This window comes from Peromyscus leucopus, chromosome 8a (genome assembly GCF_004664715.2).
Source record: "Peromyscus leucopus breed LL Stock chromosome 8a, UCI_PerLeu_2.1, whole genome shotgun sequence".
In the NCBI taxonomy this organism is placed as follows: Eukaryota; Metazoa; Chordata; class Mammalia; order Rodentia; family Cricetidae; genus Peromyscus; species Peromyscus leucopus.
Genome location: NC_051085.1, coordinates 10,311,712 through 10,383,800, shown reverse-complemented (window position 1 = coordinate 10,383,800; position 72,089 = coordinate 10,311,712). Strand labels below are relative to the sequence as shown.

The 72,089-nt window shown below is 41.1% G+C and overlaps 1 protein-coding gene, 1 non-coding gene and 1 pseudogene across 2 annotated transcripts; 1 reads left to right on the top strand and 2 right to left on the bottom strand.

The window, feature by feature from the left end:
• Positions 1-29,476: 29,476 nt before the first annotated feature.
• Positions 29,477-38,567, bottom strand: Rfpl4b (ret finger protein like 4B). The gene is made up of 2 exons (XM_037200523.1): positions 37,672-38,567; positions 29,477-29,520 (listed from the first exon to the last, which is right to left on the bottom strand). The coding sequence occupies exons 1-2, from the start codon at positions 38,501-38,503 to the stop codon at positions 29,477-29,479; spliced, it is 876 nt and encodes a 291-aa protein (XP_037056418.1). The 5' UTR covers positions 38,504-38,567.
• Positions 38,568-44,491: 5,924 nt separating this feature from the next.
• LOC114696889 lies at positions 44,492-44,610 on the bottom strand (annotated as a pseudogene).
• A 26,561-nt stretch (positions 44,611-71,171) lies between these two features.
• Trnaa-ggc lies at positions 71,172-71,244 on the top strand. The gene has a single exon. It is a non-coding gene; the product is annotated as a tRNA-Ala (tRNA).
• The last annotated feature ends 845 nt before the right edge of the window (positions 71,245-72,089 follow it).

Sequence of the window (72,089 nt, the reverse complement as noted above, 5' to 3'; positions counted from 1 at the left end):
TAATTTCCAAGGTCTTGAAACAAGCCCAGTGGGAAGAGACCTGTGAATAGGACAGCCACGCTCCCAGTTGACTGGAGACAATCCTATTCTGTACATATTGTCCTCAACTACTAATAGCACCAGATTTCACAGTCATAACTGTCTCTTCAGACCAGTTAGTTGGGAGGTCTTAATAAGAAGAAGCAGAGCCCACACCAGGCATATGTAAAATAAAGTTGGGATACAATTGACAATGGGAAAAGACCTAGTATTTCTTAAATTTCTCTGACAAAATAATGACCTTCACATTTAATATCCAGTTAAATTTAATTTAGTCTTTAAAAAGTTCCATGGAAACATTTGCCCTGGCTTTATAAATGAAGATACAGAAGGTTAGCGCAATACTTTGTCCAAATCATAAACCTAGTAATCAAGAGATTTGTAATTTCAACTCAGGCCTGACAGATTACAGTGAAAAACAGCAAATTAGTAAGTATTATATAGTTTAGACCTAAGAAAGAAAGTTTGTGCATACCACACAAATTTATTTATTCTTTTTCATTTTAAAAATATGTTCCTATTTTGTTTCACCCATATTAAGTTTAGTTGTTGAGACATATTTTAAATGAAGTCCTTTCAACTTGCCTTGGAAACTAAAATAGCCCACAGCCCTCCACAGATCCATTATTTGATCATTATAAGCGAAAAGCTGTGGAAGCCTTGAACTAGAAAATTCATAGAAACTGCTTAGCTCCATTCTGCAAATTCATGCTGGTAATAAGAAGCTTCAAGGTTGAAGAAAAAGCTCAACTGTCTGTTCCAGAGCCAACTAGCTTGAAAGCTCTGTAGAATATACATGAAGTCAAGTCCCAATAAAAGTCCAAAGAAAGGAAAAGGGATGGACAAGAGGGGAAGGCAGGACATGGCAGGGAGTCTGCTATGAACCAAATTAACTTTCAATCAGACAAGAATTTGATCAACATACCTTTTGATCTAAAACTATTTGAATGGGATTTTTTGTTGTGAGAAAATTTGACTTCTGACTTCTAGGCAGCATCTGATTTTGTGAATGCAGACAGATCAGGTACAGCACCTTCAATGCTAACACTGCCCTTACAGAGGAACCACCAAGCATCAGCTGAGGCAGCAGGCACTGGAAGCCCTTCCCTGTGCCTGGGCCTGAACCAGATGCCCACCTCAGTGATTCTGCGTGGTTTTTTTTTTAGCTCTTTGGACCAGAATAGGAACCTCATGCTACATTGATCTATTTTTGTAAGTTCCACCTACCTGAATCATGGTGACTATCTAGACCCATCAAAATACCTTCCTCTAGAACATCAGCGTGAAATGCAGAAAAAACCCAATTCATAGCATGGTATTGATTTTTATAAAAGAACAAAAATAAAGTATACATGAAAGACAGGAAGCCAAATTGTGAGTAGACAGAAACTTCCCAGTAAGCAAAATGTTCAGTGTTGTGCAAAATGATGGCAGTTTAGTAGAAGTAGTAAAAATCAGAGAGAACCCAGCTGAGAAGGAGAGGGTAAAGGTTTATGAATACCTCTTTGCCCAGAACGGCCTCAAATTCTGAATGACTCTTCCTTTCCAGGATGTCCCATTAGTAGTGGCTCCAGCATGGTTCCTGTTGCTCTTGTGTGCCTTGGCTATTCTTGCCTTGAGCCCCATCCCCTTCCCTGCTACGTGGGTAATCTCATAATACACCTCCGTTATTTGAGCTAGCCCGATGTCTCACAACCAAATACCCTAAATGCATCCACTGTGTTTCTGGATAGCTCCTGCTTTTCCAGCAACAATTAGCAATCACAAACATATCAGAGTTTTATGCTCTGTGGGGATGGAGAATGCAGAGATGGTGAGAAGTAGGGGGGAAAGGAAAGGTATGTATGATGGGAAGAAACACAAACGATGAGTTTGGGGGTTTTGATTTGCACACTAGTGGATGTTGCAGATTTGTGGGATTCTGTTATGTCATCTCATTAGCTAACTAATTTCCCAGCCGGTAAGCCCTTAAACATAGGTACAAGTTGCCTTAACTTGAGAGAGTTGCTGAGATTTTAAGTGGGGTTTTATTTAGAAGGGGGGTTTCTAGATTATAGTTCCAATAATTAATGATGCATAAAGGATCTTCTTCATTTCCTTCAGCCCTGGAGGTTTTCTTAGCTTTCCAGCTTATATAAATCATGGATGGCTTTATCAGTACATTTCCGCAGTCATCAGGTATGCTATTCTTCACAGATTTATTTTTCACAGGCCAGCAGTAAACTGACTAACAGTTCTACTTTCCTATGCAATAAAATAAATATTTGTGGGCTGGAGAGAAGGTTCAGCAGTTAATAGAACTTGCTCTTGCAGAAGACCAGGGTTTGGTTCTCGCCACCCACGTGGCCATTGACAACAGCCTGTAACTTTAACTCCAGGGGAATCAACATCCTTTTCTGGTTTGCATGAGCACCTGCACTCAGGTACACACACACACACACACACACACACACACACACACACACACACACACACACACGGTGGGGGGGGGGAGAAACACAGTTAAGACTAAAATAAATCTTTAAAGAATCAAAAAGAAATAAGATAACCTATGAAGCATAATAATGACCGTACTGATAACATTTCCACAATAGTGCAATGGTGGCACTTGTGTCTTATGGGTAACCAAAAGCTGTCTAATTGGACTTAAGGCAACTCAGTTACCTGCACCTAAGGCTCCGGGGAAATCATGGGAAAGGAGACAAAAAGATTGTAAGAGCCAGAAGGCCAGGGCATCAGTGGTGAGATATTGTCTTCTACATATGACAGAGGAGCTATATCCATGAACTCTCAATAACATGGTTGTATAAACAAAACGCCCATAATGACACCACTAACTGACATGCCAGTGTGGACAGAAACACTGCCACATGGTCCCATCCTCAGACAAGGAGCTGTAGGCAATCCACGCCTGCTGAGAAAGGGACAATCAGTCTTCTTCAGGGATGAGCTCCCACCTAGGCTGTCCAATCCTAGGTGGTCAGCCATGGACACACATACATATGAGCAAAGCTTATATATGTATTCATGTGACAATTTTTAAATCTCATTAATTTGGAGGGGGACATGGGAAGATTTGAAGGGATAGCAGGAGTGATATTGATGCAATGTTTATGTATGCTCTCAAGAAGAGTAGAATTATTAAATGAAGTAATAAAACAAAATAGAAATGGCTGCACTACATTATATATATGTACAAAATCATCAAAGAACAAAAAAATAAAAGTTTTAAAACTATTTTTCCTTTGGACTCATATGTAAACTCTGCAAATCTTTCTCTGCCTTCTTTGGTTTAGTTGTTGTCTTTCCTTTCTCCTTCCCTTCCTCTTATTGAGTAGGATATGTTGGATAGGTGGGGAGCAAGAGAGTGATCAACTGAATCCTTTTTACTGGTCAATCTTAATAATTCCCTCCACCATGGTGGGGGTCAACCCATCAGATGATTGACAGCACCTGAGATACATTCAGCACCAGCAAAAGGAACTGGGGGGAATCTGGAAAAAAGCAAGGTCCTAAGACACTGCCCAGGGGTCCCAAGTCCATGGTGGGGCAGTGATGGAACAAGAGTCCCAGGTTGCTGCAGGTTCTGGGTCAGCCAGCTGCAAATAAAACTTGTTGCTGCTTCCCTTCTAGTTGGAAGTATGTAACATCCAGGACAATACCATCTACCATCTAGAATTCCTTCTGAATTGCCTAGAGAAATGGAGAAGTCACCAACTGTGAAGGGTATTCTTGGTTGTCAACTTGATTGCATCTGGAATTAACTAAAAAACCCAAGCAGCTGGGCAGATCACTTGCCCTAATTCTCACTGGCAAATTCATATACCCTGCTGCTGAGGCATTCCTTCAGTGACATCAGAGCCTGATCCTTTGGGATTCTGATTTATACTGATGACCACTTGAGACATCCAGCCTCATGGATTAAACAACTATTGGATTCTTGGGCTTTCCACCAGGGGATAGACATTTTTGGACTAGCCTGACCACTGCCTATACATTACTCTAATGGATCTTTTTTATGTATCTAGACTCATTCTATCCATCCTGTTCCTCTAGAGAACCCTGGCAAATATACCACCACACATTGTCATTGTGGATCTCAGGTCTGTGCGGTGGGAAACTTCACCTCTCCCAGCAAGAAAAGAGGAAGCTGAACTCAGCCTATTATTAAAAATCCACTTCAGTGAAAAAATGCCATTAATCCATTAAAGAACCCTAGGGTCCTAATCACCTCCTAAAAATCCTACCTGCCAATACAGTTGCACTGGTATTCAGTTTCTAACACATGAACTCTCAGTAGTGCATTCAAACCATAGCACACTCTAAACAACTGCTTCATAAAGACTGTACAATTATTTCTCTTTACCAGCTAATTCCTCTGAAATGCTCCCTCTGTGTATTGTATTGTAACTTTAAATCTCTCGACTTTAATTCAGCTCACATCCCACTTGTGAAGACAAAGAACATTACTCCAAACTCAGCCTCTTTTAAATTCTTTCTTTCCATTCTCTGGGCTCTGGGAAGCTAGTACAGTCAGAGCTCCCTTAGACATGGAGCAAGGTGCATCCCCACATCTCCATTCTTACTTCCACCTCCATCTCATCTAAATATTTTAAATTTCCAACATTTTAATACCAATTGAAATGAATGAGACTCAAATGATTCTATCATCAACATTTATGTTAACAAGTATGCAATCCAATTTACATAAATAAGCATGCATTCTTCGGATGGGAATACTAATAATTTGACTAAAAGGGATACCTCAAATGAGACCTTTTAGAATAGTAGACCTTAACTCTGAAACTCGGTGTCACATTCACACCTGTATGGAATTATCCAAGCTTATTAGGCACTTGTCAAGTCACAGGGTTTCTGAAATTTTGGAGCCTAAAAAATTATAATCGTCAGAGATACTTCTGATTATACACCATTAATATTTTTTTAAACTTACATTTCTCAAGCCAGAGAATGCTTTCTTGCTTTTCAAAAATCAAACATTAGTCTCAAAAGACTTTCAACAATGAATAAGATCTGTTTTAAAATGTGAATACTTAGACTGCTAATCTATGCATGGAATGTCATTACCAACAATAAATCAGGACTATGGGATCTGTGCAATACACAAAATAAATAATTCAGTACCCTCATATTCAGATTGCAGGGAAGTATAATACAGTCTTGGGGTTTAATTAAAACAAGCTCCCAAATGTGAATTATAATTCCTACATTTTTGAACAAGTCAGTGAGCATCAGCCAACAAACTAAGGGATTCAAGTTCAAGTTTGTGTCAACCCCTTTGAAAGGTGTCAAAAACTAACTCCAATAACATATTCCTCCTGAGCTAGAATGCCAATCTTCCCTTTCAATCTATGTAATTATATTATATTTCTCCTGATCTACACCAATCATACTGTCAAAAAAATCCACCTTGGGGCCTTTTCTGGTGGCTGTCTATCTGTTGAGGTGATTCTAGTTTGGGCATTTTGTTATTTTCCATATTCAAAATATTCAGCGAGGTTTATTATGTTGAAAGCATTTTTTCCTTCCAGCGTTCTTGTTTTGCTTGTTTTCAATTGTGGTTGTAGATACTGCCAGGGAATTTCACTGTCAAAGGCTCAGTCAGTGCTCTCATATTCTATTCCTAATGTGAGCTCTCGCCTTGGTGCTGTAGCTCACTCTTCTGTAGTGAAAATGAGAAAAAGGTTTGCAAAGACAAGAGAGAATGTGTTTAAGTTTGTGTGTAAGGGAATATAATTCTACACACATTTGAATTTTGAACTAGTAGAACTAATCACTCCAAAATGTGTTAAAGGGCTTGTCACTCTTGGCATGACTAACACCTCCAAATGGTTCCTGGGACATAAAAGTCTCCTGTTGATCCCACACCATTGCCCATTTGATTGGCTCAGGAGTAGGCACCTCATTCCAGCTGGGCTAAGTGAAGGCTTCCTGGGATATCTCTGGACTGAAAATGAAAAATTAGGTCAGTCCTTTGTGCTAATGGAAGATAAGATGTGGGGGGAAAAGTACTAACATTGGTGGCTTTATTCAGCTCTGTCAGAAAACTAGAAAAGACAATGCTGACACACAGAAAACCCAGAGATAAGACGGGTTCTATCCAGAGGCATCAAAGGCCCTGGTCACAGCCACTGAGAACCAGCTGCTTCTAGAAGTCTGAACATTCGATTTTCCATGGATTTTAAGAGACTAAATTGGAGCTTTATTACGGTCGGTAACAACTCAGTGAATCTTCACAGATATTTAAGATTATTGTCCTAAAGAAGAAGGGGCTGAGGAAATGGCTCAGGTGGTGAGAACGTTTGTTCTGCATGCATGAGGACATGAGTTCAAATCCTCCAGACCCACAGAAAAGCCAGCATGCCTGCACATATTTGTAATCCTGATCTTGAGGGAAAGATATAGAGGGACCCTGAGAATCCATTGGCTAGCTGGCCTCAGGTCCAGTGAGAGACCCTGTACAAAGATAATAAGGTGGAAGCCATGAAGAGCAATGGAGGAAGGTACCCTGTTCTTGGCCTCTGCAAGTACAATCTCAGATAAGCACACCTGCACTCTCATGTGCCACACATACACACACATACATTCATACACACACACACATACACACATACATACACACACACACACACACACACACACACACACACACACTTGCAATAATATACTTGGCAACCCAGTTCCTTCACTGTGCATACATGCCCCTCTCCAAACAATGCACTGAGCAACCTTAGTACCACTATATCCCCTACCTGCAATGGGATACACACATTCCCATTCTTGAACAAAAGAGTGAGTTTCTCTGCCTGTGGCCATCATCAAATTTAGATGCTGTCTATTCATATTCCTAATATAAGTGGCTATGAAGAATAAGACCTGAACTGGTTTGGGGTCTATGTGCAGTAAGGCAAAACTGTGTCTACTAGTAACCTTTAAGGAAAATTCTCTATTTAGCATCTTATGTCTATGCATAATAAGACACACATGTAACTAAAATCAAAGCATTGTGGGGAGAGACACTCACAGCAATTTCTATTCAGCCATCTTAAATAGGAATCCTAGAGTTGGCTTTAAGTGTCCTGACTTTACACACACACACACAAGTAAGAGAAAGGGATCATAGTGGTGTTGAATATGATTTTGTACAATGTACATGTAGCATCATCATGACAGAAATCATTCCATGGTCCACCTTAAACATACCCAAATTTTATCTGCCAGTCATCCCACAGTGAAGCTGGGAGCAAACCAAGAACCAGGCCTTCTAAAAACCAAAACACTGTTCTTGTCAAGTAATGACCTAAGAGGACTATGACTTAAAACCGGGTCAGGATATTTACAACAGAGAAGGTCCAGGATCTATGTGGTAAAGTGCAGGGGTATCCGAACCATCCTGAACTCTCTGCAATGAGAGCAATTTCCACCCACTTGTTCTGGCTCAAAATCTAATATGGTTTTATACCAGGAAGGCTTCTCTGATCTTAGTGAAAAATAATACACTGCACCATAAATTGGACCCTAGACCTTCAGGCAGTATAATTCTACATAAATGCTAGTGTATTGGTCACTTCACTTGACAAAATGCCTGATGAGGGTGACTGTAGGAAGGGTGTATTTGACTCACAGTTTGAGGCTCCAGTAGGGAAACCATGACAACAGGAGCTTGAGGCAGCTGGTGGCAGTCCAACTCCAGTCTGGAAGCAGAAAGAGAAACTCCACTTTCTTCTTTCCACAGAGCCTGGGAGCCCTACCCATGGAACAGAGAGAGCTACCCGAACATTTTCATAGGCCTTCCCATCTTAACTACCTCAGTCTATACAAACCCTCATAGGCATGACCATAGATTTGTTTCCTGGGTAATTCTCAATCTGGCCAAGCTAACAATCAAAATTAATCATCACAGCTCTACCTCTTGTCACTTTGACATACAAACATAACACTTTCAAGCTATAACTTTTCACTTTTTTTTTTTTTTTTTTTTTTTTTTTTTTGGTTTTTTGAGATGGGGTTTCTCTGTGTAACAGTCCTGGCTACTCTGGAACTCACTTTTGTAGACCAGGCTGGCTCGGATTCACAGAGATCCGCCTGCCTCTGCCTCCCAAGGGCTGGGATTAAAGGCATGTGATACCACTGCCTGGTTTATAACCTTCTACCTAATGTCTCCACAGGCTCAGGACCATCTCATCCTCCAAAATGAATTCAACTCAACTTCAAAAGCAGTCAACTGTTCAAACATCGTTCAACAGTGAAAGAATAGAATCTTCTGAGACACCAGCAATTTTTTTTTAACTTTGGAGTCCAATAGAATCAAAAAGCAGCATAGCACAATGTCAACACACAATAACACATAGTTGGGATTTTCTTTGGGTTGACAACTAACTCCCAAATAAAGACACAGAGATTTATTATTAACTATGAATGCTAGGGCTTAGCTTAGGCTTGTCCCTCTTTTAACCTGATTCTATTTATCTACATTTTGCCTCTGGGCTTTTTACCTTTCTTTATTCTATATATTTTTCTTTACCTCTTACTCTGTGGCTGACTGTGTGGCTAGGTGGCTGTCTCCTGGTGTTCTCCTTTCCTTCTCCTTTTCTTGCTCCTCCTCCTTCTCTCCAGCCTAGATTTCTCCTCCTATTTATTCTCTCTGAATGTCAGCCCCACCTACCCTTTCTCCTGCCTAGCTATTGGCTCTTCAGCTGTTTATTAGACCAATCAGGTGTTTAAGGTAGGCAAAGTAACACAGCTTTACAGAGTTAAACAAATGCAACATACAGGAATGCAACACATCTTTGCATCATTAAACAAATGTTCCATAGCACAAATGAATGTAACACATCTTAAGTTAATATTCCACAACACAACCAGCTCCCAGATACACAGAGTCTTATCATGAATTATGAATGCTCAACCTTAGCTTAGGCTTGTCCCACTAACTCTTTTAACTTTAACCTGTTTCTACTCACCTACATTTTGCCTTGGGGCTTTTTAACATTATTTCATTCTGTATGTCCTACTTTCCTGCTTCCTCCATGTCTGGCTGGCTATCCCCTGGCATCTCCCTGACATCTCTTTTTCTTTCTCTCCCAAGCCTAAATTACTCCTCCTCCTAATTATTCTCCCTGCCTGGAAGTACAGTCTATACTTCCTCTCACACTATTGGCCATTCAGCTTTTTATCAGACCAATCAGGTGCCTTAGGCAGGCAAGGTAAAACAGCTACACATTTTTATATAATTAAACAAATCCAACACATCTTTACATAGTTAAACAAATATTCTGCAACAGGTAAGCATTCCCATTCCAAACGAAAAGAATGGGGACATAGCAAAGAATGCTTAAATAAAAGATAAAATGAAACCCAGCAGAGCAAACACCAACGCCTGCAGCTCCATGTCAGGCATCTAGGGTTCCTGACAAAATCAAATGGATTTCAAAGGGCTTGGAGCCATTACCCTCAAGTTCTGTTGCCTGCAGCACACATAACCTCTCTCTTGGGATGGCTCTACTAAACACATACTACTTCCCTTGATGGATGTCTTATGGTCCTGGCATCTTAAATAATCTGGGATCTCCACTGAAACCTAAGGTCCAACTTCACAGCTCTATATAATAACTTCTCAAAGAGTCCTTGCAGAGAATCTGTCCCTTGCACACAGTGCTTACATTTAATGGCATTCTGGAACCCTGTCACAATTGACCATGACCTCTTTATCTTGTATCTATCATGACTCTAAAACTTGTATTATATGAACCATGCTGCCAAGTTCTACAGTCAACTCAAGATGTAGCTTAGACCCCCATTAAGCCATGACTGTATCAGCCTTTGCATGCCTTCTAGGCTTAGCTGAAACAATCCTTAGGTAGCCATTTTCAAGGAAGAAACTCCTCAGTGGTATATCATTTCAGGCCCTGTTCTTTGAAATAAATTTAGAATTTGGCAAGACCTCAATATGTGAAATTTGTCTACTTGGTATCTTTCTTATGGTCCCAGTACAGAACAGAAGATGTCATTTTAAATGTACAAATCTCTCTAATAATTACAGTGGTTTTTCTCAGCATCCTATTGATCTGCAACTTTAAACTGGTGTGCGTTCCTTTCCTCATCAAACTTCACAATTTTCATGCACTTCTACTCTCTCTTACCACAGATTTACTCAAAGACTGAGAAGCAGTCATGCCATACCCTGGAGGCCATCCTTTCTGGAGATTGCCTCTGCCAAGCAAACTAGTCCATTACTTCTAAATTCTGCCTCACTCAAGTTCTCAGGACATAAGAATAACACAACCAAGTTTCTAACATAAGTGACACCTAGCCCTATTCCTGATAGAGTTCTAGTTCTTGCAGTTGGGCTTTTCTTTGGGTGGCTAGCTCACAAAAAAAAATGATGTGGAGACTTATTATTAATTATGAAAGCTTTGCCTATAGCTTAGCCTTGTCCTACTAGCTCCTATAACTTAAGTTAACCCATATCTTTTCATCTACATTCTTTTACATGGTTTGGTTACCTTTAGTCTGCACTGCCCATGCTGCTTCCTCTGTGTCTCCTGGCATCTCATCATGATTCTGCCTTTCTTTCCGGCACTCTCTCTGCCCCAGTAATTCAGCCTAGCTATTGTTTGCCCAGTATTTTATTAAACCAGTCTGGGTGACACATATTCACAGTTTACAAAAAGTTTACTCCACAACATTTCCCCCTTTTGTCTAAATAAAAAAGAAAAGTTTAACATAATAAAACTATAAATAATAAGAACAATTATCAGGTAAGAATTACATTTACAATGTCTAGTCCATTTGTATTTGGCATATTTGAAAAAAATATTCCATTATTTATTCTATATTGATGAGTCCAAAGCTCTGTACCTAATTTACCTTCTAGCATAACTAAGGAAAAGACTATAACTACCTGGTCTTCACATTCATCAAAGACCCCAGAAGGATGTAATATTACCTTAGTAAACAGAAAGTGCAGTGAAGCAACTTCCAAAACTAAAATGGCAGAAATACCTGGCTGCCTGGAAAGTCACACCAAGGTTTCTCTGCAAGGTTGGTGCATCCATCTTTGGCCTACAGGTCTAGAATATCTCACAGACTTTTCCGTGAAGCAGGAGTTTTGAAGGACTGTCCTACCCTGTCTTGGACAAGTTAAGCAGTCGTTTTTTCTTTGTGTCTTGCTTGTCTAGTTTGGATAGCATACTGTCAGTAGTGGAGGCAAGGGCAGTTTCTTGTTCAAATGGCTAGCTTTGCCACATAGAAATAAAACTCCATATGGAGGTTTTTTGATGCCCTTCATCCATTTTTGAAGTAAATTGGTACTGCTAGGAGCAGACATGTCTTACTGTCATAAAAAGCTTTATGTTATTAAAACATTTCAAATACCATATTTCTATAGATCTTTAAAGTATTTAAGGAGCCTCTATCTATTAAAATATATTTGTTTAACCTTGAAAACATACCTAATATGACTACAAGTTTGATTATTATAAGTGACTATTAATTCGCACTTGTTAATTATACATTATGCTTTTAAATGAGCTGCATAGAGTAGAAACATATATTCAGTATAACAAAAATAACTTTAATTTTTGTATCAATATACCAAAATCTATACCAATGTAAAAAATATTTGAGACTAGTGGTTGGTTAAAAGTAGACTCAACAATCTACCCTTTTATCTCATCATTTCTATATTATATCCACCTTTTTGCCTTCAGAAGGAAATCCTTGAATCTAACTCCTTTATTTATCTTTTTTCCTTACCATGACCAATAACAACTTGTAACCAACCACCCCCCAGATGATAACAGACATCTGTAATCCATTGATTGACCAATAGCCACCACCCCATCTCTTGGAAATGCAGGCATTGTTTTCTCTAGACTGCTTCCTGTTGTCTAGGGGTGCTTGAATCTTTGGGGGGCCCTGAGAAAATAAATCCTAGCTAGAATAGTCTAAGGCTGGACCATCCCAGACAGCAGCCTAGAAGCTATTCTGTAACAGAGGCACTCAAATAGGCTGGGTCACCTGAGCCACATATTTTCATTAGTGTCTGGTCCCCTTGCTCTGAAAACACAGGAACTTTTAAAGGTAACACATATATCTGCATTAACACAAGTATGGAACGTGTGCTATGCACAAGTGAATTATAGATGATTCTCTGTTCTATATTTGAGCAGGTAAAAGGCATCTGTCAACTTTATAAGTCCATTTGGACTGCATAACCAAATTGTAATATAAATCTCTCTCCATGTCATATGAAAGAATGGCATGTAATAGCAAGTCATGACAACTCTTAGCCCACAAGATTTATCATGTCTCATCTCATTTCCAAGCTGTTTCCATGCAGAGGGATCAGCTTACACATCACCTATCCCATAGTCTTTCTGGTTTCCTTTCCCATGTCTGTAGCCAAGATACTCAGGAAGTCTTTCCTGGTCAAACCTTATCTCTATTAACCTGAAAAGAATTTACAGCCTTTTGTTTCCTGTGGAAGCAAAAGCATAATATCTTCCCCAACATAATACATCTTTTGACTTCTGTTTTAAAGTTACAACATTCTTAAAATATAAAGGTTGGTTTAGTTCAGCAGTCCCTCCCACAATCCAATGTCTCTCAGCAGCTGTTGTCTATTCATTAGCATTCAAAAATTTAAAAAATAACACAACTGCATATAAGATCCAGACTTTCTGTGTATTTTCCATCTTTACATTGTTTATCCTTTTTATATTAGTTTATTCTTTTTTTAAAGACTTTATTTTATTAAATATAAACTACTTATTTTTTCTGTGATTGCCTATATACATTTTCTTTTCTTTCTTAAGCCTACATATACTTTTTAAATACACTGTTTAGAGGTTTTTTTTTTCCCTTCTGCATCTGTCTTTACTGAACTTCTGTGGTGTTCTCTGATCACATGAGACAATTTTTTTTAAATTTATTTATTTATTATGTATATAACTTTCTGCCTGCATGTGTCCCTGCACACCAGAAGATGGCATCAGATCTCATTATAGATATTTGTGAGTCCCGGTGTGGGAGCTGGGAATTGAACCCAGGACCTCTGGAAGGGCAGGCAGTGCTCTTAACCTCTGAGTCATTTCTCCAGCCTGTGAGATAAATCTTCAACTGCTGTGTCACCCACCATGTGCTAGGCTGAGCTGTGCTGCAGGTGATACAGCAGTGTGAGACAAATCTTAAGTCACCTGCTGTTGGAGGCTTGGCTTAGCACATGGCACTGGCAGCTGGCTCCAGCCACAGGCAGTGGTCAGTAGCCCTGTCTCTGTACACCTCCGAGCCTACTGGAGAGACCACAGTCACCAGGAAGCCACATTTGACTTAGTGTTCTGATTTTTTTTTAAAGTTTTCTCAGGCCTTGTGTAGATATACCTGGCCAGATGTTGGGTGCCATGTGTAGGCAGGCTTTTCTTTGGGCCACAAACTCATGATAAAGTGTCATGGAGACTTGCTATTAATTATGAAAGCTAGGCCTATAGCTTAGGTTTGTTCCACAGATCTTACAACTAAAATTAACCCATATCTTTTAATCAACATTCTTTTTCATGGCTCAGTTACCTTTACTCTGTACTGCCCATCCTTGCTTCCTCTGTGTCTCCTGGTGTCTACTCATGACTCCTCATAACCCTGCCCTTCTTCCCAGCATTCTCTCTGTCCTAGAAATCCTACCTAGCTATTAGCCATTCAGCTTTTTATTAAACCAACTGAAGTGACACATATTCACAGTGTACAAAGAGATTATTCCACAAGTTCTCCTTGAAATTCCATGCACCAGATCTCTGCTATCTGTGCTGCTCTCAGTATTCGCCTTGTCCAAACTCCTACATGAGAGGCCCACTAGCCTCTGTTTGGAACAGTATAGGGCTGTGTTATCCCACACCTACAAATGCTTCCACATTTCTGCCACAAGTCAATGCTAAAAGCCCATGGGCCACATGGTCAGGTTTAACGCAGCAAAGGCCCCATTCCCCAGAACCAGTTTTTCACTTTAGTGTCTTGTCACTGTGACTAAATGCAGGACAAAGGCAACTTCAGGAAGGAAGAGTTTATTTGGGCTCTTAGTACAGGACACAGCCCATCATGGTGGGGAGGTCACGGTGAATTTCAACGGCCAACCACACATTGCAGCCGCAGTCGGGAAGCAAAGAGCAATGAACACGGTGTCTGCTTCCTTTTTCTTTTAATGGCGTCTGGGCCCCCAGTTCATGGGATGGTGCCACATACATTTATGCAGCATCTCAGTTAACCCTGCCTAGAAAGTCCACTCAAGGGGCACCAGAGGCTTGTTTCCTGGGTGTCTCTAGATGCTGTGAAGGTGATAATATGAACAACCACATCTAGCAATGGTCATCTTCCACCCTGATAGTTGCCATTCCATTGGCTTCACAATGAGACTGACAAGTAGCCGCACAGTTACTTTTGACACTGGATAAGAATTTTTTTAAAGCCTCATTTCAAGTAGATGTTTACCATTTAATAATTCCATCTGTCACGGTCCTCTACTCCTTTTACTTATTAAAACCACAAAAATACATCTTCCCTATCTGGATTTCAGGAAGAAGGTTTAAAATAAGATAAAAACTATAGTAAATAATAAATATTAATTTATCTGATTCAATGCACTTAATTGTTGATGGTTTCTGTGTTTAATGTCTCTGATGTTCTCAATATATGTCTTCAATATATCTCAGAATCTCAAAATAGTAGGTTCTAACACCAGTGAAGGAATGCCTCAGCAGCAAGATAGACGAACTTGCCAGTGAGAATGAGGGCAAGCAGGTAAAAAGCAAAAGTTTCTTTCTGCCATGGCCTTTACATAGGTTACTACAGATGTGGCCTAGATTTAGGGTGAGTCTTCGGACATCAGAAGACCAGATCAAGAAACATCCCTCAGCGGTATACCCAGCTGCTTGGGTTTTAATTACAGATGTAGTCAAGTTGACCAAGAATAGCCATCACAGACATCCATATGGAACGTGGGGGGTGGGGGTGGGGGGTGTATCCCTGTGTGACTGTGTATCAATAGATTAGAAGTTTGATTGTAAAAGATACAAAAATAAAATTTTAAAAGAAAATATGTAAGGATTTGTATGACTTTGGAATGGTCAGATATTCACTCAGGGCTAATGCTATCCAAAAGATTATGAATTGAACTACATCAAAACGTGCTGTTGATCACCTCTGTTTTAGTCAGGGTTTCTATTGCTATGAGGAGACACCAAGACCATGGCAACTCTTAAAAAGGAAAACATTTAATTGGGGCTAGCTTACAGTTTCAGAGGTTTAGTCCACTATCATCACAGCAGGGCATGGCAGCATGCAGGCAGACATGGTGCTGGAGGAAGAGCTGAGAGTTCTACATTTTGATCTGCAGGCAACAAGAAGTAGACTATGTGTCACACTGGGCATAGCTTGAGCAAAGGAGGCCTCAAAGCCCGCCCCCACAGTGACACACTTCCTCTAACAAGGCTACACCTACTCCAACAAAGCCACACCTCCTAATAGTGCCACTCTCTATAAGCTTATGGGGGCCAATTCCATTCAAACTACCATAACCTCCACTCACTACTTTCCTAAAAATTTTCTAAAGTAAACAAAACAAAGCACAAACCTAGTATAATAGTTAGTATTACCAACTTGATAGCCTGCCACTCTGAGAAAACTAATAGGTGCATTGTGATTAGCATTAAGACAGAGAAAGCTCTCTTTCCTCTTTCTTCTTATCTCAGCATCAGTGAAGCAAGCATGGGAAGGAAGGAAGGTAGCAGATCCGAGCTGTTAGAGTGGCAGACCTGCTCTGTATAGCTGGAAAGATCCGAAAACAAACACAGCTGAGTCTTAAAACTTGAAACTCAGCAGTCTTAATAACTGTAGGGTTCTGGGTAAATTACAGAAACATTTCATCCATTGTTAGGGAAGGTGGAAGCCCAAACTTGGCACAGCATAGCACTCGCAGTCAATAGAAACGACCCTGGAAACAACTCAGTCCACATGGATGCTTCACTCTGTAGCTTCCATTCACCATCTCTGGAGGTTGGAATGAAAATGGCCCCCATAGACTAATAGGGAATGGCAATATTGGGAGAGGTGGCCTTTTGGGAGGAAATGTGGTCTTGTCCGAGGAAGTGTGTCACTGGGGGTGACCTTTGAGGTTTTAGAAGCTCAATCCAGGACCAGTGTCACTGTCTTTTCTGGATGTCTGCCAATCTAGGTGTAGAGCTCTAGGCTCCCTCACCAGAACCATGTCTGGCTGCACACTGCCATGTTTTCTGCCATGGCAACAATGGACTTCTGAAACTGCAAGCCAGCCTGAATTAAATGTTTTCCTTTGTAAGAGTTGTCAAGGTCATAGCATCTTTTCACAGCAATAGAACAGTGACTGTAGGCAGATTTTTTAGGGGTGGGGGTGGGGGTGGTCAGCTCACAAAAAAATGACACAGAGACATTATTAATTATGAAACCTTGGCCTATAGTTTAGGCTTTTCCCACTAGCTCTTATAACTTAAATTAAGCCATTTCTATTCATCTACATGTTGCCACATAACTCATGGCTTTTACCTCTCCCCCTGCAGCGCTCTCTCTCTCTCTCTCTCTCTCTCTCTCTCTCTCTCTCTCTCTCTCTATCTATCTATCTATCTATCTATCTATCTATCTATCTATCTATCTGGCTGATGCATCTCTGCATCTCCTTTCTTCTTCCCAGAGCTCTCTGTCCCCCAGAAGTCCCATGTAACCTCTTCCTGCCTAGTTAATGGTCATTCAGCTCTTCATTAAACCAATCACAGTGACACATCTTCACACAGTGTAAAGGAATATTCCACAACAACTGAATAAGACACCATTACTCTAGTTTCTGGATTAATTCAAGCAAGTCACAGTTTTGTGGCAGGTATCTTAGGAAAGTTGATGTCGCATAGTGAACTCTATACAGTTTCAGGTAAAGTAATTAATATCCAGCACAAACAATTATATAATCCCAATTCAGCCTTAGCATAATGCCAGCTCTGATGACGGCCTCCTTGGCTGTATCACAATAGAAGCGATAGCATCATAATAAAAGTATATGCAGGAAGAAGAGATGACCCATGAGACAGAAAGTCAAGAATGTGTGGAGGTGTCAAGCTCACTCTTTTATTATAACAATTCCTCATAAATTAAATACATGTCTTGAGAACTACATTAATCCCTTCTAAGGGAAGCACCCCTATGCAACCAGCTCTCACCAGACACCACGTAAAGGTTCTACCAACTAAACACCATCACAAACTAAAGATCAAATGTGAAATACTCAAGCAACAGGCAAGAGCTGCCAACTCTCACTGTGACTCCCAACTCCTATGGCCCAAAAACTACCTGTAGAACATAATAAGCTCTCAAAAACACTTTTGAGAATCATTAGTAAGAGGAATGCTGCTTACTGGTTTGCTTTTCATGGCTTGCTCAGCTTGCCTTTTTATATAACCTGGAGTGGCTATGCACAGTGGACTGGGCCCTTTCACACCCATGATTAACCAGTAAAATCCCAAGGCAGGACCTCAAGGTAGAAACCTGGAGTTAGGAGTTGAAACAGAAACAATGGAAGAACACTGCTGAATGGCTTGCTTTCGATGGTTCGTTCAGCTTGCCTTTAATACAACCCACAGGATGGCTTGCCCAGGTGTAGCAATGCCTACAGTGGGCTGGGCCCTGCCACATCAGTAGTTAACCAAGCAAATGTGTCCCATGAACATACTTACAGGTCAACTTGATGCAAGTGATTCCTCAGTTGATGTTTCTTCCTCTCGGATTACTCTAGTTTGTGTCAAGCTGACAAAAATTAATGAGCATATCTTTTGTGCGTGTTGTACCATCTTACTGATCCTAAATTTTTTCCATTGTCTTTCTTGTCCCTGCCTGAAAGTGGCATAACAACCTTCACACCCAGTCTACTGATCCCTACCTGGGAAGTGGTGTTAGGCTAAGTGACAATAGCAGTGAGGCTGGGACCACAGCAGCTCCTGGGTCCCTACCTCACTGATCAGAGTGACCAATGATGACTGAGTCTTGGTTGGCCATTTGTGGGTCCCCAGTGAACAATTGGACTATGTTGACATTGGGGCTGCTCAGGGCTCTTATACTAGAACTTGGCAACCATCTTGTTAAAGAGTCATTTGGCCTGGAACCAGTGTGATGGCTTACACTGAGATTGATTTTCCACCAGTTCAAGGCTGCTTTGAGCTGCACAGCAATGATTATGTCATATGGTGCATGTCTGTAATCCCAGCACTTGCAAGACTGAGGCAGGAGGATTACAAATTCAAAGTTTGTATTTCTGTGCAAGTTTGAGCACAATAAAATAGATATATTGTTTTAGTAAAATGTCATAAAGATCTCCCAGAACAAATTATAGTTGGCTTTTGAAGCTCTGATCTATTTTAAACAGAAGAAATACTTATCTGAGTTGTATTCTTTTGGCTAACTAATTTGAAAAAACTATTAAATAATCAAAAGACATGGTGGGGAGACACTCCCCTAATACCACTCCTAAAGGTTAGTTTAAAATAGTTTTCCATCAGCCTGCCTGGAAAACTTGGGCCTGGATTAATTATTTATAAGCCCAAGACTGCCTTTTCATTCTCTTCTTTTGTTGACCCAAGCCAAGGTTTTAAAACAGCATCAACCTTTGTAGTAAATTAGCACCCCTGTTTTGTTTATGAGCCTGGCTTTGGTCACTGGCAATGCTTGTATTGGACTTTATTTGGCACAAGTTAAAGAATCCAGGGATTTAAAAATAACTCAAATATTAAACAAGTCACCTTATTTATTTTTTAACACAGACTGAAGCATCCTTTTCCAAGGAACCACCTGAGATCACAATATCATGTTTAATGAACCTGGCATAGCAGTCATTATTAGACATTTTACCAATACATTATTTTTGTGATGACCAACAACCATGCTTGAAAGGTTCAGAATAGGAAGTCAGTCTCTTTTCACTGATGTTTTATAGGAATTAGATTTTCTAGCAGTTCTTTTCAGGCAGCCACAGTGGCATGCATTACAGAAAAGAAGATGCTATGAACTTCTTAGAAAATGTGCGGCAAATGTTACAAATCAGATGGAGAATTATTATGGTAGTTCAAATGTAACTGACCCCCATAAGCTCATAGGGAGTGGCACTATGTGGCAGGGTCCTGTGCTATTGTTCCCTTTGGGGGAGGGGGCCAAGTAAGCACAGAGTCAACAACACAGATTCTGGGGGAATGTCAAACAACAAGCTCAGTTTATTCAGGAAGAGGCAAGCCTTATATACCCTCTACCCCATCCTGGGGGAAGGTCTGATGAATATGCATCTGCTTGTATGACATGGCTGCCTCTCCATGGTCCAGGTCATCTCCAGATCATGTCTCAGCTGCTATTGCTAAGGCCCTTAGGCAGACCCAGGTTGGCTCTCAGAAAGTATCTTTTTTACTAGTCTGGGCAAGCTGGCCCTCAAGCCTGTTAGGGATGAGTCTTCCCACAGCACTATTAGGAGGTATGACCTTGTTGGAATAGGTATGGCCTTGTTGAAGGAAGTGCATTACTGTGGAGGCAGGCTTTGAGGTCCCCTGTGCTCAGGCTATCCCCTGCAACACAGACCACTTCCTGTTGACTATGGGTCAAAATGTAGAACTCTCAGCTCCTTCTCCAGCACCATGTCTGCCTGCACGCCACCATGTTGACAATGGACTAAACTTCCAAAAATGTAATCCACTTCAATTAAATGTGTTTCCTTTATAAGAGTTGTCATAGTCATGGTGTCTTTTCACAGCAATAGAAACCCTAACTAAGACAGAAGTGGTACTAGGGACTGGGGTATTGCTGTGATAGATCTGATCATGCTTTTGTTTGAAGGAATATAGACTTTGGGATTGTGGATTAGAAAAGTAGTTGAACACTTTAAGTTCTGCTTAATGGACCATCCTAGAAGGAACATGGAAGACAATGGTGTTCAGTGTGATTTGAACTGTAGGGGCCTGGATCAAGAGGTTTCAGAGGAGAAGAATGTTAAGTATTTGGCCTAGAGACTGGTCTTGTGATATTTTGGTAAAGAATGTGGCTGGGTTTTTTTTGCCCTTGTCCAAAAAGTCTGCCTGAGGCCAAAGTGAAGGGTTTGGCAGAGGAGATTTCAAAACAGTTTAGGATAGACTCTGTCCTATGGTTATTAGGGGAAACTCTAATGAAGATCTATAATGAAAAGGAGCAAGCTGAGCAAGGAAAAATGACAAAATATAAAATTTAAGGAGAAAAAAACACTAGGAAGTGAAATGGAGGTAAATCCTATGTTCACAGAGATGAACAGATTAAGAAATGGAATGAAGGAAATAAATGGTGACCTCAGGACAAGATCCCACCCAGCTAAATTTCCAACTTGTGAAAAGGAATTAAAGAAAATGGCACATGCTTTTAATCCCAACACTTGGAAGTCGGAAACTGGCAGATCTCTGAGTTTGAGGACAGCCTGGTCCACAGAGCAAGTTCCAGGACAGCCAAGCTTAGGCAGTGAAGGAAATCGTGGAAAACAGAAAGATGGTAAAGATGTAATTGAATGAGGGGCCGATGCTCCAGCCCCAGCAAGCAGTAGAACTTGGCAGTGTCAGCCATGCGGTTCTGGCTTTAGGGTCAAGGAATACCTAAGGAAAGCCACTGAGGACAGACAGGTGTCCAGGGTGTCCCTGCATGGAGGCGCAGAGAGGCCATTTCATGAAGCTACAGAAGTGAAGCCTGGGTTGCCTTGGAAACCCCCAAAATGCTGAAAATGCCAAAGCTATGGGATACCTGCTTAGGAGAGCTGCTAACCGGGAATGGAACTGGCCGGGGAGAAAAAAAGCATGTTGCAGTCAACAAAGCTGAAAGGATTTGGAGATCTGAAAAGCATTTTGACATCAGGCGTGGAGATGCAGAGTTTGGAGTTTGCCCAGCTGGTTTTTGGTCTTTCTTTTTTGAGTATTTCCTCACTATGATCCCTTCCCTACATTTTGGAATGGTAATGTATATCCTGTGCCATTATATGTTGGAAGTATGTGACTTGTTTTGATTTTGATTTTATAGGGGATTACAGTTAAGAGATTTTAAGAAACTCAAAAGAGACTTTGAACTTTCTTAAACATTGTAGAGACTGTGATAGACTAAGGGGACTTTTGGAGGTGGACTAAATGCATTTTGTGTTATGATATGATTACAACCTTCTGGGGGACAGAATGTGGTAGAGCATCTCTGAAAAATCAGAATATCCTTAGAAAAAGCACCTGCTTTTGGCCTCATGATCAAAATTATCTACAAGTTAGGGCTGGAGGTTTCATACCATATCAGACAAGTAGCACTCAAATCAGGTTAATAAACACTTAGTTCTCCTCAAGCAATAATCGTTTTTGATGTGTTTGGAACACTTGTATTCTTTTTTCCATCATTGCAGATCACAGATTGCCATACACAATAGTTTCCCTAATGTGCTACAGAAAACCATAACTAGTGCCCAGCTGTGTTGTGGTACCCCACATCTAACTTATTCTGCCTCACCCTTGCCCATCCCTGCCTCTAATGGCAAATCTTCGACTCATGTCTATAAGATAGTTCAATTTCCACACATAAATGAGAGCTATATTTCTTTTTCAGTGTCTGACTTATTTCACTTAATAGAATAATCTCCAATTCTGTATTGTTGCAAATAACATAATCTTGTTTTTTTAATACTGAATAGTACTCTATGATGTATATAGCTCATGTGGCCCTTATCCATTCACTCACTGTGGACACCTGGATTGGTTCCACAGCTTGACCATGGTGAATGTTATAATAAACATGGAAGTCCTGGCATCTTTTCATGTAAGAATTTTACTTGCTTTGGATACTTTCTCAAGAGTGGGATTTCTGGATTATTTACTGGGACTGTTTTTTAATTTGAGAAACAGTTGAACTAATTTACCTCCAACAATGATCGAGTTCCCTTTCTTCTATATTCTCATCAGCACTTATTATGTTTAATCTTTTTTGAAAAAAAGCAGTGTGTGTGTGTGTGTGTGTGTACATTATCTCCTACTTGGCACATATGTGGAGGTCAGAAAACAATTCTTTGGAATCAGCTCCCTCCTTTGACCTTTATGTGGGTTCAAGGAATTGAACTCAGGTTATCAGGCTTACCAAGGCAAGAGCCTTTACCTGCTGAGCCATCCTACCAGCATCCATAACATACATGCTTACTGGCTGAGGTAATCTTACACTGTGGTTTTGATTTTCATTTCTAGTAATTAGCAATTTTTAATGTATTTGGTCACTTCTACATCTTTTGAGAGAGGGATTTATTTAGTTCTACTGCCCAATTTTAAATCAAGCCATGTGGATTTTTTTGTTTTTTAGAGTTCTTAATACATTCTGGATATTAACCCTCTGCCTGGAGCATGGTTTGAAGATATTTTTCCCATTTGATTCATCTCTCTGTCAATTGTTTCCTTGTCTGAATAGAGTTGTTTAGTCTTATGGAATCCCATTTCCTTATTTTGGCTTTTGTTTCTGATATTTTTGAAATCTTGTCACAAAATTCCCTTCCCCTCCAATGCCTTGAAGCTTTTCCCTTAGTTTTTCTCTTAACATAGTCCCAAGTCTCATATTTAAGTGTGTAATCCATTTTGACTTATTTTGTACTTTGTGAGAGATGGGGGTTCTCTTTTCTTCTCCATTGTATATATCCAGTTTCCTCAAAACACTGTATTTAACAAATTGTCCTTTCTCTACTGAGACTTATAAAAATGAAAGAAATCCCATTCACAATAATCACAAAATAATTAATATATGATCCAGGTGTGACGTGGGATGGTCTGTATGTCAAATTGCTCTGATTGGTCAATAACTAAAACACTGGTTGGCCAGTGGCTAGGCAAGAAGTATAGGCGGGACTAACAGAGAGGAGAAAAGAAAGAACAGGAAGGCTGAAGGAGACACTGCCTACCACTGAAGACACCGGTAAGCCATGAGCCATGTGGCAAGGTATAGATTTATGGAAATGAATTAATTTAAGCTATAAGAACAGTTAGCAAGAAGCCTTCCATGGCCATACAGTTTGTAAGTAATATAAGTCTCTGTGTTTACTTGGTTTGGTCTGAGTGGCTGTGGGACTGGCAGGTGACAAAGATTTGTCCTGACTGTGGGCAAGGCAGGAAAACTCTAGCTACAGGTGCCTTTGTCAAAACTGAGCACACTTTCTGTACTGACTTCTGTGTTCTGTGTTCTGCTTCACTGGTCTGTGTGTGAGATTTTATGGCCATGCTGCTTTGGTTATTAGCTTGGCACTAAACTTTAAAATCAAAATTTACCATGGTCCAACTTTACTCAGAGTCACTTAGACTATTATAGCTCTTTCATGGTTCCATATTAATTTTAGAATTTTCTGCATTCTGGAAAGGAAGTCATTGGTATTTTGATAGTGATTGCATTGTACAATGCATAGATTGCTTTGGGTGATAATACTCACTTTAACAATATCAATACTTGTGATTATGAAATGGGATAGCTTCTTATTTCTCATAAGCTCTACAATTTCTTTCATCTGTATTTTATAGTTTTCACTATGGAGATTGTGGTGGTTTAAATGAAAATGGCCTCCATAGGCTCACAGGGAGTGGCAATATTAGGAGGTGTGGCCTTGTTGAAGAAGTGTGTCCTTATTGGAGGAAGTGTATCACTGGGGGCGGGCTTTGAGGTTTTGGAAGCTCAACGTAGGCCCAGTGACTCATTCTTCCTTCGTGCTGCCTGAAGATCCAGATGTAGAACTCTCAGCTTCTTCTCCAGTACCATGTCTACCTGTATGCCACTGTGCTTCCTGCCATGGTGATAATGCACTAAACCTTTGATTTGTAAGGCAGCCCCCAATTAAATGTTTTTCTTTATAAGAATTGTGGTGATAGCCGGGTGGTGGTGGCGCACGCCTTTAATCCCAGCACTCGGGAGGCAGAGGCAGGCGGATCTCTGTGAGTTCAAGGCCAGCCTGGGCTACCAAGTGAGCTCCAGGAAAGGCGCAAAGCTACACAGAGAAACCCTGTCTCGAAAAAAACCAAAAAAAAAAAAAAAAAAAAAAAAAGAATTGTGGTGGTCATAATGTCTCTTCACAGCAATAGAAACCCTAACAAGACAGAGAGCTTGAAAGTTTTATCAAGAGCAATTAGATAATAAATAAATAAATAAATAAATAGCGTCCAAGTTTTAGCCCTGTTTCCAGACAACATTGTTTTTTTTTTTTTTTTTTTTGGTTTTTTCGAGACAGGGTTTCAGACAACATTGTTTTTAAACACAGAAAAAAATCTCAGTATTCCATCATGAAACAGTTAGAAGTAATAAACAAGTTTAGCAAATTTGGAGGTTATAAAAACAGTATATCAAGAAAACTAGCATTTTATTTTTAAATGACCCTAGCTGTTCTGCATAAATTTAAAGCCCAGCCATATGTTCTATGAAGAATAGATCTGATTACTAAGCCCAGAAATTACACTCTCATGACTAGAGGAACTTAGAAGATAAAAATAATAATAATAATAATAATCTTCAGGTAGTTGTGACTCCACAGTCATGTAATTGGACATTGGCAGATGATTAATCAGAATGTGAAAAACACCTTGAGCAAGTACAAGTTGGGACTTTTAGATTATTACTGTTTTCAAAATAAACTATATTTGGGGGACTGTGCCAGAAGGCTTGGATGTCCCACTTGGGTTGTTAAATACTGTGTGAGAGGCCACTGACTCAGACAAAGTTCTTGTGCCAGGCCTAATGTACTAAACCTTTATAGAATAGCTGAGTTTTAGTGAATGGCAGGGAGCCAGATGAGCTGGGGCTGACTAACCTGGATTTACACCACACTTCTGTTCCTTTAAAGTGTTGTCAGATCATATAATTGTTGTCTCTTTTTAAGCCTCTATTGGTTCTGAGGACGTGATTTGATGCGTTAGTTACATGATCAAGCCAACTTATAATAGGAAGAAATCTTGAGAGGCTGTAGCTTCCAAAGGATGAGAATTTATCATCACCTCACCACAGTGAAGAGCACGAAGGTGAAAGTGGGCAGGCATGTTGCCAGAGCAGTAGCCGAGAGTGCACTGGGGATGGTGAGAAGCTTTGGCATAGGCTCACCCTGTGGCACACCTCCACCAACCTTCTACTGTTTCCCAGACAGTTCCACCAACTGGAAACAGAAGATTCAAACATGTGAGCCTGTAGGGGCCACCCATATATTCAATCAAATTACCACTCAGAATTCACTTTCTGCTTTTTGGTTTTGTTGTTATTGATGATGATGATGATGATGATAATGATGATGATGATGATAATGATGATGACGCTGTTTTGTTTGGGTTGTAATTTCTCAGGTAAATTATGCTGATTTTTTTTCTTTTAACAAGGCTTATAGGTAGTATAATGGCCGAGGGTAGAGGTGGAAGATGAGGAAACCCCTGGTTGGTTTTAGGCATCTAGAAGAAGCCTAGGGGAAGAGAAGTATATATCTGGTGTGACGTTGGAACCTTGATATGAAAAACACAGCAACTCAAGTGTAAGCAAACATTCCTTGGACTACATCAGCAAAGCTGAGTTCTCTTAAGTTAAAACTCAAATTTGAGGCCAAAGGAGAACCAACAGGAGGTACAGTGACACATATGTATGACCCACTCTATGACATTAAGAAACCATTCGTTCTTATAAATTATCTTGTCAGAATATGTTCCCTTAAGTATTTCTCACTTAGAACTATTTAATGAAAATTTAGAAGGGAAGTAACAGTATATGTGAGATTTATTAAGTAATTTAGAACAGAACATTAGAGGTCAGAGGCTGGCCATGTGAGGCTCATTAGTAAGAATAAGAAGATTCATATGTCCTTGGCTTTTGTATATGTTTGAAATATTTACTGAGAAATAAAACTGAGGTGTGCTTCACTTATACTTATTAATTTCTTGAAGCTAGTAACAGAAGGGAAGAGTAAAAAAGCTAAGGCCAATCTGCAAGGATACAAAACCCTTCTACAGATCTATAGTAATAAAAACCACATGGTATTGACATAAAAACAGACACAGACACCTGATTTTTGATAAGGAAACCAGAAATACACATTGGAAAAAAAGAAATCATCAACAAATGTTGCTGGTCAAACTGGATGTCCACATGTAGAAGAACACAAACAGATCTATATCTATCACCCTGCACAGAACTCAAGTCCAAGTGGATCAAAGACCTCAACGTAAAACCAGACACACTGGACCTGGCAGAAGAGAAAGTGGAAAATAGCCTTGAACACATTGGCACAGGACACAACTCTCTGAAGATAACACAGTGCAGACACTAAGAGCAATAATTAATAAATTGGACCTCATGAAACTGAAAAGCTTGTGTAAGGCAAAAGACACCATCAATAGGACAAAGCAGCAGACTATAGGATGGGAAAAGATTTTTAACAATTCCATATCTAATACAGGACTAACATCTAAAATATATGAGGGACTCAAGAAATTAAATATCAAAAAAAACTAAGTAATTCAATTTAAAAATGGGGTACAGATCTAAACAGAGAATTCTCAACAGAGGAGTCTCAAATGGCTAAGAAACACTTAAATGTTCAACATCCTTAAACATCAGGGAAATGCAAGTCAAAACTACTTTGTAATTGCATCATATACCTATCAGAATCGCTAAGATCAATAATACAAGTGACAGCTCATATTGGAGAGGATGTGAAGCAAGGGGACCACTCCTCCATTGCTGGTGGAAGCGTAAATTTGTACAGCCACTATGGAAACCAATAGGGCAATTCTTCAGAAAATTGGGAATCTGTCTACCTCTATAGCTAAACAAAAGATGCTCTATCCTACCACAAGAACATTTCTTCAACTATGGTCATTGTGACTTTATTCATAATAGTCAGAAGTTGGAATCAATCTAAATGTCCCTCCACTAAAAAATGAATAAAGAAAATGTGGTACATTTATACAATGGAGTATTACTCATTGGTTAAAAAATAAATAAAAAGTAAAAGAAAAAAAGACATCATGAGATTTGGAGGCAAATGAAACTAGAAAAAGTCATTCTGAGTGAGGTAACCCAGACCCAGGGAGACAAATAAGGTATGTATTCACTTATAAGTGGGATATTAGCTATTAAGTAAATGATAATCAAACTACAATCCATAGACCCAGAGAGACTGGGTAAAGGGGAGGGCTCTAGGGGGGGATGCATGGATCTCCCTGGGAAGGGGAAATGGAATAGATTTTGCATGTTGACTGGAGACCAGTGGGGATGGGAGCAGGAGAGATCGGGTTTCAGGGGAGAGTGTAGGGTGAGACAGGAAGTGGGGGATACTTGGTCAGCTGTATGGAAACCTAGTGCAGTGGAAACTTCCTAGAATCTATAAGGGTGACCCTCGTGAGGACTCCTAGTCCCGAAGGATACTGAGTGTGAACTGGCCACCCCTTAGAGCCAGGCAAGGCTCCCAGTGGCAGGACTGGGTTGCATTCAGCTGAGTTGTTGGCCAATGATGTCCCATGGGGATCCCTAAACAAGCAAGGCTGATGCTAGGACAGAGGGTCACTCTCCAAAAACTGACAGTGGGGCCTTGTTGCTGGAGACAACATTTATATAGTCCATTGCACTTAGAGAGGTAGTGGCTGGTGCCTGTATGGAGTCTTTACCCCTATGTTCTAATCTCTTTGGCAGAAGTAGGGACTCTGCAGGCTACAGAAAGAGAAACCTGGACAACAACCCAGCCATGAAACCCTTGACCTATAATCTGTCCTGCCTGCAAGATGTGCTGGGGAAATGGTGGTGCAGAACTTGTAGGAGTGGCCAACTAATGTTTGGTTTAACTTGAGGCCCAAACCACAGAGAAGGAGCCCATGCCCTACACTGCCTGGATGGTCAGGAACAGGGGCCTGGACCACTCAGGGACCTAGGGTAAAACCAAACATGACTAGCCAAATTAATATAATAATAATAATAATAATAATAATAATAATAATCAGTGAAATGATTCCTAGTGATATTCTGCTATACTCAGATTTGTGCCTTGTCTAGTCATCATCAGAGAAGCTTCTTCTGGCAACCAAATAGGAATGGATGCAGAGACCCACAGCCAGACATTATGCAGAAAGAGAGTCTAAATTGGAGATCTCCATTGGGTCCCTCCCCCTCAGAGATCAGGGAGCCCTTCAAGAGAGGGGGCAAAAAAAATTGTAGGAGTCTGAGGGGATGGAGGACACCAGAAGAACACGGCCCAGCAAGTCTACTAAGCAGGGCTCATATGGGCTCACAGAAACTGAAACAGCAAGCACAGGGCCTGCATGGCTCTGCACCAGGTCCTCTGTGTATATGTTGTGGCTGTTAGCTTAATGTTTTTGTGGGACTCCTAACTGGGGGGGGGGGTCTCTGATTCTTTTGCCTGCTCTTGGGATTCTTTTCCTCCTATTGGATTGCCTTTTCCAGCCTCAATATGAGGGCCTTAGCCTTGTCTTACTGTACCTTGTTTTGTCCTGTTTGGCTGTTGTCTCTTAAGAGGACTGCTCTTTCTGAATTGAAAATGGAGAAGTGGATCTTGGGGAGAGGGGAAGTGGGGCAGGGAGCTAGGAGGAGTGGAGGGAGGGGAAACTATGGTTGGGATGTATTGTATGAGAGAAGAATCTATTTTCAATAATAATAAATAAATAAATAAATAAATAAAATTTTAGATAAATAAAGAGGGGAAACCTACAGTAAACCCAACAAAGTCCTAAAAGCCAGAGCCCAGGAAGACAAGGCAAACTACAGAAACAAAGAGGGTGCCTAAGCTAGTGAGTTACACATGAAAACGTGAATCCAATGGAGAATGCCTAAGGATCAATCACCATGTCACAGAGGATTTGGTAAACCAGGACATAATTTAGGGACAGCTCAAAGGCAAGTAAGACCAAACACATAAACAGCAGGTATTTAAGTAGAGGGCTTTTCTTTCCTCACCATATCCAAGGTTGCAGGCCTCGTCATCCCTGCTTCCTTGTGTTGACTGCTTTCCCTAGCCCTCATCAGCTCCTCAGTGTGGTCCAGTGCCTACATTTCCAGACAGCAGGGCTAAAGGGGGGATCCAAGAGTGAGCACATGGAAGGCCCAGCATCACTCAGGAAGAACATCAGAAGCTACCACACCGAGGGAGTCACACCTCCCACTCACGTACATCCTTTAGTTCCAAAATGGAAGCTACCACCTTTTTGGAAAACAAAAAGGAGGAAAACAGTGTCCCACCAGACCAAGAGATATTTATGATTTCTCCAGAGATCTTTCCTGCTTGATGAAGGAGCTATCTGTCCCTGTGACTAAAATGCCTGTCACAAACAACTTAAGGGAAGATTTATTTTAGCTGAGTTTCAGAACTGTGAGCTGGTCATGCAGAGAAGGGTACAGTGGTGATGCCGAGCAGTTCACGGCCTGGTGACCAGGAAGCAGAAAAAGTTTAGAGGAAAGAGCTGGATCAAGATGCAACACCTAAGTACACACCTCCAGTAACCTACTTCCCCCAACCAGGCCCTACCTCCTACCTTTCTCGGCCTCTCACGAGGCTACCATGAATCCATGGAGAAATGCATTCATTCATAGGTCAGAAGTATCAGAGGCTAAGTGTCCCTGGAGACCCATCCGGACACCCCCAGGTGTGTGCTGTACTAATCCTCTGGCACAGGGTTTCTCTGTGTAGCTTTGTGCCTTTCCTGGAACTCACTTGGTAGCCCAGGCTGGCCTCGAACTCACAGAGATCCGCCTGGCTCTGCCTCCCCGAGTGCTGGGATTAAAGGAGTGTGCCATCACCGCCCGGCCCTCTGGCACTTCTTAATGTGCTCAACCTGGCCATCAAAATCAACCATCAACCTCACAATGCCTAAGCAGAAGATTTCACTGTTTTCATTGCTTTTTCCTGGTTGTTTCCAGGACAAAAGGATGTAGCACAGACTGAAAAGCTAGGGCTTTGTTGTTGTTTTGGTTACTTGCAGAAAGGATTCTAATATTAAGGAGAAGAATACAGATTAGCATGCTTACAATGAGTAGGCACTTTTACTATAACCTTGGATGTTATCAGGTTATTGGACTGGATAGAAATCTTATAAATTAGCATATGAGGGCAGAGCATGTGAATAGTAGTTAAAACACTGATCAATATGTTGACCCTATCTCCGTTATCCTCCCCCCCACTCCCTATACCACCCCCCTACCCCCATCACACACTCCCACCCACCCCATCCCCCCATCCAACCCCCAACCCCCGTCTCTCTCCTTTCTCCCTCCTTCTAATTACAGGCTTGAAATAAAAAAGACTGCACAAAAATGTTTGCAAGAGCAGGAAAAATATAGTTAAGTCTGTGTCATTTGGCGGAAAGAAAAACATGGTACAAGCAGATCTTTCAGGGAAAAAAAAGTTTGTATTTTTAGCATTAGTTTTAAACTCATACTACCAAGATTTGTTTTCTCATTGCAATTTTTTATAAAATGCATCTAGATCAACATGTACGTGCATATATATCCATTTATAAATCCATACATCAGCATTAGCGTACACTGTGTCCTTTAGCCCACTGATACTCAACTGTGGTACTCGCCAGCTTTCCTTGGGAACTTATTGTAAATGCTCGTTTGTGGGCCCTGCCCAGACTTCCTGGTCTCAGCCGGAGGATTCTGACACCTAATTATTGAGCCGATGATCTACACAGACACTTCTCAGCCCTGGCTGGTTTTTGGAATCAGAAGGGATCTTGGACCCCTCTACTATTATACAATCCCTATCTCCAGAGATTCTGATTTGAGAAGTTTGGGGTGTGGCTTTTTGTTTTGTTTTTTAGGGTTTTTTGTTGTTGCTGTTTTGTGGAGGGGGGGTTGTTTTTTGTTTGTTTTGGTTTTTTTTGGTTTTTGTTTTGTTTTGTTTTGTTTTTGACGTGTGGTGGTTTCTTAAGTTATTCCAGATGATTCCAATTTAAATCCAGGAGTAAACACTATTGTTCTCTCCTGCTTAGGCTGTCTTAATCTTCAAGACCAAATGAAAACATTCGAATGAACTACTGCCCACAAATGACACTGAACTGGTTTCCTTCCCCAAATCTCTAGAGATTCTGGTTTAGGTCTTTGTCTTCCCAGGCATCCCTTTCCTGACCCAGGAGGAAGAGGATGAGGTCCCCCTGCAGTTTTGACTCACAGCACACCATAAAGGACTAGAGAGTATGGTAGGATCAGAGTTTGACATGAGGCATTTCATTGGCAGCACCCACATGGGAAAAAGATGGGCTGAGGGGTAGAAAGTTGAAATGTGAGGCGAGCAGTTAGAGAGAGGAAGGGGATGCTCTCATAAATGTTATAATCCTGTTATGGAAACTGGTATTTGGAATTGCGGTAGTATCCCTATAACAGGGCCCCAAGCCTTAGTAGGCCCCCAGACCTTAGCACAACTGACTCCAGGATGAAGGACCATTTAGGGTGTAGAACTCGGCATGTAGACAGCACCACCTGCCAAAGCTAAAACAAAGGCCTCATCCGTCCAAGTGCATCATTCTAAGAGTGTCTCTGAATGTACTAACCTTGCTTTTTGGCTTCTGTCCTTCCACTTCTAGCTACCTTTTCCCACTAACTGAAGTATGTCAGCCCAGAACATAGTTTTGGGGGTTAAAATCTCATCCTGAGGAAGGCTTGAGGCTACAATGGGATCCTGAACACCCAGTGTAGTCGCCAGCTAGTAAAGACTTTCTGTGGGCTCAAACCCATGTCTGAGCAGTCTTCTCTGGTGAATACCCCACAACAATCTCCACACTATTGTTTTTGCAGAGCAGAATTTTGTTTTCTCAGAATGATTGCACCTCTACTATCAGAATCAGTTAACACATCTCTGTATACAACCATCTCCACAACAGTTGTGTGGCTAGGAGAGGCTGGCTGGTGGGTAGACAGGAGCAAAATGGAGAAGAAACAGAACTAAAAAGTAACTCACATGAATGGAGAGAAGGATGTGGTTTATTTGTGCTGAAATGTGATTTTGTTAGTCTGTTAATAAAGTTGCCTGGAGATCAGAGGTCATAGCCATTTAGCAGAGGTCACAGTGGTAGCACACGCCCTTAATCTGATCACATGGCAGGCAGAGTCTCTGTGTGGTCAAGGACACAGCCAAGCAAGGTGACCTGAACTTTTAATCCCAGTACCAACCTTAGAGACCTGGAGGTCTTTATAGACAGGCAGTGACGAGGAAGTCATGTGGTTGGGTTTAGAGCCAATGAGAAGGCAGAACAGAAAGTCAATAAAAAGACAGTCATGCTGTGGGATGTTCTGTATGGCAAATGTGTTGCTCTAATTGGTCAATAAATAAAACACCGATTGGCCCATGGCTAGGCAGGAAGTATAGGCGGGACTGAGAAGAGAAAAGAAAGAACAGGAAGGCAGAAGGAGTCACTGCCAGCCTCTGCCAGGACAAGCAGCATGTGAAAATGCCCATAAGCCATGAGCCACGTGGCAGGGTATAGATTTGTGGAAATGGGATTAATTTAAGCTATAAGAACAGTTAGCAAGAGGCCTGCCACAGCCATTCAGTTTGTAAGCAATATAAGTCTCTGTGTTTACTTGGTTGAGTCTGAGCGGCTGTGGGACTGGCGGGTGACAAAGATTTGTCCTGACTGTGGGCAAGGCAGGAAAACTCTAGCTACACAGTCACACAGGATTCTCTGAGGGAAGCGATGGCATTGAGGTGGTCAGATAAGGTAGTAGTGGCTCTTGCTCTGATCTCTTGGCTTTAACTCTGTATTTGATTCTGTGTTTCTTATTTAATAAAACCATTTATAATTTCATCTACAGCAGGAGGGAAATACAGTCATATGATACTTTCTTCAATTATGTTTCTAACATAATATAAGTATGTTAATTAAAAACAACTTTACAGTGAACCAAAGATAATAGTAGATGATACTAACAATTAAAAAAAAAACAAAACAAAAAACCTGTGAACCTGTGAGCACATTCTTTAAGCAAATCCCTAAGCTAAAAATTAATAGGAATTATTGCATTTAATCCTCAAAATAATCATTCCACAGATCTGTAAGTGACTGGCTGCAGGCCTTCTTACTGGTGTCAAAATTTATAGGCACTTTCTCCCTTGTATAAAGGGGTGTTATGTGCAAATATAACTTGTGCAATACTCCCAAATATGTCCATTCATCTCTGGAAGACATATAATACCTAATTCAGTGTAAGTGCTATGATTATAATTGTTTTGCTGGTTTTGTTTTTGTTTTGTTTTGTTTCGTTTTTATGAAATGATAATACTGTATAGCTTTGGGATTGCCTGGAGCTCACTATGTAGACTAGACTGGACTTGAACATGCACAGATCCACCTCCTTCTGCCTCCCCAATGCTGAGATTAAATGTGTGGTGCCACCACACCCAGCTGCTGTACTGTTTTTAGGATGATGGCAAAGATAAAAAGTCTGTACAGATTCCATACAGACCCACTTTTTAAAAATATATATATATTGAACTAATATTGGTTGAATCTACATATGTCAAGACTCCAGATTTGGAGGGCTGACTGTTGTATTAAAAGTGAGTCTTTTATTATTATTAATTCCCTTTACTGATTTGGGAATTTCCATATAGAAAAGTCAGATAATTCATCCAAGACCACAAAGCTGAAAGCAGCAGAAACTGGGTTGGTGACCCCGGGATCTGCTTTGCTTAGACCAAGGAAGTGTGTGGAGGAGAATGCAGAAGTCAAGCAAGATGGAAGCGAGAGCATGGATTCTACCAGCTCTGCCAAATCTTTGCCGAGCTTAAGGAAATCAACAGCTGTAAGGCTGGAGTCACTGAGCTGCTAGAAGTGACTAAGTGGACATGAACTACAGCAAGGTAGTGTAGCAGGAATCTTAAAAGTTCTTATTAATAAAATCAAACCCGAGGCAAATTATTGGGGTCCATGCTGGGTCCAAAATGTTAGTTATTTAGCTGCGTTGTGTTCTTACCCTCGCCAGATCCTCATCTGGTCTTGTCTCCTCAGACTGGAGGCCTCTGAGTCCTCATCCGGAATGGGTCTCAGCTGAATTACTGCTCAAAAGCCTGAATGCTTAACTAGCCAAAACCTTAACCAGGCCAAAAGCTTCTAGTTTCTGGTCCTCATGCCTTATATATCTTTTTGCTTTCTACCACCACTCCCTGGGATTAAAGGCTGGCTTTCTGGGATTAAAGGCGTGTGTCACCATGCTTGGCTATTTCCAATGTGGCCTTGAACTCACAGAGATCCAGAGGGATTTCTATCTCTGGAATGCTAGGATTAAAGGTGTGAGTGCCACCATTTTCTAGCCTTTGTATCTAGCGGCTGTCTGTTCTCTGACCCCAGATAAATTTATTAGAGTACACAATATTTTGGGGAACACAATACCACCACATTTCCTCTCTTTTTGTCTAAAATTAAAAAAAGCTTATAACTAATACAAGAAAAACTAATAAGTGTATACAATATATACAGACAAAAATTACATTAATTATGTCTAGTCCATTAACACTTGACAGATTCAGATAAAAACTCCATTATATATATTAACAATGTCCAGTCCAGTAACATCTGATAAACTCAGACCAAAAAATTTTCATTACTTATCTTATTTAAAACAAGTAGTTCCTTTTTAAAAGTAGATTCCATAATCTCCCTTTTTATCTTATCATATCCATATTCTCTCTTTTTTCTTTTCATAATACATTCAGTAGTCTACCTTTTGTCATTTTTATATCTTCCCCTTTTTCTTCAGTGTAGATTCAATGATCTACCTATTTATCTTATTATTTCTTTATCTTTTTTCTCAGAGTAGATTCAATGATCTATCTCATATCTATATTCTCTTTTTCTTTTTGCTTTCTAGGGGTGAAGATATCTTTAGGGAATCTTGAAAAGAAAATTTTGGGGTTAATCATCAAGTCCTGTATCGTTTGTCCAGTCTCTGGATAATAGGAAAGTTCAGGGCTTGTTTCAAGTCCTTGTTTGAGTAGTCTGTCAGGCTGGATCATCTCAACTAGTCCTCTCGAAATTGTCCTGACCAGTTTGTAGTCCAAAGTCGATTTTTCCATGGTGTTAATCGGCTTAATGGCTTTATCATAGTCCTTTTGAAGATTTCAAAGTTACTGTTAGGTATGATCATGGTTCCATGAGGTAGTGTAGAATAAGGATGATTTTGGTGGTTGTCACATTGGTTCCTTGGCTTGAATTAGGTGAGACATTAAAAGCTGAGTGTGAGCCAGGCGGTGGTGGTGCACGCCTTTAATCCCAGCACTCGGGAGGCAGAGCCAGGCAGATCTCTTGTGAGTTCGAGGCCAGCCTGGTCTACAGAGCGAGATCCAGGAAAGGCACAAAGCTACACAGAGAAACCCTGTCTTGGAAAATCAAAAAAAAAAAAAAAAAGATAAAAGCTGAGTGTGAAATCTTTTGCTAACCAGTGGACAATAGCAAACAGAGTGTGTGATCCACTCTGGACCACCATGATCCAGCCACATGGGAGAGAGGAATTAGGCCAATCAACAGGCATCCTCCACTCCCCACCTACACTCCCCACCCCATCCCCACCCCACACACACACAGTATATGAGAGGGGGGGTGGAATCACTCAAGTGGGAGAAAGGAAAGCTTGGAACTTAAACATCCAAAAGAAAGAAACCTGAAGGCCCTTGAAATAAAGACACCGCGGGGACACTGGGGTTTTTCATACTCAGGGGCAGGAGCCTGGAAGCCCAGGCTCTGTCTGTGACAGTTTTTTGAAGAATAAGTCTCATCCATTGATGAGTCGGGTAAGCACATTATTGTGAGATAGTAGCCTGCTTAATGAAATATAATAAAATAAAAATGTATCACCAATATTATTTTTTGAACATTGTAAAGCTCTGTTGCTTTATTAGAATGCAACCCACCCAAACCCACTAAAAGGTAATGCAAGGCAGTCCCTGAGAAGGATCACAGATACCAAAAAGGAACGTGGGGTAAAAACAAGAAGGAAAAGAAAATTATATAGGATGTCCTGGGGGCAGAGTCAACCTGTGATTGGTTGGGTTTTTTGTTTGTTTGTTTGTTTGTTTTTTCTGCCCAGGGATTGGCCAGTTTTGTGGACTAGGGACAGAGATGGCCCTGATTTCAGAGCCAAACTGTTTCTTTCATTGGCCTTGCTTGGCTTTTTGACAGTGCCTCTAAGGCCAGGGCACATTTCTTTCACTGACTCTGATTCTAAGGACCACGAGTGTTATTTTGGTACTAGTTTCAGAGTCAGGGCATATTTCTTTGGTTCTGGGTTTGGGGATAAAGTGTTCATTTCTCTGGCTCAGGTCCCAAACGCAGGCTGTGTTTCTTTCCCTGGTCCCGGGCCCTAGGGCCAGGATTCTACTTTCCTGCTCTGTGATTGGTTGGTTTCACAAGTCAGTTGGCCGGGGGCAGAGATGGCTCTGACTTGGGCCAAACTGTGTTTCACTGGTCTTATCTGAGCCATCTTTCCCTAGTTCTGGGCTCCAGGGTCGGGGTGGGTTTCTTTAGCCAGCCCCTTTTCCCTACACCTTTGTCTCTCGAGGACTTTCATGCAGATGGGAGGAGGCATCAAATGGGAAACAGTATTCCCAGTTTTGTCTCACTGAAATTCTATACAATGTCAAAACATCTTCCACTGATTCTGTTTGGTTTTGTTGGTTTTTATTTGTTGTTTTGCTTTTCTCCCTAGTAACTATCATCATCAGAAATTCTATATAAATGAGCATGAAATAATAAAATGGTGTCTTGGTTGGATTTTTATCGTTGAGATAAAACACCATGACAAAAAGCAACTCAGGGAAGAAAGGGTCTATTTCCTTAACACTTCCATCACAGCTCATCATCATAAGAAGTCAGGCAGGAAGTCAAACAGGGAAGAACTTGGAATAGGACAGACCGTGGAGAAGTGCTGCTTACTGGCTGGCTTCTTATGGCTTGCTCAGCGTGCTTTCTTATAGAACCCAAGACCATCAGCCTATGTGTGGCCCCATCCACAACGGGCTGGATGCTATCTCCTCACTCACTAATTTTTAAAGGTCCTACAGGCTTATCTATAGCCTGCTCTTATGGAAGCAGCTCAACTGAGGCTCCCTCCTCTCAGATAACTCCAGTTTGTAACTCTGCAGCCTAGGAATGGCTGAGTTATCCAAAGGAAGATGTTCAAATGGGGCACTGTTGTTCAAATGTTAAATAGTCTTATAATAATAAAAACAAAGTCATATATCAGGGTGAAGGCTGAAAGATCAGAGTAGCAGAGCAAGCCACCGTCATCATCTATGACCTCACCAATCCCACAAATCCTCAGACTGAAAGCTTCTGAGTCCTTGCTCAAAAGGGTCTCAGCTGAACTACTTTATTTTGTGTTTCCTCACGCCTTATATACCTTTCTCTGCCAGGCCATTACTCCTGGCATTAAAGCCATGTATACTCCCCAGTACTAGGATTAAAGGTATGTGCCACCACTGTCTGGCTCTGTTTCCAGTGTGGCCTTGAACTCACAGAGATGCAGAGGATCTCTGCCTCCTGAATGATGGGGTTAAGGGTGTGTGCCACAACTTTCTGGCCTCTATGTCTAATCTAGTGGCTGTCTGTGTCCTCTGATCCTCAGGCAAGTTTATTAGGGTAGACAATTTATCACAACCACAGGCCACTACTGTTACTTTCCCCTGGCAATTCAGAACAAAGGACTGGGCTTTAAGGGTCCACAAAGATTCAGAGAGAGTTCTTCGCATTTCCCTTTTCTGTGTCACTCTGCAAATGCCACATGGAGGAGTTGTGGGAGCCGTCCAGGACACAGGCCAGTTGGGTGACTCTCCCAGGATCTTCCACCAAGTTATGGGCGGGTTCCTCCTGCTGACTGGCTCCTTGCAAACACCTGAAGTCCGCTCTTTCCTTTTCCCCACATCAACTTCCGGGCAGGCCAGGGAGATGTTAGAGCTGTCCAAGACACCAGTCAAGGGGGTGAATCTTCGGGGATCTTCCAAGTTACGACCAGGCTCCCCACAACAGACATCGCTTAAACCATTACAGGGTACCAAGGAGGAATCACCAGTCTCCGTTTCTAGAGCTGTATCCTCTGAGCAAAACCCCAGGGGCCCAGTGGTCTGCCCCATGTGTTGCTTCAGGAGGGGGCCATGCTGCTTGATAAGAATGATCAGTTCTCGCATCATCCATTCGTACATGATCGGTCTCCTGTTTTCTTCTCTACACAAGGGACAGCTCGGTATCAAATCTTCTTCTGCGCCTTGTGCCATCCAATTCATAGTGCAGTCAAAGCAGAAAACATGGGCACAGGAGAGACAGACAGGATTAAAGTAAAAGTCCAGGCAAATTGGACAGACTGCCTCCAATTCCAAACTGCCATCTGGAGTCCATTTTTCAGACAAAACAGCCATTTCTTCAGTTTCTGGAAGGGACTGGTAGTCTTCAGTACACGATCTGTCCTTTGACACACAGGATGTATCTAAATCCAATACAATATTAAAAACTGTAAATATTTGTTTACATGGTTCTAGGTGATACTAAGTCGCTGAGGAATCATAGTTAAGTTTATCATCTGTGACATTTTAAAGAGCTATCTATGTATGCTTGCACACCAGAAAAGGGCACCAGATCTCATTATAGATGGTTGTGAGCCACCATGTGGTTGCTGGGAATTGGACTCAAGACCTCTGGGAAAGCAACCAGTGCTCTTAACCGCTAAGCCATCTCTCCAGCCCCCTCTCCCAGATCTTTAATGGATCTAGATCTGAGTGCAAGTTTTTCTACCCTCCACACTGGTCAGTATTTCTCCCTCAGATACTTCCAGTTTTGTTTTGGATTTAATCCTTATTTAAATCCATTCATAAAAGCAAACTCAATCCCAGTCTACTTGACACAGAAAAGTGACTAAGAAATCTTCACAATTGCAGAGACAATGACCACATGTGAACGGACCAGCAAAATCCACCACAAGGTGAGTGAGAGACCACAAGACCTCAGCTATCTCAGAGTATACTTGGTATTTTTACCAAAGAAAGAAAAATCACTGGCATTTATAAAGGGTTTGTTTTCCAGGGTTATGTACCATCTCAAATGATCAGAAATGACAGGCAGTGGTGGCGCATGACTTTAATCCCAGCACTCGGGAGGCAGAGCCAGGCGGATCTCTGGGAGTTCGAGGCCAGCCTGGTCTACAGAGCAAGCTCCGGAACAGGCACCAAAACTACACAGAGAAACCCTAGGGAAATAATTCAGTAATAATTATACAACATCCAGAGGTCCTGAATTCAATTCCCAGCAACCACGCAGTGGCTCACAACCGTCTGTAATGAGATCTGGTGCCCTCTTCTGGCCTGCAGGTATACATGCAGGCAGAACACTATATACATAATAAATCAATCAATCTTTAAAAAAGAAAAGTGCCCTGAAGTTATCTTGTGAAACACTTCAGTAGTGATGTTAGAGTCAGAGTTCTCAGACAGTGTACGACCTCCTCTTTCCCCATCTGAAAACTAAAACTAAAGACACAAAGTTATAGCCAGAGAGAAGTGGAATTGTGAAGTCTGCCTCCCAGAAGGGTCAGTTTACCTAGTTTTGGTAGTTTCCTGCAGAGGACTTCGAATCTGACTTCTCCATTGACGAGCTCAAGCTCTTGGCTGAAGTAAGTTTAGGCACTACACTAAGGCCCCCGGGCTTTTTATAGGGCCTGAGACAGTATCCATTCACAATGCGTCATAAGCTCCACCCACAATGTGAGTCAAAGGCTCCTTCTATTGGCTGTGCTGCTTAAATTTATTCAAAGCCAGTTGTTGTTGGTGGTGGTGGTGGTGACAGTGGTGGCAGCACACACCCTTGATCCCAGCACTCAGGAAAGAGAGGCAGGCGGATCTCTGTGAGTTCAAGATCAGCCTAGTCTGCAGAGGGAGTTCCAGGACAGCTAGGGCCACACAGAGAAAACTTGTCTTGGAAAATTAAAATAAACAAATCACTTTTTAAAAAATCTAACCAGGTAAACCTTGATTCTAATCTCCCATGCACGTTGATTTGTAACTGTCAAAAAATTATACTTCTGTACAATTAGATGCCATTAAAGACCACTTAAATGATTATATAATATTTCATAATATTTCTTGAGTTAAAATAGCAAGGCTGCTGCCATCCAAATGATATTTTCCTATTTTCAGAATTCAACTTTTAGAAACAAAATCTACTAGAGATCAAATTTAACCTAGGCTGATGTAATCACTTATGCAAATATATCTAATACAATAAAAAATAGACAGCTTCTAAAACAATTTTTATGTCCCTTAACTTCAACAATTCTACTTTGGGGATGAGTCACTAGATAGGATAAGGAAAACACCCACCAAAGTGACACTGTGCCCCTGTTGTAATTGCTCATAAGATCGCCTTTACTGTCAAAAATGTCCTTGCTTAAGCAATAAATTATGTGGTATCTATATTGAGCTATAAAAATAAACGATGTTTCTTAGCATTCCTGTTCCTTCAAATGTGTGTTTTAATACATGCACCCATTGTTAAATGACTGGGTTGTGCCAATTAAGATATGCATCATTTTACATAGTTACCAGTTGGGGGATGAGGACAAGTCTACTCTCTTGGACATTTTCAAGTATGCTATACACTGTAGTTCATTATAGTCACTATGAATACAACAGCTTTTTAGAATTATTCCTCCCATTTATCTAATAGCCCCCACCCCTGCCTGATAATAATAGCCCTGTCTACTTGTACATATTGAGGTTTTTTTACATTCCTTACATGAGTAAGAACATGAAGTGATTGCTTTGGGGAGACCTGGCTAAGCATAAATAATGTCCTCTATTTCATGTGTATATTGCAAACGGTAGGACTTTTCTCTTTCTAAGAATGTCTAGTATTCCATTGTGAATATTAACACTTTTTCTTTATTGACTCATTCTTTGATGGACTCTTTATCTTAGTTGTCATGAATACAAATGAATACAGGAAGTCTCTATATTTCTGTATTGTATTTATTTCCTTTGGGGGGGTTATATACTCAGAGTAGAATTGCTGGATCAAAGTGCAGTTATATCTAATTTTCTACTGGTTTCCATTTACATGGAGATGTATGCATTTACATTTGTTGTGTAACAAAACTTTTCCTGAGGAGGTATAACATTTATATGTTCTCATCCCAGATCGGAAACCCACGACAGACCAAAGTGTAGTACAGACACCACCAAAGTCTAATTTGGGGAACTAATGAGTTTTATTGGGGTTATTTACAGTGAATGGTTACTTATAGGAGCAGAAATGACTCGAAGACAGCTGCATCACCAAAGGCCACCCCAGCACAGATACTCCCAAAGCTGGAGCACACTGCACAGCCTGAAGGCAACTCGGCAGGCTGGAGATTGTCCTTTCCAGGTGCTTCTGGTGGGCTAACCCTGTTAGCTCGGCTGGTTTCTGCCTCTTCTAGGCAGTTGGTCAGCTCTTCTTGTAGCTTTGCTCCTCGGAGAGTCTTCCTCACAGCTCAGCTTCCGGGTCTGAGGTGGAACTCTCAACATTGATAGCTTACTGTGGCCCAGAGAGGACCTAATGAATCTGATTAATTTCAGAGACTCCCTGGAGCTATTTTGAGTTTACCTTCCTATTTCCAGGTATGAGACAATTGTCTTCACGTGCATATATCAACAAGAACACCAAAAAGGGTTTGTAGCCATGTAGTGGCACATGCCTTTATCTCAGCACTTGGAAGGCAGAGGCAGATGGATCTCTGTGAGTTCAAGACCAACCTGGCCTACAAAGTGAATTCCAGGAGAGTCAGGGCTATTACACAGAGAACCCCTGTCTCAGAAAACAAAAACAAACAAAAGGGTTTTGTGAATTATATGCCATATGACATGCAATTAGTGTATTAGAAATTAAAATTGAAGAAAAAGAAATAAGCTAGGCGTGGTGGCACACGCCCTTAATCGCAGCAGTGGGGAGGCAGAAGCCAGCAGATCTCTGTGAGTTCGAGGCCAGCCTGGTCTACAGAGTGAGTTCCAGGACAGCCGGGGAAACTTAGTGAGACTCTGTCTCAAAAAAAAAAAAAGAGAGAGAGAGAGAAGAAAGGAGAATTGGTCGGGCAGTGGTGGCGCACACCTTTAATCCCAGCACCTGGGGAGGCAGAGGCAGGTGGATCTCTGTGAATTCGAGGCCAGCCTGGGCTACCAAGTGAGTTTCAGGAAAGGTGCAAAGCTACACAGAGAAACCCTGTCTCCCAAAATCGAAAAAAAAGAAAGAAAAAGAAAGAAAGGAAAGAAGGAAGGAAGGAAGGGAGAGAGAGAGAGAGAGAGAGAGAGAGAGAGAGAGAGAGAGAGAGAGAGAGAGAATTAAAAATGATGTGTTTTTGTGATAGGGTCTCACTATGTAGCCCAAGCTAGTCTCCAACTCATGATATCCTTGTCTTAGATTCCTCCCAAAGGATTATGTGTACCAATTTGCCAAAAAAAAAAAACTTAATGAAAATTAAATTTTATTAAATCACTTTAACAAAGTCAGTACAAGTTAATACAATATAGTCTTATCTTATTTTAAAAAGAAAAGGAAGAAATTTGTTATCTAAAACAATAAGCAATTGTTGAGAAAGTTGGATCATTTTGCAAACTATAATTCTTACTTGCTAGAAGATAGGTAGATTCTCACATCTGTTTCTAGTCAATCTGATTTGATATGTTCTTTTGATGTAAGAAAAGAATCTTATTTCCACAAATATTGGGTTAGAAAAATGGGGTTAAAAGGGGCTTGCAGATTCCCTAAAAGGGATTTAGGGATCCCTAGGACCCTCTTCTAATTGAGAACCACTGTTCTAATTGAGAATGCTGGGGAAGTCTGCCTAGCAACTGATCTCAGCAGCAAAGGCCCGGTGATGCGCCCAGCCATCTACGTGGCTCAGGCCAGTTACAGATTCAGATGACGCATCCTCCTTCTCCTCCTCTGCAAGCATGTTTTCCATTTACTTTATAGTCTGTGGTAACGAAGCCAAGTCAGGTCATCCTACCTCACTCAACAGATGTTTAACACCAATGAAACCATCATTTCTCATTGGTGTGTTCATTTTTCAGCTGGCTCTGGTGGTAGCTTAAGCCTACTGAAGCTGCTCAGCTTTTTTCCTCAAGGAGAAATATTTTCTTGCCAGGAATTTTCACTTTAGTGCCCAACTTTTCATTACTACTGAAATTCTGAATTCAAAGAGAAATATTCTTTTTAAAAAATTCCAAGTACTGGAAATATTTGAAGTCAGTTGTCTGTGATATCTTAATACCTTCATGACAGTATATCAAAATGTACAGGGCTTTCTACTTTTAAAATGTAATTATCATGAGACTGTCCATGAGTTAAGATCAAATCATAAATTTAGCTTGTTTCCATAGCATCCTGATTCAAAAAGGAATTAACTCTCGCACATGGTAGTTAAATATAATGCAGCCCCTTCCCAGGAGATGAGAATAATCATCAGCCCCATCAGGCCATCCTCTGCTGCATCCAGTGCCAGCCTGGGCAACATAAGACCCTGTATCAAATAAATAAAAATTAAAAACACCATAGTTTTCCACTTCAAAAGGCAGCCTCAGATGTGGGCAGCTTCCCTCCTTGGCTTTTATTCCGCATCCTTTTCTCATCTCTCCTGTCTCATTATGCACTAAAATAGACCTTCTGTCTATCTGGGAAGAGATGGAGGGTGCCTCTGAATTATTAATGCCAGCGAAGCTCACAAATGGAGTTCCCTCTCTCCCCTCTTCAAACAGCTGTCCTTTAGAGAAAGGGTAAGCTTTATAAAGAGGGTATTTTCAGCAATTTTTGAATTCAGCAATTATTGAATTTGTAGAATGTTCCTCTTCCACATTTACCTTAGAGGAGATATTATAAAATCCCAGGGAAGCTTAGATCACACACGGAGGTGGCAACATGTCGCCCATACTGCAGTCTATGAACCTCACACCTGATTTCTCAGCCACGTAAATTTCATTATAAGACCTGAACACAAAAACCCCTGGGTCATATTGACATGTCTTAAGCCCAAAATGAACATACATGTATAGGAAGCGATCTACAGTTCCCCATTCATAGCAGGGCTTCCTTTTTCTTTTTCTGTTTTTTTTTTTGTTGTTGTTGTTGTTTTTGTTTTGTTTTGTTTTGTTTTGTTTTTTGAGAAAGCATTTCTCTGTATAGTTTTGGTGCATGTCCTGGATCTCGCTCTATAGCCCAGGCTGATCTTGAACTCCCAGAGAGCCACCTAGCTCTACCTCCCGAGTGCTGGAATTAAAGGTGTGTGTCACCACCGCCCAGTTCTTTTCTTATTTTTGTTGTTATTGTGGTGGTGGTGGTGTTTTGGTTTGGTTTGGTTTTGGCTTTTTTGTTGTTGTTTTTTAAGCCTACAGCACCCAGTATTCCCAGGCAGTCTCCCATCCAAGTACTAACCAGGCCCAACCCTGCTTAGCTTACGAGATCAGATGAGATTGGGCACATTCAGGATGGTATGGCCGTAGACTGTTTTTGGTTTTTTGAGACAGGGTTTCTCTGTGTAGTTTTGGTGGCTGTCCTGGATCTCGCTCTGTAGCCTAAGGCTTATCTCAAACTTCCAGAGATCCACCTGGTTCTGACTCCCAAATGCTAGGATTAAAGGTGTGCCACCACGCCCCAGCTTGTAGCGGTAACGCCCGCACTACCACCACCTGTTCACCATGTCCAAGCAAGAGGCTGTGGATTAAAAAACGAGACAAGAGACAGCTAGTCATTCGCCTCAGCAGAATGCCGAATGCCATTTATTGAAGGAGGGAGGAGGCCTTAAATACAGGCTTACAGCACAATGGGAGAACCCCAGAGGGCAGAAGTTTGCTACAGATGTTCTACATTCTTGCATCTAAGCTATTAATGCCCAATATGCAGGATGCACAAACAAGGAACTTCCATAAGCATTCAGGAGGGAGGAAACTGGCAGGGGATTAGCATAGGGAGGACATCAAGGTCAAGGTCCAGCAAGCAAGGCAACAGCTACCCAAAACAGGGGGCCAGGGCCCTACACCAGCTGTGGTGGTGGTTTTTGTAAGTAAATTGATTGCAACAACTCTGGGTTTAGTCCCGGATTTTGGCACCAAAATGTGAGTTTTGCAACTCTGGGGAAAGGTGTCCTGACTACCTGGGGAGTCAGGTAATACCTTGAGCTGCTTAGAACAGCTATGATGGCTAGAACCACAAGGAGACAGTTCAGCCCTGGAGGGCCAGGTGTCCTGGACACCTCAAGCTGCTCAGAACAGCAGCTCTGCCCTGAAGGTGTCCATGACACCTGGAGCTGTTTAGCACAGCTCTGACAGCTGGAACTGCTAGGATACACTTCAGCCCTGGAGGGAAGTTTTTCTGACTACTTGGGAAAGTCAGGCCTGGAACTGCTTCAGCAGGGAAGGGTATCCTGACTGTTTGAAAAAGTCAGGGTATAGTGTGATGGGGGATGATCTCCTCACAGGATATAGCAATCCTTCTCTCCTGGAGAGCCACTACAGCTGAGCTTTGCTCAGCCCCCACTTCAGGGGGCTTCCTAGCAGAGCTCTGCTTCTCCAGCCTAAGATGTTGCTTCTTCTTTTTTTTTTTTTTTTTTTTTTTTTTTTGCTTTACTCTGCAAAAGGAAAAACTCCTGCAGAAATGTAGCAATCTCCTCCCGCTCCAGACAAATCAAATGTGTTACTTTTTCAGCTCTCTCTTGCTCAATCTACTATGGGACATCTCAGCAAAGATCTTCTGTTCAGCTCCTCCTTACTCTTCACTTTCAGCTCTCCCTTGTTTTCTCCACTGAGGGACGTCTCAGCAAGGATCTTCTCTATGCCAGTGAATGAAGATCTTCACACCCAAAACTCTTTTGGGAAAGAGATTTATTTGAGAAGGAGGAATCCAGGAGAGTAGCTGCCTCTATGAGGATGGAAAGAACAGCCTTTTTTTTAAACTGACCATGCAGGGCAGTATACACAGAATGTCTTGGGGGTGTAGTACTTGGGACACAGGGTTCTACTGTCCTGCTCTGTGATTGGTTGGTTTTACAAGTCAGTTGGCTGGGGGCAGAGATGGCTCTGATATGACTGAGCCAAACTGTGTTTCTTTCTGCCTTGCTCTGAGCCATCTTTCCATAGTTCTGGGCTCCAGGGTCAGGGTGGGTTTCTTTAGCCAGTCCCTTTTAACTACAGTTTTAAGACAGGGTTTCTCTGTAGCATTGGCTGTCCTGGAACTCACTCTGTAGACCAGCCTCACCAAGTTCTGGGATTAAAGGCCTGGGCCACCACTGCCCATCTTTGTGTTTGTTTTCAATACATCCCAATTGCAGTTTCCCCTCCCTCTACTTCTCCCAGTCCCTGCCCCTGCCCTCTTTCTGAGATCCTTTCCTTCTTTATTTCCCTTCAGGAAAGAGCAGGTCTCCCAGAAATATCAACTGAACAAGACATAAGAAGATAGAATAAGCTGGGTGGTGGTGTCCCACACCGTTAGTTCCAGCACTCAGAAGGCAGAGCCAGGTGAATCTCTGTGAGTTGGAGGCCAGCCTGAGCTACCAAGTTGTAGCTAGAGTTTTCCTGCCTGGCTCACAGTCAGGACAAATCTCTCTCACCCTCCAGTCCCACAGCCGCTCAGACCCAACCAAGTAAACACAGAGATTTATATTGCTTACAAACTGTATGACCGTGGCAGGCTTCTTGCTAACTGTTCTTATATCTTAAATTAATCCTTTTCTATAAATCTATACCTTGCCACATGGCTTGTGGCTTACCAGCATCTTCACATGCTCCTTGTCATGGTGGCAGCTGGCAGTGTCTCTGACTCAGCCTTCCACTTCCCAGAATTCTTCTCCTTCTTGTCCCGCCTATACTTTCTCTTGCCTGACTACTGGCCAATCAGTGTTTTATTTACTAACCAATCAGAGCAACACATTTGCCATACAGAACATCTCACAGCACCGAGTAAGTTCCAGGAAAGGTGCAAAGCTACACAGAGAAACCCTGTCTCAAAAAAATCAAAAAAGAAAGAAAGAAAGAAAGAAAGAAAGAAAGAAAGAAAGAAAGAAAGGAAGGAAGGAAGGAAGGAAGGAAGGAAGGAAGGAAGAAAGAAAGAAAGAAAGAAAGAAAGAAAGAAAGAAAGAAAGAAAGAAAGAAAGAAAGAAAGAAAGAAAGAAAGAAAGAAAGAAAAAGAAAAAAGAAAGAAAAAGGGAAAAAAGAAGATACAATAAGACTAGGAACAAACCCTCATATAGAGGCTGGGTGAGGCAACCCAGTAGGAGGAAAAGGGTCCCAAGAGCAGGATAAAGAGTCAGAAACACCACCCCCATTCCCACTGCTAAAACTCCCACAAAACCTTTTTCAAGACAGGGTTTTTTGGTGGAGTCCTGGATGTCCCAGAAGTCACTCTGTAGATCAAACTAGCATCAAACTCAGAGATCTGCCTGTCTCTGCCTCCTGAGTGCTGGGATTAAAGGTATTCACCACTACTGCCTGATTGATAACAGGGCTTCTCAAACTATTTGCACTGCTGAACACTTTTCCCTCAGGAATTTTGTCATCTTTATTAACATTTATTAATTGTACAAATTAATAGATTTCATTATGACATTTCATGCATTTAATATACTTTGATTATCTTCAGTCCCCAATACATACATATATATATATATGTATGTATATATGTATATATATATATATATATATATCCTATACCCCCACTGTTACCCTTCCTCTACTCTCAAGCTCTTTTTCTACTTTCATGCATATCTCTATTGTTCTTCAATATTATTCTTACATGTATACAAACACATAAATATATAAATGCAACCAACTGAGTCCATTTAGTGCTATTCATGTGTACATATTTTAGGGTTGACCACTTGAGATTAGATAATGACTTAGGGGTGCTCTCCTTAGGGAAGACTAATTCTTCCTCTCTCAGTAGCCATCAGTTGCCTGTAGGCCTGTAGTTCTTCATCTAGTGGTCGGGCCTTATTAGCTTTCCCTCATCCATGGTATTATGTCAACTGCTATCTTATTTGTTTAGGTCTTGTTTAGACTACCATGTTGAGATCTCATGGGTACACCTTCCTGGTTTGATATACATGACACATTCCCAAAGCGCACTTCCTGGTCCTCTGCTCTGACAATCCTTCTACCCCTTCTTCCGCAATGCTCCCTGAGCCCTGGGTGTATCAGTTGTGTCGAAGATAAGTCAGCAAGGCAGGGCACCCTACAGTCTGTTGTTCTCTGTGTTTGTGCCAATTGTGGATTTCTATCTTGGTCTCTGTCTGCTTAAAAAAGAAACATCCTTGATTAGGTGGGTATCAGGAAAATTATGTAGAATGTGGTTAAGAATTTTATTAATTTAGGAAAGTGGTCATCATAGGCTTTTCTCCAGCTTCTGTGGTCTCACCAGTCATGGATAGTTTGCTGGGTTGCTGGTACTTGACATGAATCCTCTCATTAAATAGGCCTTAAATCAAATTAAATAGCTGCTGTTACCTGCCTAATAAATATCACTATTGAGCCTTAAAAATGTCCTTATTTTACTGGCCATTCTTGTATTTCATAAGTATCAAGGCAGAATAAGACAATTGATTGCTTTTAGTCCTTGATGTGAGTGGGCCCGGCCTACTGGACATGGTACCACACCTGGGCCAATGGTTCTGGATCATCTAAAAGGACAAGCAATCCCTGAATATCAAACCAGTCAAGAGCATTTTTCCATGGCCTCTGCTTGAGTTCCTGCTTGCTGGTTCCCACCCTACGTGAGTGACTTCCCTCAGTGACAGACTATGTGCTGACTAGAATTATGTCAACTTGACACAAAATGTAGTCATCTGAGAGGAGAAAACCTCAATTAAGAAAATGCCTCCAGAAGATTGGGCTGTGGGCCAGCCTGTAGAACATTTTCTTATTTAGTGATTGATAGGGGAAGGTCCAGCCCATTGTGGGTGGTTCCAAACCTGGGCTGCAGGTCTTAGGTTCTATTAAAAAAAAAAACAGGTTGAACAAGCCATGGGGAGCAAGCCAGGAAGCAGTACCCCTCCATGGCCTCTGTATTAGCTCCTGCCTCTAAATTTCTTCCCTCACTGTTTTTGATGATGAACTTAAGTGGAACTGTGAGTGAAATAAACCCTTTACTCTCCAAGTTGCTTTTGGCCATTATGTTTTATCACAGCATTAGTAACCCTAAGACAAATATCCTCAATCAGCAGGAAAGTGCAAATCAAAACTACTTTGAGATTTCATCTTCCACCTATTAAATGGCTAAGATCAAGTGATGATGATGGAAGGTGTTGTAGAAGTGCAGGCCAAATAAACCCTTTCTTCTCCAACTTGCTTTTTGGTCATGGTGTTTCATCACGAGAATAGAAACCCTAACTAAGACAAGTTGGTACCAGGAGTGGGGTATTGCTGTGACAGACCTGGCATTGTTTGGGGGGTGGATTGTGGAAGGACTTTGGAACTTTGGGATAGAAAAGCGATGGAGTGTTGAGAGCTCAGGGACTGTTCTGTGGGAGCCTGGAAGATGAGAATGTTAAGGGCAATGCAGGTGATGGAGGCCTAGTGTGTGAAGTTTTGGAGGGAAGTTTGAAGACTCTACAGGGCCATTTGTTATTTTGAGTTGAGATTCTGTCATTCTGGTCAGCTGAAGAGTCAGCTGTACTTCACAAGAGTCTGGCAACATTGAACTGAAACCTTTGCATTCCTGCGACAACTGATACTGGTTAGCTGGAGCCAAGACATTGGTGGTGATTAAGAAGAGACCAGCATCACTGAGGTGAAATCTTCTGGGAAGTATTTGCTCAGGGTCAGCACACAGATACCGTGTTCCAAAAGTGGGTGAGGGTGTGCATTGTGCCAGCAGCTGAACTTGGTAGTGTAGGAGTCACCCAGGTATTGATGGTTTTGAAGGTGTGAAGGGGTCACGGAGAGCAGCTGAGGCTTGGCATTGTGAGAGGCCAGGAGAGGTCATTGGAGAAGATGCAGCCTCAATGGCAGTTGAAGGCCCAGGACTGAAGGAGTCAGGTAAAAAAGTTGAGGCTTGGCACCATGAAGACAGCCGATGAGAGGCTCTTGATGAAAGTGCAGCCCAGTTGCAGCAGAAAACACCAGCATTTTGGAGATGCCAGTACTGTGGGATGACCACCAAGAACAGCAGCAGCAGTGAAGTGGAGCCAGTCAGAGCCTAAAAGACAAGCTGTGTGTGCTACAGAGGGCAGAGCCGGAGACATGATTCAAGCCCTTTGGAGAAGCCCAGAAGATCATGAATGGATCCCAGATGTTGGACATTCCATTATTTACACTGTTAGGAGTGTGGTTTTGCTTTGCTCAGATTGCAACTGTGCCCTGGTTCGGTTCCCTCTTGAAATAAGAACGTATTTATTTTTGATTTTACAAGAGCCCACAGTTGAGAGACTAAACTTGAGAGGGGGTGAGATTTGAGATTTTTACAGGGAATTTGGATTTTAAAAGAGACTGGATATTTTTAAAGAGACAACTTCTAAAGTGTTTGTATTTGTAAGGCTATGGGACTTTTAAAGTTTGTAAAAATGTTTTATATTGTGATACCTTTATTAATGTGTGATCTTGAGGATGAACTAGAAAGGAAAGGTTGTTGCTTAACAGTAATGTATTTGTGTGTCAAGCTGACAAGATGTCAATTGTACTGGCTACATGTGTCAATTTGACACAAAATACAGTCATCTGAGAGGAGGGCACCTCAGTTAAGAAAATGCCTCCATGAGATCAGGCTGTAGAAAAGTTTGTAGAGCATTTTCTTATTTAATGATAGAGAGGGCCCAGCCCATTGTGCATAATGTCATCCCTGGGCTTGGTGGTCCTGAGCAAGTCAAGGGAAGCAAGACAGTAAGCAGCACTCCTCCACAGCCTCTGCATCAGCTCCTGCCTCCAGGTTCCTGCCCTGGTTGAGTTCCTGCCATAGCTTTCTTCAATGAACTACAATGTGCAAGTGTGATCCCAAAAACCCTGTCTTTGCCAACTTGCTTTTTGGTTGTTGGTCACCTGAAAATGTAAGTGAAATAAATCATTTCTTCCCCAAGTTGTTTTTGGTCAAGGCGTGTGGTGATATATTGTGTACCCTAATAAACTTGCCTGAAGATCAGAGGACAGAGCCAGGCACTAAATTAGACATAGAGGTCAGGCAGTGGTGGAACACACCCTTAATCCCAGTACTGGGAAACACACATGCCTTTAATGCCAGGAAGTGATGTCTGAGCAGAAAAAGGTATATAAGGCGTGAGAAAACAGGAACTCATTCTCTTTAGGCTGAGGATTTTATAGAGGTAAGAACTAGTGGCTGGCTGTTCTGCTTCTCTGATCTTTCATCTTTCACCCTGATATCTGGCTCTGAGTTTTTTATTAAAAGACTATCTATGATTCAATTAGCAAAGGTATTTTATCACATCAATAAAAATTCTGAGACAACTGATGAACTCATTACTTGTTTTGAGTTAATTTTTGGTTGCACATTCAGAAACTTTTTAGCTATCCATGACCCCTCCAAACTTAGTTAACAAAACTCTATGTGATAGTGCAATCTGAAACCACATTTCCTGTGACAATAACCAGCTCTATCCTGGGTCTGCATCAAGTGCCAATGGCATTAGGCACTATCAAGCAAATGAGTCATACTTAGCCTCCCTAAGTGAGTCACCATTATTTCAGTGAATGGTACCAGACTCTAGTAGAGCCAATGAGGTTCAATGTGATTAGAAGCAGATCTCTGAGGCAGGAGGACACATCTTTAGTCCAGATCTTGAGGCAGGATGATACACCTTTAGTCCAGATCTTTAATCCAGATCTAATCTAGGCTATGCCTTTGGCTGGAAGCCTAGTTAAAGATATGGAAGAAGAAAGATTTTCCTCTCTGCTTGCTAGCTCTCACCTTGCTAGCAAATCCATTTTTTCACTGGCATTAGAGTCTACTGCTTTGGGATTCCAGCATATACTGAAGACCAGATGAGACATCCAGCCTTGTGCACAGAACAGCTACTGGATTCTGTTCATTGCCAGCCATTGTTGGATTAGCCAGACAAGTAATCCTGTAAGTGATTCTAATAAATCATATATATATATATATATATATATATATATATATATATATATACACATATATAGAGAGAGAGAGGGGGGAGGAGAGAGGGGGGAGAGAGAGGGGAGAGAGAGAGAGAGGAGAGAGACAGAGATTCATTCTATAAGTTCTATAATTCTGAAGAACCCTAACTAATACAATCTCTTTCACTTGTCTTATTGTTTTAGTTAAAACTTCAAATACTGTATTGAATGGCTATGAAGAGAGTGGACAACCTTGTCTTATTCCTGATTTTAGTGGAAATGCTTTGAGTTTCTCTTCATTTAGATTTATGTTGACTGTGGAATGGCTATAAATTGCCTTTATTATGTTGAAGTATGTCCATTGTATCTCTAGTCTCTCCAGGACTTTTATCATGAGGGAATCTTGGATTTTGTCAAAGATTTTCTGCACCAAATGAGATGATTGTGTGGGGTCTTTTTTTGTTTTGTTTTGTTTTTCAGTCTGTTTATGGGGTATCAATTCATGTATGTTGAACCATTCCTCTATCTCTGGGATAAGGCCTACTTTGTCATGGTGGATAATCTTTTTTATATGTTCTTGGATTCAGTTTGTAACTATTTTGTTGAAAAAAAAACTTGCATTTGTGTAGATATTTGTAGGTATTAGTCTACAAATTTCTTTTTTGTTGCATCTTTATGTGGCTTTGGTATCAGAATGGTAGGCCTTGTCAAAAAGAACCAGGAAATGTTGCTTCAGTTTCTAATTTGCATAATAATTTGAGGAGTGTTAGTTCTTCTTTGAAAGTCTGGTAGAATTCTGCTCTAGACTCCAACTGTCCCTGGACCTTTTTTGCTTAATTACTTTGTTAATTACTGTCTCTATTTCAAGGGGGTTGTGGGTCTGTTTAAACTGCTTATCGATCTTGACTTACCTTGGTAGGTAGTATAGATCAAGAAATTAATCCCTTTCTTTTAGTTTTTCCAGTATGATGGAGTACACATTTTAAAATATGCCCTTAAGATTCTCTGAACTTCCTGAGAGCCCACCAGCACCCGATTGTACTAAGAGGTGAGTCTTTACCCTCATACCCAAACACCGCAGCCCCTAGGCTTTGGGCCCAGGGACACAACCCGGTGCCCCCACACCACCATCCATTGCAGTCCCAGTCTCAAGCCAATAGGCAGGCCTCCTGCAGACAGGTCAGATTACTGCCATCTCCCATCAGACCCTGTAACCCAAGGCCCACCTCCCCCAAATCCCACTCACCCTCTATCACTGCAACTGTTCCCTGAGACAGAGCCCACCAACACCTGATTGGACTAAGAGGTGAGTGTTTATCCTCATACCCAAACACCCCAACCCCTAGGCTTTGGGCTCAGGGGCACAACCCTGCACCCCTACACGACCACCCATTGCAGTCCCAGCTTCAGGCCTGTCAGCAGGTAGACCTACTTCAGACAGGTCAGACTACCACCATCCCCCACCAGACCCTGTAACCCACAAGCCCCACCCCTCCCAACCCAAGCACCTGCCAAGATTGCATCTACTCCCTGAGACAGAGCCCACAAGCACCAATTGAACTAAGAGCTGCTCCCTGAGACAAAGAGTCCATCACCACCGACTAGACCAAGAGCTCCTACTGAACCAAGAGTATTGATCAGACCAAGAGAGGCTCCCTCAGAAACAAACACCACTTGCACCAAGTAGAGAAAGAGATGGGTAGATGCCAGTGCAAAAATATAGTCAACAACATAAAAACCAATATGGCTCCATCAGAATCTACATCAGCAAGACTTGAACATCCCAGCACAGAAGAAACAGAAGAAATCAACCTTAAAAATGACCTTAAGGCCGGGCGGTGGTGGCGCACGCCTTTAATCCCAGCACTCGGGAGGCAGAGCCAGGCGGATCTCTGTGAGTTCGAGGCCAGCCTGGACTACCAAGTGAGTTCCAGGAAAGGCGCAAAGCTACACAGAGAAACCCTGTCTCAAAAAAAAAAAAAAAAAAAAAAAAAAAAAAAAAATGACCTTAAGAAGATGATAGGCATCTCTAAAGAGGAAATGAAAAATTCCTTTAAAGAATTCAAGGAAAAGTCAAACAAAAAATGGGAAGAAATCAGTAAATCCCTTGAAAGCCAAGAGAAAGCAATTAAACAATTGAGGGAAACAGTTCAAGATTTGAAAACTGAAATTGAGACAATAAAGAAGACACAAACTGAGGGAATGCTGGAAGTGGAAAATCTGAGTAAATAAACAGGAACTACAGATGCAAGCATAACCAACATAATGCAAGAGATGGAAGAGCAGATCTCTGGCATTGAAGATATGATAGAGGAAATAATTTCATCAGTCAAAGAAAACACTAGAGCCAATAAAATCATGACCCAAAATGTCCAGAAAATGTGGGACACCATGAAAAGATCAAACCTAATAACAATAGGGATAGAAGAATGAGAAGAATACCAACTCAAAGGCACAGAAAATATATTCAACAAAATCATAGAGGAAAACTTTCCCAACCTAAAGAAGGAAATGCCTATAAAGATACAAGAAGGTTATTGAACACCAAATAGACTGGATCTTAAAAAAAAAAAAAAAAAGTCCCCTTGACACATAATGATCAAACCATTAAACATATAGAATAAAGAAAAAAATATTAAGAGCTGCAAATGGAAAAGGCCAAGTAACATATAAAGGCAGACCCATAAGAGTAACACCTGATTTCTCAATGGAGACTCTAAAAGCCAGAAGGTCCTGGACAGACGTTATGCAGACACTAAGAGACCACCGATGCCAACCCAGACTATTACACCCAGCAAAACTCTCAATCAACATAGACAGAATAAACAAAATATTCCATGATAAAACCAGATTTAAACAATATCTCTCCACAAATCCAGCCCTACAGAAAGCACTTGAAAGAAAAATCCACCCTAAGGAAGTGAGATACACCCATGAAAACACAGGCAATAGTTAGTCCCATATCAACAAATAACAAAGAAGGGAAACATACAAAACTACCACCAAAATTAACAGAAATTAACAATCACTGGTCATTAATATCCATTAATATCAATGGTCTCAATTCACCTATAAAAGGACACAGGCTAACAGAATGGATATGAAAACAAGATCCATCCATTTGTTGCATACAAGAAACACACCTCAACTTCAAAGACAGACACTACCTCAGAATAAAAGTCTGGGAAAAGACTTTCCAATCAAATGGATTTAAGAAGCAAGCTGGTGTGGCTATCCTAATATCTAATAAAATAGACTTCAAACTAAAATCAATCAACAAAAAGAGATTTGGAAGGACATTACATATTTATCACAGGGAAAATCCAACAAGATGAAGTCTCAATTCTGAATAATTATGCCCCAAATACAAGGGCACCTACATTCCTAAAAGAAACATTACTAAAACTTAAATCGCACATCAAACCCCTTACACTAGTAGTGGGAGACTTCAATACCCCACTCTCACCAATGGACAGGTCTGCCAGACAGAAACTTAACAGAGAAGTAAGGGAACTAACAGACATTATGACTCAAATGGACTTAATAGATATCTACAGAATATTTCATCCTAACACAAAAGAATATACCTTCTTTTCAGCACCCCATGGAACCTTCTCCAAAATCGACCACATGCTTGGTCACAAAGCAAATCTCAACAAATTAAAAAAAAAAATTGAAATAATCTCCTGTATCTTATAGGACCACCATGGCTTAAAGTTGGATTTCAACAACAAAAATTACAGAAAGCCTACAATCTCATGGAAACTGAATAATGCCCAACTGAATCACCAATGGGTCAAAGAAGAAATAAAAAATTAAAGATTTCCTAGAATTCAATGAAAATGAATGTACAACATACCCAAACTTATGGAACACTATGAAAGCAGTGCTAAGAGGAAAATTCATAGCTCTAAATGCCCACATAAAGAAGTTGGAGAAATCTCACACTAGTGACTTAACAGCACAACTGAAAGCTCTAGAACAAGAAGAAGCAAACTCACCCAGGAGAAACAGATGCCAGGAAATAATCAAATTGAGGGCTGAAATCAATAAAATAGAAACAAAGAGAACAATACAAAGAATCAATGAAAAAAGAGTTGGTTCTTTGAGAAAATCAACAAGATAGACAAGTCCTTATCCACATTAACCAAAAAACAGAGAGAGAGTATCCAAATTAACAAAATCAGAAATAAAAAGGGAGATATAACAACAGACAATGAGGAAATTCAGAGAATCATCAGGTCATACTTCAAAAACCTGTACTCCACAAAATTGGAAAATCTGAAAGAAATGGATGATTTTCTGGATAGGTACCCCATACCAAAGTTAAATCAAGATGATATAAACTATTTAAATAGATCAATAACCCATAAAAAATAGAAATGGTGATTAAATTCTCCCAAGCAAAAAAAAGCCCAGTACCAGATGGTTTCAGCACAGAATTCTACCAGATTTTCAAAGAAGAGCTAATATCAATACTCTTCAAATTGTTCCACACAATAGAAACAGAAGGAACATTACCAAATTATTTTTATGAGGCTACAGTTACCCTGATATCCAAACCACACAAAGATGCAACAAACACAGAGAATTACAGACCAATCTCCCTCATGAACATTGATGCAAAAATACTCAATAAAATACTGACTAACTGAATCCAGGAACTGTAGCTGACTTTTTCCTGTTCATGCCTGGCCCACGATCAGGACAAATATCTCTCACCTGTCAGTCCTGCAGCCAAGTAAACACACAGAGACTTATATTACTTATAAACTGTATGGCCGTGGCAGGCTTCTTGCTATCTAGTTCTTATATCTTAAATTAACCCATTTCTATAAATCTATACCTTGCCGCATGGTTCATGGCTTACCGGTACTTTACATCCTGCTCCTCATGACAGTGGTGGCTGGTAGCATCTCCTGCCTCAGCCTTCCTCCTCCCAGAATTCTCTTCTCTGCTTGTCCCAACTATACTTCCTGGCTACTGGCCAATCAGCATTTTACTTATCAACCAATAAGAGCAACACACTCACAGCATCCCCAACAAGGAACACATCAAAATAATTATCACCATGACCAAGTAGGCTTCATCCCAGGGATGCAAGGATGGTTCAACATATGAAAATCTGTCAATGTAATATACCATATAAACAAACTGAAAGAAAAAACTACATGATCATCTCATTGGATACTGAAAATGCCTTTGACAAAATCCAACACCCCTTCATGATAAAGGTTCTAGAGAGATCAGGAACACAAGGAATGTACCTAAACATAATAAAGGCAATTTTTCAGCAAGCCAACAGCCAACATCAAATTAAATGGAGAGAAACTCAAAGCAATTCCACTAAAATCAGGAACAAGACAAGGCTGTTCACTCTCCCCATACTTATTCAACATAGTACTTGAAATTCTAGCTAGAGCAACAAGACAACAAAAAGAGACAAGGGGATACAAACTGGAAAGGAAGAAGTCAAACTTTCACTATTTGCAGATGATATGATAGCATACATAAGTGACCCCAAAAATCTACCAGGGAACTCCTACAGCTGATAAATTCCTTCAGTAAGGTGGCAGGATACAAGATTAACTCAAAAAAATTAGTAGCCCTTCTATATGCAAATGATAAACAGGCTGAGAAAGAAATAAGAGAAACATCACCCTTTACAATAGTCATAAATAATATAAAATACCTTGGGGTAACTCTAACTAAGCAAGTGAAAGACCTGTATGAAAAAAACTTTAAGTCTCTGAAGAAAGAAATTGAAGAAGATATGAGCAAATGGAAAGATCTCCGATGCTCATGGATAGGTAGAATTAACATAGTAAAAATGGCAATCTTACCAATAGCAATCTACAGATTCAATGCAATCCCCATCAGAATCCCAACACAATTCTTCAGAGACTTGGAAAGAATACTTAACTTTATATGGAAAAATAAAAAAACCTAGGATAGCTAAAAGAATCCTGTAAAATAAAGCAACCTCTGGAGGCATCATGATCCCTGACCTCAAGCTCTACTATAGAGCTATAGTAATAAAAACAGCTCGGTACTGGCATAAAAACTGACATGTGCACCAATAGAATTGAATTGAAGACCCTGACATTAGTCCACACACCTATGAACATATTTTTGACAAAGAAGCCAAAACTGTACAATGGAAAAAAGAAAGCATCTTCAAAAAATGGTGCTGGCATAACTAAATGTCAACATGCAGAAGATTGCAAATAGATCCATCCATATCTGTTACCATGAACAAAACTCAAGTCCAAGTGGATCAAAGACCTCAACATAAATCCAGTTACACTGAACCTGAAAGAAAAGAAAGTAGGAAGTAGTCTGGAACATATTGGCATGGGAGACCACTTCCTAAATATAACACCAGTAGCATAGACACTGAGTGAAACAATTAGTAAATTCAGACCTCCTGAAACTGAGAAGCTTTTGTAGAGCAAATACACAGTCAAAATGACAGCCTACAGAATGGGAAAAGATCTTCACCAACCCCACATCTGACAGAGGGCTGATCTCCAAAATATATAAAGAACTCAAAAAGCTAGACTTCAAAATACTGAGCAATGCAATTAAAAAATGGGCTACAGAGCTTAACAAAGAATTCTCAACAGAAGAATCTCAAATGGCTGAAAGACCTTTAAGAAATTGCTCAACATCCTTAGTCATCAGGGAAATATAAATCAAAACAACTCTGAGATACCATTGTACACCTGTCAGAATGGCTAAGATCAAAAACACTGAAGACAACTTATGCTGGAGAGGATGTGGAGCAAGGGGAACACTCCTCCACTGTTGGTGGGAATGCAAACTTGTACAGCCACTGTAGAAATCAGTATGGCGTTTTCTCAGAAAATTGGGAATAAGTCTTTCTCAAGACCCTGCTATACCACTGTTGGGCATATATCCAAGGGATGCTCAATCTTACAACAAGGACACATGCTCAACTATGTTCATATCAGTATTATTCATAATAGCAAGAACCTGGAAACAACCTAGATGCCCCTCAAATGAAGAATGGATAAAGAAAATGTGGCACATATGGAGTACTACTCAGCAGTAAAAAAAAAAAAACAATGATATGAAATTTGCAGGCAAATGGATGGAACTAGAAAATATCATCCTGAGTGAGGTAACCCAGACTCAGAAGGACAAACATAGTATGTACTCACTCATAAGTGGATACTAGATGTGAGGGAAGGGATGGCCAGACTGTAACCCCCAGCTCCAGAGAGGCTAGCTAACAGGTAAGGACCCTAGGAGGGACACATGGATGACCCAACAAAGGAGAAGTGGATGAGATCTACATGAGTGGACTGGGTGTGGGTGGGTGGCAGAGGGCAAGGAGTGGGGGATGAGAACATAGGGAAATGGGGGAGTCAAGCTGGAACAGAGTGGGAGGGCAGGGAGGAAGATACCATGATAGATGAGGACATCATGGGAATAGGAAGAGGCAGGGTCCTGGGGAGGCTCTCAGGAATCCACAACGATGACCCCACCTTGGACTGCTGGCAGTGGTCCAGAGGGTGCCTGGACTGGTCTACTCTGGTGACTGGTCTAGCGAATAACCTAACTGTCATCATAGATCTTTTGTCCAGTGACAGATGGAGGCAGATACAGAGATCCATGGCCAGGCACCAGGCTGAGTTCTGTGAATCCAATTGATGAGAGAGAGGAGAGATACTGCAGGTGAGGGACGTCAAGATCATGATGGGAGAACGTGCAGAGATGACTGGCCACAGTGGAGGAAGCCCATGAACTGTAGACTAGTGGCTGTGGAGCCCCCACGGGACTGGACTAGGCCCTCTGGATACAGAAGACAGTTGTTTAGCTCAAACTGTTTGGGGGGCACCCAGACAGGGGGATCGGAATCCATCCCTGCTGCATGGTCAGACTTTAGCAAACCCGGTGCCTGTGGTGTGATGCCTTGTGCAGCCTTGGTGCAGTGGGAAGGGGCTTGGACCTGCCTAAGCTCAGTGTGCTGGGCTTTGCTGACTCCCCATGGAAGACCTTGATTTGTGAGATGTGGGGATGTGGGGTGACTTGGGAGAGAGGGCTGGGGGGTGGAAGGAGGAGGAGGTGGGATCTGTGGTTGGTATGTAGAGTGAGTAGAAAATTTCTTAATAAAGAAAAATGAAAAAAAAGATTCTCTGAATTTCCTAATGCCACCTTTTATCTACAGTTTTATTAATTTGGAACTTCTTTGTGTGTCTTCTAGTTCATTAGGCTAAGTGTTTGTCAATCTTGTTGATTTTCTCAACCAAACAACTCTATTTCTTTGATTCTTTGTATTTCTTTGTTGTTGTTGTTGTTGTTGTTGTTGGTTCTGTTTGATTAATTTCAGTCCCAAGTCTGATTACTTCTTTCTGTCTACTACTTCATCTTGTTCTAGCTTTCCTTGGTGTGCTGTTAAGGGGCTAATACGACATCTCTCCAATTTCTTTGTAGGCATCTAGTTATATGAACTTGTCTTTTAGACCTGCCTTCAATAGGACCCATAGGTTTGGCTATGTTGCATTTTCATTTTCATTCAATTATAAAAGGTTTTCAATTCCTTCTGGCTTTACGCCTTGACCTACTTTTTATTCAGTAGTAAGTTGTTCAGTTTCTTTGAGTCTGTAAACTTTTCATTGTTTCTGTTGTTGACATCTAGATTTAATCTGTGGTAGTCAGATACAGGGTGCAGAGCATTATTTCAATTTTCTTGTCTCTGTTGAGACTTGCCTTGTGTCCAAGTATGTTGTCAACGTTGGAGAAAGTTCCATGAGTTTCTGAAAAGGTATATTCTTCTGTGTTTGGATGAAATGTTCTGTAAATATCTGCTAGATCCATTTGATTTATTATTTCAGTTAGCTTCAGCATTTCTCTTTAGTTTTTCTGTCTATTGGAGAGTAAGGTATTTGAAGTTACCCAGTATTAGTGTGTAAGAGTCAGTATGTGATTTTGGCTGTAGTAATATTTCTTTTATGAACTTGGGTGTTCTTCTGTTTGGTGCATAGATGTTTGGAATTGTAATATCCTCTTAGTGGATTTTTACTCTGATGAGTATGTAGTGTCCTTCCCTACCTCTTCTGTATTGTATTCTGCATGCTTCCTGTACCCACATAGATGCCTACTTCTTTATATTGGGGGAATTTTCATCTATGGTTTTTTTTTTAAAATATTTTCTGTGCCTTTGATATGGGTTTCTTCTCCTTCCTCTATCCCTATTACTCACAGATTTGTTGTCCCAGATTTCCTGGTTGACTTGTGCCTATATAACTATAACTAATACCTGGGAGCCAGGGGTTGAGGTGGTCCATTAAAACAGTGCAACGCGAGAAAGGAGAGCTTAGACAGAACCCCAAAAGACAGCAGCACCTAAAGGAACGCAAAAGCAATCGAAAAGCCTGCGTACCAGAGGTGAAGGAAGAAAGCTCTCTGCAGCCAACTGCGCCCTGGGAGTTCTGAAAGCTCTGGCGGGCTGGAGCAATCCTGATAATGCTCTGTGGGTAAGCCTAACTAAACCAGGCTGGGACGCCAGCACAGGCAGTGAGTCGGCCAGGAAAAGCCGAAGCGGGACTTCCAGAAGCCTGGGGAATTGGACGGAGATCTAAACTCTAAACGGACAAAGACAAGTGGACAAATAAACGTGACGTGGCGAGCGGAAAGAGACCGGCGGGCCACACACACTGCACACCGGGATCAGCACAAAGCCCCCAATCAGAGGTCACAAATCGAGACGGGGAAGCGGGGTCGATGTGTCTGTGGAGATTACTAAATCTGTGTAATTAACCACTACGCCCAATTCTCAAGCAACCTCTCTCTTTCCCCCTCGTAACTCTTATGCTAAGAACATTAACGTTTTATAAATATCTGCTGCTTCGCTGAGTCAGGCCTCCTTGACTATTATTTAATAATGAACACTGTATTAGAAATGACGTCATTGCTTTGTCATTACTAAATGGACCTAATTACAGTTTTAATAATCTTTCGTAAAATTATCCCAGGTCCCTATCTCTTCTGAAGAAAAAAAAAAAAAAAAAAAAAAAAAAAAAAAAAAAAAAAAAAAAAAAAAAAACTTTAACTACTAAGAAATCATTAAATTAAATGTTAGGCTAACTAATATGTAAAAATTAAAAAAAAATGTATTGCCATCTATATATTCATTCCAAGTTACTCTATCCACAATGCTTAAAAAAAAAAAAAAAAAAAATCAAACTACAAAGCCTGGATATGTAGAGAACTTTGTTGTAAAATGTCCAGAACTCTTAGCCATAAATTACCCAGAATGACACTGTTTTAATTAAATTGATAAACTCTGAGGCACGGAGGGGGACAGTGTGTCACGTGACTATACATGCATGCCATGCATTAAAGAGGACATTTTAAAGTATACTTTTTCTTCAGGATTAGATTAAATAAGCTTAACATTCTTTGGTGTCACAGTCGATCAGAAAACCTCAGTTTACTGATTCAGTTAAACGTGGAAAAGGTGGTTCTTAAGACAGCCTCTTCTCCTGGGCTGGAAAAACCAGCATGAATGTCCAGAGACCCAATGCATCCCCAGTCAATGGCCTTACAGGACCAAGACCCCTGGAATCTGTGTGGCACAGCGCCATCTACTGTGCGGCTGCAGAACTGCAGCCCCCGACTTAGTTATTGGTCCTCTGAGGAGTGAGAATGCCAAGGACGTTGCTTGGGAGAGGTTTTATGGGTACTATAAAAAGATGCAAACTAGAGATTCCTGTGGATGCATTTAGATCCATAGGATGAAGACTTGAACAATTAAATTAGACAAGAAGTTTCCTTGCTGTAGGGAAATCAGTTTGTAAAATTGGTGATTACTTTCTTGGCATCGCGGAGAACAGACAAACATTCTGGAGGTTGTTTTCCTTTTTAATCAAATCTCAAAGCATACCGTTCTAATTAAGATGACTGAATTATACATATGTAGAAGAAAGAAAAATATTCATGTAGGTCTGTTTTATTTATAAAAGAATGTTTACACGACTTTCCTCTGCTTCAGTCAGCATCAATTATTTAAAGGGCAAGCATTGCTTTCGACTCAGCCCCTCCCCCTTTAATGTAGGTGCCTAACCTCCAGCCAGCCCTCTGCAATAATAATGCCACAGAAGAGGAGAGGTGCGTGATACTGAACCATCACAGGTAGCTTATTAGCTGAGTTTGAAAACAGTCCCCAGAGGTAGGTACAGAAGAGATTTTGGTGGGATGCATGGTATGTTTCTTGCCAAATTACCAATACTATCTGAGTTTCTGGTGGTTTTCAAGATAATAACTGTTTTAAAGCTGTGTCTTGTGTATGCAGGTGCAAGTACATAATGCTACTGAGCTAATTGCCCACCAGCCTTGGCTAGGAGCTGGGCTGAGAAACCCTATGCATTAAGAGCCTGAAATGTCACAACTCCGGGCACATTTGATCCTAATGTGGCAGGAATGGTCTTGAAAAACAATTATTCTGGAGAGAATAGCAATTTAAGACGACCCCTTGAGCAGGTGAGAAGAATGCAGTTCCTGAAAATCGCAGGGAAGAGAGAAGGGCCTGGAGAAAAGGGAAGGGATCTCACTGTTCTTTTGCTCACTCTTAGGACGTACCCTCATTCTGCAACTCCAGAGGCTGAGAGGGCTCTGTTACAACTTTTTAGCTAATGATGTTAGTAAAGAAGGTTGTTAGGTTTGAGCAGCCAGTTTTACCTCCAAAACATCTGCAAGAATGACTTACTCTTGGCTTAGGGAAGGGAGTTGCTGGTTTTTTTATTTGGTTTTTGAGACAGAGTTTTACTTTATAGCCCTGGCTGGAGTGGAACTTGCTGTGTAGATCAGGCTGTCCCCAAACTCACAGAGATCCACCTGCTTCTGCTTTCTGAATGTTGGGATGAAGGATATTGGACATCACGCTCAATTTGAGAATAACTTCCTTTTTAGCCTTAGGGAAGGAAGAACACTGCATAGCTTCCGGGCTTATCTATTGCCGTCCTTCACATCCCCTTAAAGCCTTTCAGAACAGCGGGCTCCAGCCGAGGCAGGGATGCTCCAAACCTCTACGAGAGAATGAGTAATGAGTTGTTTAAGAAAGTGAAGAATTGCCGGGCGGTGGTGGCTCACGCCTTTAATCCCAGCACTCGGGAGGCAGAGGCAGGCGGATCTCTGTGAGTTCGAGGCCAGCCTGGTCTCCAAAGCGAGTTCCAGGAAAGGCACAAAGCTACACAGAGAAACCCTGTCTCGAAAAACCAAAAAAAAAAAAAAAAAAAGTGAAGAATAAAACAGAATTAACCACCATCTAAGCATTACTTGGTGTCTGTCAGTCGGTGTTTTCAGTTTGCATCCTTGTAGCGGGGTTTCAGACCCTCCCAGAGATGTGTTGACTCCGCCATAGTCATATGCTCTGTTGCCAATGCTTTCTTACTGCCTTGATGGTCTCCCCACCAAAAACCTAAAGTAAGATGGGTTTGGAAGAGTCAAGTCTTACTCATCTTCCGAAAGGATGCAAGGAAGCACAAGACCAAGTAAAACATAAGCTATGTCCCTTGTTTTAAACTTCCTGCCAGTGTCACACTCATATAAGTTCACCCAGAAACCAAGCTTCCTCCTGCTTTTCCTTCCTATCCCAAGAGCTTATCTCCAACAGGCATCAACGCCCCCTACCACCTGGACCATTATCACCCTCAGCTTCCACAGCTGGCGAATAGGTGTGGCTTCATACTCCCTGTCTACTTGTTGCCATTTGTTAGTCAAAGTCACCATTTCCTGGCCCTTGGTTGAATTCATCAGTGGACTTGTCGTTGCCTCTAAATTAAACGCCAAAATGTGACTTCTTTAGAAAGCTTTCCCTGAGCCCAAGGCTGGGTCTCTCCTTTATTGAACATCTCCTGGCAGCCCATTCTTCCCTTTGGAATACTCATCAATATGAAATTATCCTTACCATTGTGCCTCTATCTCACCAAATAATAACTTGACTTAATGCGACTGTCAATTTACAATCTGTGTCTCAGACTATGAGCCCCATGAGGATGAGAAGAGTTCCTGCCCACTGTTAAACCTTGGTCACCTCACCAGGGATGTGTGACCTTTGCAATCACCCCTAAGAGCTCAGGAGGGCTTTAGGTCTGAGTCACCGCTCTGTCGTCACAGTTTTAAAACACTTAACTTTCAAACAAGAGGCTCCATCTTTTTATTCTAAACCAGGACCTGCAAATCATGAAGGCTATTTTGTAGTTAGCCTAGTTTTTGACACATGGAAGGTAGTCAATAAATAGATCTTCTATGATTAATTATATCCAAGTTAACATGAGTGACTATGTGGTCAGTCTTTAAAAGACACAACTTCACATGCAGCAATAATGCTTTCCCAAACATAAACTGTCTCTTGCTGACATGTATTTGAGAATCTCGTAACATAGTTAAAACATTGTATTAGCAAATGGAAAAAAGCTAAAACCCTTAAACTCCCTTAAAAAGATAGCAAACCCGAGTTCCTTGAGGCGCACAGATCTGGTATTATTTTCATTAAGACTAGGAGGGCTGAGAGAATGTTGGCTTTGTCACATAATGAGCACCACTCAGTGGAGGCGAAGACCAAAGTCAGACCTCCCCTGTCATTTGCTTCTCCACTGAAGCTCCTTAGCACCTGGACACATATTATCACTAAATCCCTCAATTAGGTCAATGTCAGGTATTTCTCTTGTTAACTTCTTAGGTTCAGTATTCATGCTGAGAGTTTGGTTCCCAGGAAGCTCTTGCTAATTATGTAACCCAGGGCAGCGTATCGAACCTCTCAGACTCAATGTCCCCATCTGTAAACTCGGAGAAAGAGGTTATAGAGCTGTGAGGATTGGCACGTGGGAAGGACCGCCTGATCTTGCGTGTAGTTAACGTTCAAGTCACCAGAGTGGTTATAGGGAAGAAGGGGAATCCTTTACTACGGCGCATACATTTACTGCCATCTGCTTAAGCATGTATTCAACTAGGAATAAACATGTTTTCTGCTTCTTCTCTTTACGGCTTACTTGCACTGTGTCATTGAATGGCTTTGACCTCCGGCTACCACATTTAAACTGGGTATGTTACACAAATAATCTTACTCTTAGCCCTCATTGTTTGAAATTGAGTTCATCCTTCCACACCCGGTTCAAACAACACGGACATAAAGTTTTGGTTGTTGTTTGTTTGTTTGTTTGTTTTTTAATCTTTTAGAGACTCCTCTGTGATTTCTTTTTCAGAACTGGACACACCATATCCACTCACTGAACCTAGACTTTCTTTCTGTTTACTGAAGAGTAATTGGGTTACAGGGTCCTTATCTCACAAAGACAAATGATGGGCTCTCTTGGCCCCAAATTGGATTCTTGACTAGGATAACACAAGTCCTAGCCAGCAGAACTGGCGAGAAAGCTGTAGCACAGGGCCAGAAATGGAGTGAGTAGCAACTAGAAGCCCAGAGGCTAATTTTAAGATCAGGGTAGCAGCGATGAAGATGTTCTTTCTTTTGTTTTGTTGTCTTTTACTTCGTTAAAAAATAAAGGTAGTGGTATAGAAGTAGATAATGAACTGTCTTTTCATTGGCATCATCATAGTGACTGAATCTCTAGATCCCCAAGCCCTGATGAGACACCAGGCTTCTGTGATACCCATTCACTATCTATCTATCTATCTATCTATCTATCTATCTATCTATCTATCTGCCATCTATTTGGTGCAATGATGGTTTCCAAGGCCATACATACACCACAGAGTTCAATGGATGCTAAAATACAAAGTTCACTGACAACTCAACTAACCGTAATGGAGTATCTAGTTGCCCCATACAAGGAGAGTTAAGGTGATCATCTGAAACATGAGGAATCGTCCCTAACCCTGCTACATTAACAGACAAGAAAGCTCCGATCTCTTCTTTAAAACTCTCCAGTGGAAGAGTCCACCCTCTAATGTAGAAGCAATTTGCGCACGTCTTCTGGTTGTTGTATTGCATTCTCCTTACAAGCCCAATAGGACGTGCTGCATTCCTTCACCCCTACACTGAAAACCCGGTGTCTAGCACAGCCTTGTTCCAGTTCCAACTGGAAAGACTTGAGTTCTAGAAGGCTTTAGAAAACAGTCCACACTACAAGCACAAGTGGATTAAAAGAGTGGGACGTGAACCAAAAGGTGAAGCTTTTGAAAGCATCCAATAATTGGGGTAAGAATTTCTGGTTATTCATCTTGTCAATAAACTTTGTAGACCTATGTGCTTTTGACCACCAATTGCTCAAAATGACCCAAAAAAGAGAAGAGAATTATCAAATTTGAAACTGAGGAATTCAAGTTTCAGAACACAAATTTCTACAAAATTCTACTTGGTACTTTTAAAGGAATATATCCCAACATTTGATTGTAACTCACATTCAAAAACTCCTGAAGGTGAATATGCCCAGTACCCTAGGCTATTTGACCCACCAAAATACTAGCACTCATACATAACCATGAATGTTTTCTCTTAAATTTATGAATCAAGACTTCAGTGTTAATAGACAGTGAGAGAACATTTCATGAATAGCCTCCCTATTATCACAGTTCATGACATTTTACAATGCAATTATTGAGGGACATATCATAACATAATTGAGACTCTGGAAATGGAAATGAGAGATAATAGAAGGAACAAAGTTATTATAAAAATCCAAGGGGCATTTTACTTGAAAATTAAATTAAAACTATAATGAAGTGGATGTAGAAACGGACTGAAAATGTAATTGAGAGAAGAATTTAGAGTTTCTGTAGGGGACATCTATAGGAAAGTCAGTTCTGACACCTCTCTTTAGACAGGAAGAGTCTTCCATGAACCAAAGCTTAAACATGAATCTCCAGAATGTGTCAGAATAGCAACTGATGCTGAAGGTAGGTGGGGAACTCATGAACTTGTCTAGACTTGAACAAGCAACAGGGAATTTTTCCAATAGGAACAACAGATCAGCCAGAGAGGTTTGTCTGTGTGTGTGTGTGTGTGTGTGTGTGTGTGTGTGTGTCTATGATACTCACATAGATATGTTTATATATAGAGACAGGGATGGGCCAGAAGTGTGGCTCGATAGTAGAGCTTTTGCTTAATGTGCCTAAGGCCCTGGGTTCAATCTCTGGTACCTAAAAAAAAATAACTGCTAGATGCTCAAGAGATTTTACCTTTGGATGCTTTGGTACATAGCTCCTAAGAACAGAGGCATTTTCTTCACAGTCACATTAACAGAACCCCAACTGAAGCAGCAGAGGAATGTGCCACCACACCCTGGAAAGGAAAATAAACCAGTACATGCCACAAGAGGGTCTTGTTTTTCTCCTTTTAAATACAGGCTTCTGTAGCTACAAAGAGAAAAGTGAAGCAGCCAGATGGACACTCTACCTGACCTTCAAGAGTGCTTCAAGTTCTCATTCAGAGCAACAATCACCTCATAGTTTTTCACTGGTTTTTCAGGACACCACCATCATGATAAACCTTTGTTGGTGGACTGGTACAATTCTCTTTTCCCTAAACTCCACTTGCCTGGTTGTAGCATCATGATTAAGTTCAGGTCAAATTTGGCCTGTGTTTTAAAAACTGGGTCACTGTGGCATTTACTGCTCATTTATATCTTTGGATCCTAGACAATTCTTTAAACGATTTTTACAAAAGTACATCCTTTAAGATATTAAATATATATATCAAAGGAACTGGGTTGGGACTTGTTGATTTCTCTTGGTTCTTTAGATCAGATTCAGATGGTGAATTCACAGGGCGTGCGTGAAGTTTGAAATTTCCAAGCGTTTGAAATGACTTGGCCAGCTTTTAGAGGTTTACTCAAGAACTCCCTTTTCTTCCTATACAGAGGGATTTTTGAACTTAGAATTTAAAAAGTGATTGTTCATTATCCAAATCCTTTTAAGAGAAAAATAAAAAGGGTGGGCAGCACTCTACAGGAAGAATCCTTCGTTGCTGGGATGAGAGACAAAATTGATGACTTTCCCACTGATTCCTGGGCCAGTTTGGCCCCCTCCCTCCTCCCCCTCTCCAGAGATTAAAACATGCCTGAATTGGAGTCGGCATTTCCTTCCTTCTGTGCAGTGCCAGTTCTCAGAGGAAAACATCCATTTCGCTCTTTGATTCTTGTAGCCCAGAGACGGCAGTGAAAGAGCCCGCTGCTTCCTGGAGTATAAGGATTTCATTTGGGGGCTGCAGGGCAGGAAGGAGAGTCTGAAGGGTGTGTGCACCAGGCGTGGGTGTGAGAATGATTTTTCCCCGGGGCCTTGATTTGGTCTGGAGCCCAGAGTAAACCATTCAGCCACCTCAGATTGCGGTGCCACTGATTTGCCCATTTTCACTGTTGGCTCCCTGTGGAACGTCCTGGAGACCAATGCAGTTTTCCATCTCTTCCCCACAAGAGGAGTGAACTGTGTCACTCGCCTCTAAACCTAACACTAAGGAGTTTGAGGCAGGAGTTTGAGGCTTCAAGGTCAGTCTGGACAACATAGTCAGATTTTGTCTCCAAAACAGAAAGCAAGAGAGAAAGGGGGAGGGGGAACAGAGAGGTGGGGGGGGGGGAAAGGCCCTTCAGTAAACTGAATAGAAACATCTTCCCACAGAAGCAAAGAGTTAAGAGTATATATTGAAATTGTCCTATATTGCCAAATGCAAAAATGCATAAAGTTTTTAGGCGTAAATCCTACTTCCAAATTCTGAGAAGATAAGGTTATCTTGGTGGACATGAAATCTGTTCAGACATGTAATATCCATCTTCAGGTTGTGACAGAATGAAGTACATGAATAAATGAGACTAGGCTACTTGCAACACAAAATCACTGCCGCTGTTTCTTGTTAGGGACATATGAGTTGAAAACATAAAGTAGATCTAGCCAAGCCTGTGATGGCCAGCTGTCTTGGTTTGCCTGTGACCAAAAAGTTCTTCAGGTTAGGGACTTTTTTTTTTTTTTTTTTTTTTTTTTTTTTTTTGCTAAGGCAGGACATACCTGGAAGATCTGGAATATCTGGTCATCTTAAGAGAGCCCATATATTCACAGCACCTAAAACTAGGAGCACTTTGCCAAGTTCAATAGTTATAACTTTAAGATTGTCTCAGAATTGGTGGAATGAAATGTTAGAGTGTGAATCTATGTTAGTCTTATCAATTAAAACCCGGAGTCAGATATGGAGGGTGAAAGCTGAAAGATCAGGGAAGCAGAGCAGCAGCCACTAGAGACTTCTTACCCCTGTGAATCCTCAGACCGAATGGGGGCCTGAGATCCCGTCTCCACCCACCTTATATCCCTGTCTCCACCTTCCTGGTGCTAGGATTAAAGAGGTATACCTCCCGAGTGCTGGGATCAAAGGTGTGTGTCACCACTGCCTGGCCTCTACTGTTAGCTAGTGGCTAACTCCACCCTCTGATCTCCAGGCAAGCTTTATTTGTCAGAACACAAACAAAATGTCACACAACAAAATGTTTCTTAGAATTACATGGCAGAAAGTTCTACATGAACAAATATCCTTAGGCTTTGGAGATGATGTAGCACCCTTGCTTCCTGCTCTTCAGGAAGACCTGAATTCCACTCCCAGCTCCATGTCAGGTAGCACAACTGCCTGTAATTTCATCACCTGGGAATTCAACATGCTCCTCTGACCCCTGGGGTCACACATACACACACACACACACACACACACACACACACACACACACACACACACACACACACAGAATAGAAATAAACCTTAAAATAAAAAAAAAAAATGAGTGCTCAGGAACACAAATAACTTAGAAATGAGAACTATGGGCTTGAACTGTTTGGAAAAGACTAACACGCATGTCCTTTTAAGTAGCCATCTTGTGACATTTGCTTCAGAGAAAATAAGAAAAGGATTTGTTCCCTCCTAAATGTTTTTCTTTTTTAACTGAAAGCAGTATCATTGCAAAGTCTACAGGTCAGTAGAGCCAGGATGACCACAGAGAAACCAGTGGACAGAAAGAAATTTTCAGGGAGAGGGGTAGCTCAGTGGTAGAGCATGTGCTTGGCATGCATGAGGCCCCGGGGTTCGATCCCCGGCACCTCCAGTACTTTCAAGTCCCCGTGGGTTAGCAGCTTTCTTTGTTGAGCTGTGATGGTACACGCCTTTAATGCCAGCATTTGGGTGGCAGAGCCAGGTGGATCTCTATGAGTTCAAGGCCAGCCTGGTCTACAGAGCAAGTTCCAGGACAGGCACCAAAACTACACAGTGAAACCCTGTCTCGAATTTTGCTAGTAAAAACTTCTTGTTCACAAAATATAGACTTATACAATTGGGTATATTAGCAAATGATCATAACTCAGGAAGCAAACACATCCTAGAGAAAAATATCAAAGAAAATTTATTTACAGCATATTGATAAGACAGTGCTGTCTTTTTCATAATAGCTAAGCAGGACTTCTCCACAGAATTCACTCAGAAGTGAGTAAACATTCATGTGGAGTCAACCCAGTATATGGTACCTAACTTGAAGGAAACATGTATTGAGTAGTTTGCAAAGCAGTTACATAGCCAAAATTCATTAGTAGAAATTAGGTAAACAAGTTAGAAATTCCATGACCATCAGAAATATAGATGACTCAGACTTGAGGTTAACCACAATTTTTAGCTGTACTAGAAGATCAGGAATTTAAGAATCACTTGAATTTGAAAAGTACCAAGACACTAAGCGTCTAGTGGGCTACCTGTGCGAAATGAGGACAGACATATTATTGTCATCACTGTTATTTACATAGAGAAGCCAATACAATTTCTGACATTTGTATTCATTTGGAAGAATAAAAAGTTTAACAGGTGTGTTTTTCTTATCTAACAATGACTTATTTTAATTATATGGGCAACTTAAACAAAACTTATGTGATTCAAAGCCACATGCTTTTTGTTTTGTTTTGG

Bases quoted from the DNA above. Each gene is read 5' to 3' on its own strand.
- Rfpl4b (XM_037200523.1), bottom strand. From the start codon at position 38,503: ATGGCTGTTTTGTCTGAAAAATGGACTCCAGATGGCAGTTTGGAATTG. The intron at 29,521-37,671 runs CCAGAAAGTTGT...CCTGGTCACCAG, and splicing joins CACTAGATTAGACATAGAGG to GCCGTGAACTGCTCGGCATC.